This window comes from Pieris rapae, chromosome 11 (genome assembly GCF_905147795.1).
Source record: "Pieris rapae chromosome 11, ilPieRapa1.1, whole genome shotgun sequence".
Taxonomy (NCBI): Eukaryota; Metazoa; Arthropoda; class Insecta; order Lepidoptera; family Pieridae; genus Pieris; species Pieris rapae.
The window spans coordinates 5,341,702-5,402,649 of NC_059519.1; the positions used below are offsets into that span (position 1 = coordinate 5,341,702).

Consider the following 60,948-nt stretch of genomic DNA (forward strand, 5'->3'; position numbering starts at 1 on the left):
TTCAAGTGCTGTCAATTATGACATTTAACAATACTCAAAATAGTTCGGAGAAATAAATTGGAATATTATTCTCTTGAAATTATGAATAGATACAGAAATTTACAGAGTAGCCTGACTGATTAGGCCAAAAGTGTGGTTTGGTAAGTGAAACCGTAAAGAGGTATGTATATAGTTTGGAGCGTAAAAAAAAACTTGGTCTAAAAATTAGACGGTACATAATACGCCGCCTGTAGTTCACATAGAGATAATTTGTGCAATGTACACCGCTTGAGGCGAAGTTGACTATTTTACATTGAATTGTGTTACCAATGGCAAATCAAGTCATTTATCTAAAAATATACAATTTAATAATGAACTGCCTGGCTAGTTATAATATTGACAGTAATTTCTTGAATATATTTTAAGATTTTTTTTGAGTTTTATTTCTCCCTTATAATTTAAGCTCCTCCTTTTGTCAGTAGTATGTGTGCCCATGGACATTGCCAGAAGGCTCTCAAGTGCTTTGTCGGCCTTTTAAGACTGGCCTTTTCACACGGCAGTCCAGTTTTTCTCATATTTATATCACATTTAAAATCTTTAAAAAAATCGTCAAATGATACTCATTCTAAATTTAAAAATTTTGACTTCCTCAAATCGTTCATAAGATTCCGAAAAATAACCAAATTCGTTGTCAGAATAGGATGAACTCAGAATCTTTAATTTTCTGCGGACGTTGATAATACCAATAGAAAATTAGGAAAGTACTCACGTATTATCATTTCACCTGATAACCGGCGTAGGAAAAGTAAAAAAACAGGATGCAACCGTGTTCATACGGCAGTCTAGTTTTGCGGGACCAGCATTTTACTGAATCCTGCAAAACTGAACTACCATGTGAAGACAGCGTCCAGTTTAGCAGGCCGTAAACGCTCTGTTCCTGAATGATCCTAAATCGAATTGCTTCGGAAATACTTTTGTGGAAAAATTGTTATAAATTTATTTCGCTTCCACGAGCGAGTTGCCGAGCAGAGTCTAAATGAGTTTAATGTTAATTTAATTATCTGTTTGTCTGTAATAAGTAAAAGATAGATTTTGTATATATATACAGTGGTAAGAAATGACAGCCTAAAAATTATTTATATATTTGTAAGAACAAAAGAAGGAAACAGACAGCATATAGAGTGAAGACAACTTTATACAAATATTGTAATAGTTTAAATTTTAGTAAAACTTCTACACGGTATCTTTTGCTAACAAAAATATCGGAGCACCACCAAATCTGAAAAAGTACGCATATTTTAAAGTACAAAATTTTCTCACAAAAAATACTATTTTAGAATTGGATTCAGTGAAAGTAATAAAATGTATTTGTTTATAAAATTGTGATAATTAATCACATCCTTATCCAATGTATGGTTTTAATTGTATGATATTGGAATGTATTAAATGATACTGAATTACATATTTACTCGCTTATGCTCGCTGTTGACATGTAAACTAATTAGTGAATTGTAAGAATTCGTACACATTAAAAAAGGCATTTAGTGCCTTGGAGCAGTGTTAGCCTAGCGGTATCAGCGGCTCCATACCTGAGTTAGGTTGGAACCCCGTCTGTGCACCGATGGACGTCATTTATGATTATGAGCGCATTTGAGTACGGCGAAGGAAAACTTTGGGAGATAATCGGCATGCCTTTGATCCAAAAAGTCGAGGGTGTGTGACAAGAAGGCTGATGCCTTACTTGTCTATCAAAGAAAATAAATGATCAGAATACAAAAATCTGAAACCCAGACTACAAGATTCATTTCACCGAATAAAAAATAACATTGTTGGCATTTAAAGACCGCTTACTTAATTATAACCCACATTCCACCTTCAGATACCAATATAATATTGATATTGTACTTTTTGTGTGATTTTCGTCACAATTGACTTCTCTAGAGTAACTAGTTAGTACTAGTTTAGAGTTGAGACTTAGTGCTAAGTATGACTCCCGTATTAGCAAAACGTTTTTGAAATATAACAATAATATGTTTAGCTTTTACCTTTTCTATTCTTATCCTTTCATTACGTATTATAGGTACAAATGGAAGTAAATAAATTTATACTTACTAGCCCTACAACAGAGAGTAGAATTGAACATCGTTTTAAGTCGGATCTAAATAAATATTGCTCATCTTTTGCTTTGATCTCCAAAAATGATTTTAGCATTTCAACTGGTAAAAATATTTTTCTATTTTGACATATAACCTTCAAAGAAATAAATCATGTTTTTTATACTACGGCTCTATTTGACCTGGTACGTGTCGCTTTACATCGTATCACAGAGAGACGAAAAAACCTAATTATAAAAAGAGTACGAATAATATTTACGTACTTGAGAATATAACAACAATTTAAATTTTGTTGAAATGTTTACTCATCTCCATTATGAATGATATTCGTAATCCGCAAGCTGTGGATGTTAAGTAATAATATTCATATTATTAACAATGGAACAAAACAGAAGCGTTAGCACCGTTAAAGTGTAGAAAGGGTTTTAAGTCTGGACCTCAGATTTCTGTATATATGTATTTTCTTAATAAACAAGAAGGATCAGCTTTCTAAGCCTAACACACACCGTCGCCACAAAGTCCTGACATGGCACCTTGCGACTTTCATTTATTCCCAAGAACTAAAGATACGATTCGAGGTATTCGCTTTACGAGCCCTGAAGATGCGGTGAAAGCTTACGAAAATGCCATAGAAGAGACACCTAAGGTAGAAAGGGCCAACTGCTTTTCTCAGTGTTTCCATCGAATACGACGATGTGTAGAGAGGAACGGAGATTACTTCGGAAAACAATTAAAGTATTGCCAACTTTCTATATTAAGCCGTTTTTAATTTTCGCACCATTTTCAGTGTTACCTAGGTATAACGTATATAACTTACCAAACAATGAACAAAAAACAAACGAAATGTTTGGTATTGATTAAAATAATCCTGAGTAATATCAAATAGAAAAGCGAAACGTTATCATTCGTTATTTTTTCATTTCCTTTGTAAATCTGATTACGTTTTCAATTCTCCCCTTACTATGTAATCAAAATGATTTATTCAAAGGTTTATTTACCCAATATTACGGCTGGACAAACCTTGCTAAAATCAAATTAAATATTTATTTGTCTAAGCGAAAACTCATTTAAGCTGAATAATAAATTCATCTTAAAAGCTTAATCTCAATTATTTCTATCAAATATTATGATTTTTGTTGTGATTACTTTCATAATAAACTTTATACTCATAATAAAATAATAAATAACCGACATGGGGTTCAGTTTAAATATATTTAGAATATTTTAATGTGTACAACCTCAACGCAACAAATTGTAACAAGTTTCAAATTTTAATAAGTTTTAGTGTCAACGGAGCGCCTCACAATTCCTAGATTCGAATATTCATTATGAATCCACATCATCACTACATAGTATAAAACAAAGTCGCTTTCTCTGTCTCTATGTCCCTTTGTATCTTTAAATCTTTGAAACCAAGCAACGGATTTTATGCGGTTTTTTTAATAGATACGATTTTTTTATTAGATAGAGTGATTCAAGAGGTAGGTTAATATGTATAATAACATCCATTAAGGCTTGAACAGTGCTCAAATCGGTCAACTAGCCCTAGTTTAAATTAAATTGTTGGAAGAACTGTCGCTCATATGCATTTGAAAAAAATATATATTGTGGGTTGAAGCCTACTGTATCGATTGATAAAATCAAAAAAGATAAAAGCAATACCAATTTCCCAAAAAAAAATTTACCATCGAACCGTAGATTAGACATAAATTACAAATTCGCTCCAAAACGGTTTATGCGATTTATTTTAATCTTACACGTATTATTAGATATAGCATATATTATTATTTTGATAAAAAAAATTTTGTATTAATTCGTTTCCTGGGCATGGAAAGTAATAAAAGGTAAATAAACTCAAGCGCAATGGGCTTCCCTCCGCAATTTCACACCCGCGAGCCCTGCATGCGGCTTGTCTTCAGTCCACCTCAACGCTTTGCGACGGGAGGACTACGCTTGTGTGTCGAAGCCAATAATAATTAAATATTTGCGTATTTTAGTTTTTACCCGCGGATTTTTTTAGAAATGCCAAAATATAAAAAGAAATATCAAGTGAGGCGAGGACATGAACTTCGGAAATTATTGTATGATATAAGTATATGTATATAAGTACCTACCCAAACAAAACTCAAATTTAGAGTTGTCAAGTTTCAAGTGCAACTTGTACAACCAAGTAAAATATGTTGCTGAACCTGATACCTGATGGAATCTGAAAGTGGGTACTGGATCTCGAGGATGGTAAGCAGTAGACATACCGTCATTGAGCTCGTTGTAATCAGCTTAGCGAGACGATACTAGAAATGTGACTAAATGAACCTGATGATGGACTCCGAAGGTGGGTACTGGGTCTCGAGGATGGCAAGCAGTAAACATACCGTCATTGAGCTCGTTGTAATCAGCTCAGCGAGACGATACTAGAAATGTGACTATATGAACCTGATGATGGACTCCGAAGGTGGGTACAGAGTCTCGAGGATGGTAAACAGTAGACATACCGTCATTGAGCTCGTTGTAATCAGCTCAGCGAGACGATACAAGAAATTTAACTATATTAACCTGATAATGGTCTCCGAAGGTGGGGACCGGATCTCGAGGATGGTAAGCAGTAGACATGCCGTCATTGAGCTCGTTGTAATCAGCTCAGCAAGACGATACTAGAAATGTGACTATATGAACCTGATGATGAACTCCGAAGGTGGGTACTGGATCTCGAGGATGGTAAGCAGTAGACATACCGTCATTGAGCTCGTTGTAATCAGCTTAGCGAAACGATACTAGAAATATGACTATATGAACCTGATGATGGACTCCGAAGGTGGATACTGAGTCTCGAGGATGGTAAACAGTAGACATACCGTCATTGAGCTCGTTGTAATCAGCTCAGCGAGACGATACAAGAAATTTTACTATATGAACCTGATAATGGTCTCCGAAGGTGGGGACCGGATCTCGAGGATGGTAAACAGTAGACATACCGTCATTGAGCTCGTTGTAATCAGCTCAGCGAGACGATACAAGAAATTTGACTATATGAACCTGATAATGATCTCCGAAGGTGGGGACCGGATCTCGAGGATGGTAAGCAGTAGACATGCCGTCATTGAGCTCGTTGTAATCAGCTCAGCGAGACGATACTAGAAATGTGTTATATGAACCTGATGGTGGACTCCGAAGGTGGGTACTGGGTCTGATTGACTCTGATTTCATTTTCGGGCTTAGATATAACATGCTGCACTCGTAGGTTTCAGAACCAAGAAAAATATTTAAAATTTCAACTGGAAGACGAATCGTTGAAATTGATTATTTTTTCAATAAACTCAAAGAAATATAGTGGTATTATAGTAAATATTACCTAATATTTATTTAATATTAAATATTAATAAGTTCATATAGTCACATTTCTAGAATCGTCTCGCTGAGCTGATTACAACGAGCTCAATGATGGTATGTCTACTGCTTACCATCCTCGAGATCCAGTACCCACCTTCGGAGTCCATTATCAGGTTCATATAACACATTTCTAGTATCGTCTCGCTAAGCTGATTACAACGAGCTCAATGACGGTATGTCTGCTGCTTACCATCCTCGAGACCCAGTACCCACCTTCGGAGTCTATCATCAGCTTCATATAGTCACATTTCTAGTATCGTCTCGCTGAGCTGATTACAACGAGCTCAATGACGGTATCTCTACTGCTAACCATCCTCGAGATCCAGTACCCACCTTCGGAGTCCATTATCAGGTTCATATAGTCACATTTCTCGTATCGTCTCGCTGAGCTGATTACAACGAGCTCAATGACGGTATGTCTACTGCTAACCATCCTCGAGACCCAGTGCCCACCTTCGGAGTCTATCATCAGCTTCATATAGTCACATTTCTAGTATCGTCTCGCTGAGCTGATTACAACGAGCTCAATGACGGTATGTCTACTGCTAACCATCCTCGAGATCCAGTACCCACCTTCGGAGTCCATTATCAGGTTCATATAGTCACATTTCTCGTATCGTCTCGCTGAGCTGATTACAACGAGCTCAATGACGGTATGTCTACTGCTAACCATCCTCGAGACCTAGTACCCACCTTCGGAGTCCATCATCAGGTTCATATAGTCACATTTCTTGTATCGTCTCGCTGAGCTGATTACAACGAGCTCAATGACGGTATGTCTGCTGCTTACCATCCTCGAGATCCACTACTCACCTTCGGAGTCCATCATCAGGTTCATATAGTCACATTTCTTGTATCGTCTCGCTGAGCTGAATACAACGAGCTCAATGACGGTATGTCTGCTGCTTACCATCCTCGAGATCCACTACTCACCTTCGGAGTCCATCATCAGGTTCATATAGTCACATTTCTAGTATTGTTTCGCTGAGCTGATTACAACGAGCTCAATGACGGTATGTCTACTGCTTACCATCCTCGAGATCCAGTACCAACCATCAGAGTCCATCGTCAGCTGATGATGATGACTCGGTTTCGGTATTTTAGCAATACTGACATTAAAAAGTTTTAACCTCAGAACGAATTAAACATGTAAAAAAATCATGTATGTACTAGTTAAATAATTGGCAGCCACCATTTTTTCTAGACCAATATTTATTTATAAATTTTTATATTTAGCTAATAATTGGTTTCGTATTCACGTAGTTTTGTTAGACTATTCACTATTTTGTTAGACTAGATGGCGTTAGTAAATTATTGTTTGTAGTAGAGGTCAAATCCTCAAAGTCATCGGCGTATGTTAGAGTCTTAAATAGTGGAGAAGTACTGTTATTTTTGAGGTTTCTAATGTTATATAGTAAATAATTACATTTTTTCCGCTTACATTGCAAACGCAGGCTGAACCCTACGAATTTTATCAAAATAATGTACTAAGCATTGTACACATTGAAAAGGTCTACAGAAAAGTCCGTGATGGTATATGTCTATCTCTTATAGATAACCCACAATAACTTTTTTTGTCATTTACTTTTTACGACAAATAATGGCAAATTTTCGAAGCGATTTTTACCAATACAGCATCAATCCTTAACCAATTAAAAACCTTGAATACATTGTTCATTTAATATAGATCTATACAGCCTATTACAGCTTATTTAGCAGCGATCGAACGCGTATATTATCGGAGCTTTCCAGCGACGGAAATAACAATACATAATAAAAACCTGCTTTTCATCAGCATTACCCGTGCGAAGCTGGGGCGGGTCACTAGTAATATAATATGACCAAAATGCCATATGCACCATTAACAGTATTGCAAAATGGATAATCCGTTGCCCAGGGCACTAGCTAGCGATCGCTTCATAGTTAATATAATTATCGGCTTCACGTAAAATAACATTTTAGGCTTGTGATATTTTTAGACACGTTAGCGCTGAGGACAAAACTCAGCGGAAAGTGTCATTAAAGGGTTTAGTGAGGATGCATTACGAATAAGAGAACAATTATTATTATTTTCATGAGTTTCAAGGTGTATAATTTTTTGTTTCTATAGTCGGACTGCTATTATAATTTAAATTAATAAATACTCTAGTGTATGGAATGGGATAATCACTGATTTGATTTAAAAATGACTGATTTACTAATTATTTTGGTAATAAGGTTAAGCAAAACATCAAAAGCAAAACGAGAATTGTTACCATTAAGTCTCACGTGTAACTAATGGTGTGAAAAATACTTACTGTTTCACAATAATAAGTTTCAACCGTTACGCACGAAATTCACTATACCATAAACGCGTCGTCATTAGTGAAACGAGCGAAGTCGTGTGTTCGTGACTACACATCTCTTCATTTTTCTCGCAAATCTCACATTTTTCAAAGAAACGACCCATATGCAAATACCACGGCGTATTTTTCGACAAATTTTCGGTGTTTGTTAAGGAAAAGCTCAAATGTTTTGTAAATATTTCTGGATAGATAAGAACTAGGCAAAATATTGTGTGACGAAGGTAGAATGAAATACGATGTAAATACTTGCTTTTGCAAATGAAACCTATGTATATATTACGCATATTCATTATCATAATTTAATCAATAAATGTAATATAAATTTAATTTTCAGGTATAAACTTTTATCTTCTCCCACGGTTTCTTCTGCTTCTACCGTCGACACCAGTCGACCATAAAAAACAAAATAAGTTCTACTTAATTGATGTTTAATTACAGCTCGATTAATTATTTTACATATACATTACAGATTATTAAAACACACACATTACGAATGCCAATTATTATTCATCGACATATTTTCTGTATTCTATATTTATCGTGTACTCTCGATTTAACCTGCTGAAACTTACTAAATGCTTTGGTGAAAGTGCTATAATGGAACGTTATAACGTCACAAGTGCCATTATTTGTTAGTTACTTTATTACCCTGACGCCCTCTTTCGTTGGGAACTATGTTGTTTATTTACTTATTTAGTAAGGCTCAGTGTCATACATATTACAAAATTTACTGATAATTTTATAAAATCTTCTCTGTAATATGTACGACAATAAATTGTGGCCATGTGCGGACCATAAGACATTAGACATTTCATTCAGTAACTTAACTTTTTTGAGTGATAGTCACTCATCATACTCATCTTGGTCCGACCATTTCCCGCTATTGCTGTGTTACTAATCAAGAATAAAACGAGAGATTGGATGAAAATTGGTAATTATATACCTACTTCATTGGCATCTTTAATAGCAAAGGTACTGGAAACGCTGCGTTACTTTTACTTGTACAAGCACTTGGCTATAGATGATGCCTTGCTTTTAGAGCCGGATTATCTACGGAAAGTGCAATTTTCTGCCTCAAGCCTGCTTGTCGTTCAGACTGTTAGTAACATAAGTATATATATGTTTGCGTGGTTTCTAGATTTATCTAAAACGTTTGACTTATTTTCTTATGATTTTCTCTGGCATAAATAAGGAACAACAATTGTGTAAGATAAAACAAGCATATTGATACATAGGGTTTGGGATGTGGAACAAAGTTATTTTCTCCCAACTCTTAAATAATTAAGGTCATTAGAAATACGGTTCTATTACTTTATAATAATATGTACAAAGTGCACGGCATCATGAACTCAGATACAATACAGATTCAAATCTAATCGAAATCAAAATCGATTCCTTTCAAAAAAAGAGGATTTCAGTCGCGCGGTAATAAAGTTGACCAGTTCCACCTGTGTTGCCTAACGGTGGGCCACGCAAACAATTGACGGAAAATAAGTGTATGTTTGTCTGATTGCGGTAATATGGAGCGAGATAAAACAGGGTTAGCCGTAGGGGCCTAGCTCGTCTGCACATATCTCACGAGAATTCAAAATAATAATTTCGTTCAAGGCGTATTGTCAGTCAATCTATAAACCCGTTTTAGTAAAACAATAAAATAGTGTGTAAGATAAACATAAAAAATGCGTTTGTACTGTAATAGTGTGCCCTGAAAGCACAACAAAAAATAACAAAAATATGTAAATTTAGATCAGCAACCAATTGATGTTGTATATATAAGCTATTATTATTATTCTTAAATAAAAAAATCTTTCAATTACTTATTATATTTTCTTGGAAGCTTAGCTATTAGCGTTGCGCAACGCTGACCAATTGGTTTCGGCGTGAAGGTGTCATCCTTGAAACCGAAGGCGGTAATCCCTGGTTAGCATTGATACAGTAAAGGAAAGCATTGTGAAGGATAACACCAACGTACCCATTAGAAAAAAACAAACGAGCACGAAACAAAAATAAATCTGAGACGTCGTCTACGTCATCATTCCACCACAGCAAGAGTAAGCATCACAAAACATTTAAGTAAACACATTTTGACAGTAAGAAACAAACGAGTACTTTAGCTTATACGGTTGAAATCTGTTCTCTGTATTTGATTATCTGAAACATAACGATAGTTGAAATATATTTAAATAGAAAAACCTTAGTTTTTCTTATCATAATGTCTTTACCAATAATGTCACAACAGAGTAAAGGTAGAGTGTATAATGTGGAATAATAAATGACATTAATTTCGCGAGCGAACTGAAGCTAATACGATATAGTAGTTACGACGAAAATACTTTAGGGCAAAGCAACAACAAAAGCTATGGAGCCGATTGCCAGTATTATTCTTTTTTTCTATACTGTCTGATCATTGCTGATACTGACACTGCCTACCAACCTAGTTCAGATAAGAAACTGAATGTGCCCTGAAAGCAATTTTTAGTAAATTTTGTTAAATTACAAATTATTAAAAAAAAAAGAAAAAAGGCATACGATACGGATCATCTATTGTTACGTGATATAGATCACCGCACATGGGAACTCTAAATACTAGGTCGAGAGTCCTGTGCCGGGAAGTAGTATAACTTGTTTGTTTAAGTTAATTGCGAAAGTATAAATGAGAAACTTTGAGTATTAATGTTGTCAGTAAAATTCAAGCTGTGGTTGATTATATGTTGATATATTAAAGATGATATTCCCAAACTTAACTGTTTATTTACATATCCGTATCTTAATGTATTATACAAATTCTTTTTACCAACTTTTAGTAATGAACATCGCAAATGCCAACGAAAAGCCAAGTAAGATTCTATTTTTCACAATAACCAAAAGAAAAGCTTTCTCTATATACATTATCAATTTATCTAATTACCGTATTGGTTTTGTTAGTAGCTCCAGGTGAACTTAAATGTAGTTTGTCGCCCCCAGCTGGCATCACTTCCTCCGATATATGGAGTCAGTCAGGAAACTTTCAGTTCGAGGTACTCTACACATATTTCATCAAAATACATTTATATAACTCGTGAAGATATTAATTATAGTACCTTCTAAAGTTTGGTGTTGTTTTGATAACTCAAGGCAATACTCTATTAACTTTATATTTAGTGTGTCTCTTCCAGAATATAAAAGAATAGATAGTTAAATTGATTTCTTATCGTACCATTATGGTATAAGGCCAAAATACTTATGTGCATCGGCGTGGCACGGGACTTGCAGTGGATTCACAACAGAGTTGTGCGAGTGACGCTGTATTTTCTTGTTATGTGAAGAAGTGTATGCGTTTGTACGAGCTGGGTTTCTCTACAGTTGAACTCTCCGCAATGATGCTGCCGACGAGCTTACAAAAAGAATTTGGAATGACTCCGGCTGGCCCGTACCCGCTTCTTTCTTTGCCCTTCTGGCAAGTGCAAGATTAAGATTAATCAAGTTTAAGAAGATAATTAATTAAGTTTAAGATTAATCTCAACATAATAATAGGGACAATTTGGTCCAGTGTCTTCTTAATAACGAACTCCTAGAATGCGTGGCTCTGGTATACCAACGGACAGAAATCCTCGGAGTAGTAAAACTGTGACTGCACAATATACCTAGTATAAACTATGTGACAATGACAATAGATCAACTTGATTTAGTACGGAAGTGTCACGTGACCTCTTTATACTTAAGGGTATTTGATTACAAATAAACAACACATTCATATGATTTTTGTTGAAAGTTTACAACCACATTTTATCCTGAATAGCCTAGATCTTTTATCTTAAATTATATATTATATAGTTGAATCTTTATAAATTAATTTAGGTTTTTAATATGTTTTACTTCAAAATATTTATAAATACAAATGTCGTAGCGTAAAAATTTGTATCCACCCCAGGCTTTTCTTTATAACTTAAATGCCAGTGTCAAAAATAAACAACGAAGTTCGTGAACATTAAGTTTATTTTAATTGTATCACATAACATTGTGTTACCTGAATATAGAAAATTATTTATAAGATATTTATAAAAAGTGCAATAGTGTAAAAGTAAGTTTCAAATTAATATCTCACATTACACAATTGTCATCAAATACATCAATAAATATGCAGAATATTGAGCATTAAATAAATCTTAGTATTTTAAACAGACAACAAAAACACACCAAAGGAAGAGTATTTTCTATGTAAAACATAAATAATATTCCCAGTAAACAATAAAATGAGTTATCGTATTGGTTTCGCTGACACCAGAGCGAAGGCCGGGTTCCATTACATAATTACACAAAGTCTGTTCTATGTCACGGCATCCAAATCAACATCTTGTAACTGTTTATAATTTTCAGGAAATAAAACACCACTGAAATTATGAAAATAAAGTATTAGCTCCCATAATCTTGTGTTTTCTTGATCTACAATCGCCTTTTAGCAAACGCATTTTTAAACCTAGCAATGCCATACTAAGTATACAAATCGTCCGGTGAAAGTGCTTACCTCATCATTTATTTACACTAATTAAAATAACTATTTTAAATTAGCGCCATCTTGTCGAATTTAAATAATTAACTTATGTTAATAATGTATAAGTAATATGAAATAACGAGTCTTTGTCATAATATAATATCGACGAATCTTCCAAACCTTTAGTTAGAATAATTGCTTAGTCAGAATATTCGCACACGGAATAAAAACACCGGTATTCCATTAATAACTTATCTTAACTTTTTATTTCGAGAATGTAAATTAGTATGGGTAATAAAAACAACTTACAACAATTCCATAGCACGCTAAGTACCAACCGCAGTATAGGTTTTCCAGATGTCTTTCCAGTTCGCATAACATGAAGGCCAAATGCAGTCAGAGACAACGCACATAAAAGCATGGTATATATTACAGTGTACCACATGAAGATATTGACAAGTTTGTGATTTGACTGAAAAAAAGATAAACTATAATGGTTTACGCACGCATTACTATTAAACCTATATGCTTCAAGTCTCTTTAATATAATATTGATAATATAATAAATCTATCAAAATTGGTACTGTTGGACAAAATTAAAACAAAAATAGCATGTATTAGCTTATACATATATGCAATAATTATTTTTAAATAGATAAAATATAGTAAATAAAATTTTAAAAATTAACATTTCTTCGAGAAAATACTAACATAATATTATCAAAAGTATGCCTCCATTTGTGCAAAATTTCATGGGAGCAAGAAAATTGTAGCTATCATAAATCGAACCTGATATAATGACCTGAAATCCCTTTCAAGTGTTTTTTTATATAATTGTTTAGAGTTCCCCAATAACACATGAAAAATTAAACCGAAATTTGATGTTTTTAAAGAAACTAATCTATTTTAAGACACCTTTTTATACAGGGACTCCCGGGTATCGATAACGTATTGATTGTGATATAAAAAATGTCTGACTGGACATTACCGCTTTAAGACAACTTCCGTATGTCTAAGAAGATTGTCATAAGGGCGCTCCGCAAATAGCACCGCTGCAGCATACAAACGAAAATTACACCGTACAATATTCATTTATTATTGATAGACTGATACGAAGAAGTAGAAAAGGTCAAGGTTTATTTGCGGGCGCAGCAATTAGTGTCAGTTTGGTAGCGAAATGCAATAACGTCAATAATAATTAATAGCGGGCGGACGTGAGTTCCCGAATACAATTTTAATGAACCTTTTGAAGGCTGTTCACGTGGAAGCCTCATCATAATAATGTGATATATTGATATCTTCTGTATACTATGTTTTTTACAGTAAATACGGATTTTAAATGTAACTATATATAATACATAGGTATTTAAATCATGTCAACTATTTATTCATAATGCTTAACATTAATATTAAGTTTAACATTTTAAGGTATGAACTAAAAATTATTATTATTATATGAATATGTTTATGATATATCCTAGTGTTCATGAGTGACAATTAACTTTTTGGATAAAATACATTATTATTTAATTTAACCTCTGGTTACCAGTAATTGGTACGAATAGCAATCAACTAATACCCAATTAACATATGTTAAAGTAACAGTTTTTTGGGGTCTCGATTCTGAATAAATCAAATGTATCCAGCATCCGGCATCGCAAATTACGTTTGCGGCGATGCCGTAATTACCACATGAGTTACGGGTTTTCCGTAGCATTGATTTGTCTATTACTTTAATTGACTTTTCCCTGGATAATTACATGTTGTTTGAGGTTGGAATAAACATAGAAGGTAATGACTATACTAAACATTTGAGGTTTCTGGTCTAGCTGAAACGATGAAAGATTACTTTTTGATTGCAATCCTAAAATAAATTAAAATATGGTCTTACGATAATAATACCAACAAGTAGTACTCCACACGCCATTATAAACATAGTAGCGAGCCATACAAATGTTATTTTAATAAAATAAAACACATTGCTTTCTTTGTCAGTTATGAGAGTCGCAGTTGTCTTTTCCGCACCCGCTACTTGCAAAATACTCCACATCTAGACAACAGATAATATCTTACTATCATTTATTGAATAAAACATAAACTTTATGTATGGCGAGGTAGTTATTCTGTTAGTTTTCTATAAATAAATTTCCGTTAATCTTTTATTTGGCTCAAGCGATTTTTATTATATAAGTATTAAATACTTCAAATGTACCGTTTCTTTTGACTCTATTTCTATATTACTTAATTTACACAAGTGGAGTTTAAAACTAAGTAAAGTATCCGATGGCAGATCACTAATATGAAAAGTCTACAAATAGGTTCTAGGCTTGTGGATTAAATATAAGAAAAATAATAGACAGAAACGCAAATATTTCGTTCTTCGTTCCATATCTCCTAAGGATAAGGAAATACACAACCTTAAAAACAATATAACCGATAGACAGTTTAATAAAAACCGATGTACAAACCAACATTATAAAGCAAATGATGATAGCGGCAGGTCGTAATGGCACTACCCAGCAACACTTGAAGCAGAAGCCAAGTTTGTCCAGAGGTGAAGGACGATAAGATGGCAAAACTTCTGTTGGTAGATTATCGAAGACACTTAGTTCTGGGCATTTGCAGAATTTAAGGCTGAAAAAGATAATTAGCGAAATGTCAGATTCTCGTCACACCTAACAGGCAATGGTCTGACACATTTCTGTATCTCTTTCATAAATTTCATTATAGGTGTGATTTGTAATTAGTGCTTAATCATAAAACCTTACTACTAGCACTTAAACTAAAACTTTAGTATGCAGTAGGTGATCTATGGCACCAGGCAAATACCATAATGTTTTGTAATAATGGTTGTTATGAATAAAGATATTATGTTAAAATATAATCGATGTTTTTTAAGCTAACATACACTTTACCTATGGTATTTTTATGCAACTATGAAACTACGGTAGATAATTTTCTCACGTTTGTATTTTTTTACAAAGTGATGGCATGATTTTATGATTAATATATCACGTTTAATACTTGATATAATAATAACTGCTAACATTCATCCAGCAGTCAAAAAGCCAAACTTTTGACAAATGTTTTTCAAATATAGATAATAACTTGCGAAGTTAAAATATAAATAAAATTATACAGATATAGAATATAGTATATGTATATAGATAGTTTATGTATAATTCAATGTTATAAATGTAAATAAAACGAATTGATGATAGTTATATAAACTAGAAAATTCTATACACCATAGACACCAAAATCGACAGTCAATGTAGTTTATATTTAATTCATGAATTAATTAGAGACTTCTGAAAACCTGTCAATTAATCTTCTTCCATAGATAAATGATATAATGACAAGCTTAGCCGTTACACTGTTAATATTCATTATTATTTTATATAAATAACAAAATAATATTCGTACATATTTTTTTACATACGGTTATAGAGTACATTTACTTGAGTGGCCAGTTAGTACTAAAACCTGTAATGCGGATATAGGAAGGTGATACTCCGGCTTTCGACCCAGTTGCATAACTTTAGGGCTGTCCACAAATTTAATAAAAACATGTTTGATATATTACAGTGTTTACCGATGCAATAAGTTATTTTTGATAACATTTACCTACTTGAAAGGATATGTAGGGAGCTCAGGTTATTAACAGCTTTTACCTGATAAATTTTCTCTTACGTAGAAGAGAGAATTCTTCCTTCTATGAGAGAATCTCTTCTAATCTCAAATATTGGGAACTGAAATGTGTTAGACAAGCCCTCATACTATCCACTAAAGATTGACTCCACCGTGCGCCTCAACATCCGAAGGTGGAAATGAAGCTAAGGTAGAAGTCACATCAAAAAAAATTAATAGTTGTCTGAATTTAATTTTCTAGGTTAATTTTTTTCACTAGCAAAAATATGAAGTAAACGATGTTACGTGAAATGATTTTTATTAATGTGAAATTTAATTACTTAAGTATTTCTGTATATAACTAAAATTGTGTGCATTGTCAATGACACTATCAATGATAGAATTTCTTGTAATCGTGTAACAGACGAAATATCCATATAAAATTGCCAACCCTGCCATGAGTGTGGTTGGGTAAACTATTGTTACGTTTTACTGTAACATTAACTTTATTCTTTATTCTGCTCCTGTACACAATGAGCTTGTATGAATAAAGTTATCTTCAGTCTAGAAACAAGATATACAGTACAATCGTTTACTAGTACTTCTTACTAGTTACTACATCTTCAAGAGAGCTCTTATTGCCAGCCTATTGGCAACCTACAACTGAGTTGTATCGCTTATTCATACCATGACATCTAAAAAAGGAGACAGTTGATGTTCCCTCGTGTGTTTAGCACAGGTCACATCAATATAAATTTTCACGATAACTTTTTGGAATAATATTCCATTAAGGGTATAAAAATTTTGGCTTTTCCAATCCTAATTTTATATTTGGAGAATTGGAATGATAATGGAAATAAAAAAGTTTCACTTTAATAATTAACAACATTTACATAAACACTGACAGTAAAAAACAAAATAGCGTGGAGCACTGACACAAATGAATAATAGTCTATACACTATAGGCTATACGGTCAGCTGCTGCGAACACCGCCATATTGGCCTTGGTTGCTATGACGAGCGCCTTTCAGTTTATCCCTACTCCGCGGCTGACCGTCACGCGACATGCGCGCACACACACTAAAAAGTTTGAGACGATGTAATAAAAGTTTTATTTTAAAACAGTAAAGTGCCCGGAATAAAACTGATTTAATTAGTTGTTATTCACTTATTGTCGTTATTTTCAGTATGGTACAACTGCTCGTTACTTTTATTTCACTATACAGGGATATTGGCAATCCGCCGTTTTACCGTTAGAACGTGACAGGACTATTTGCTATATGCATAATGCAAATGTAAACCATTTCTGAATTATCATGTTTTTCAGTTTTTTTTCAAAATAAGCTAAAAATGAATCATGAAAAATGTAATAAAAAAACTATCAAATTTAATAATTTTTTTAATGAATGAGTCTTGTCATCACTTGAATCATTTTTATTCATAGACAAGTAGGTGACCTTTCTATCTGACACATGTCGTCGATTTTTGAAGTTAAATTTACGATATTAGCCAAATAGTCTATCATCACTTAACGGCGATACCTCTTATAAACAATAGCCATGTATAAAGAACATGACTAATTTAACATGATGTTTTATATAAATATATAATATATGTATAATAAAAGTAATTATATAAAATATAAGTAACACAACGTAAAATAACCACCAGTAATGGAAATAAAAATAAATTTACACAGAAAAAAAGCTTTCCCCTACGCCAGGTGGTGTACCACTCAGTTACGCTCGTAACTAGGTGAGCGTAGCACTGTTACCTGCTACGCGCGTAGCACAAAGTTCTTTATGAAGCTTTGACCCCGAAAGGCAGAGCTTATGTTTTACTATCATAATTTCATTTGTAATTAATAACAATACGAGAATGATTTAAATTCTGTAGTTGTAGTGTAGTTCTACATAATATTTCATATATATATGAATATATAAAAGAAATTGTATGCCCCACGTTTAAGATTCCATTCCATCTTTCCTTAAATATGCATATTATAATTGTTAAACAATATATATTTAATTCCTTAATTGATATTATATATACGCAAATGAGGACGATTATAACTCACAGTATCAAATGTTAAAAAAAATAGAAATTTAAATTTCTTCCTGGTATCAAAATCGAAGCGCCAAAATGAATAAACTTGATTGCACCATAGCTGTAAGTCGGGCGACCCTGCGCTCCACTCTGATGTTTCGCTGGGCTTCGCCGCAGTCTATATTTTACTTACGAGCGGAGCACACGCTTCATAAAACATAATCTGTGAAAAAACACGTGTTGATACTCCGTGGACTGTGTGTAGTGAGTGAAGTGAAATTTTGGAGGGAAATTATTAGAAAATATTGTCGTAAGTCCACGTTAATTAATTAGTAAATTTAAATTGATTATTTTGTTGTATAGCTAAGGCGACCCTTTTATTTAAAAAGGCTGAATCTTTGAAAAGATTAAGTGCACTTATTCAACTTATTCATTACTTAATAAAGTCACGTACAAGGCTAAGAGAAATTCCAACTTGTAGCATACTTATGACTGCAATTTTTCTTTTGTATTCGTTTATTTCTAATAAAAGGTAATTCGACCTACTGTTTCAGTACAAAGAATTTTAATTCTTAACATAACATTATACAAGACCATCTCTAGTAGTAAATATTTTAAATATAAAGGAAGGAATCAATGAAAAAAGGAAACATTCTGTGAACGAAATTGTACAATAAAATAAAATTTGTTACTTTATTTTTCCAATTTTCCTTCTTGTTTTCTATACAATTATTCTATACATTAGTTATTATTGCGTACTAAAATATTATATACTTAAACCTGAATCTTTTATATGATGTTCATTATAAATTCTTTTTGTCATTATATCGTTAATTAAATTTTAAAAATGCTTTGATTAATAATTGCTATAATGTTAAGATAGCGATAACTTACATTAAAAACTAAGCTCATTATAAATATTACCTGACTTAAATAAAACTACCGAATTTCGAAGAAACAGAGAAATATGAAACCTTTTTTTAAGTCTTTTTTGGCAGAATTTTAAAATTTCTGGGCATCCCAATACCATAGAATTCTATTTTCAAAATAGATTTCTCGGTGCTTCTTTTCTCAAAGAAATTAGAAATCTTTCACCAAGAAAGACTTTTCGTTGGTATTCATAGTTCAGGAGTTAATCAACATGTCACAAATTTGCTCCTGCGTTGATTCTAATTACAATCTAATTTAAAGTTTGGTTTAGTTAAACGTAATTAAGCCATACCTGTAACTTGTAACTGTCACAAAAGTAACTCAATCATGAATAAACCATATTTTCCATTATTTTGGGCTCACATTGACAGGGTAATCGATGACATTACAACTACCTATTTATTTTAATGATTAAATAAAATTTGTTTAAAATATTATATGTATAATAAGGTAATGTAGCCAATAATGTCGCCGTTACAGTTACAGTTACAGTAACATTAAGAGAGAGTGGTTCTAAGCATGACGAAAATACATACATACACAACATAGTGTCAGTGTAAAATTAATTAATTCATATTAATTATTGTGTTATTTAAGAACATAATTAAATTGCTTGAGAGAAATATATAATTTTTAAATTTTGACTTTTACCGATTAGTGTAATAACCGTGTACAAATTTTAAACATATTTTATTATACGCTACGTTGTCTGCGAGTATTTCAATAAAGTTTTCTCTAAAATCTATCTATTACTAACTTAGAAATATACACTGCTAATCTATTACTAACTTTAGCAGTGTATATTTCTATCTTCAGTTCAGTTATAGAAACTATCTCTTTGTTTCTGGATATTAATTAGTATGAACGATTGTAGCTTGAGCTATCTATCCTAGTATTATATATTCTTATGCAAATTCAAATCTTCGACTTTGTTTAAAAAAATATTTTAATATTATCTATGGTTTAAAATGCAGCGTTATTTGAAAATCTATTTTATTTAATTTTGAAGTATAATAACGTTATCGGTGTATTTGTTTGTTACATGTTTGATTTAGTACAAATGTACTTTTATTTGACAAGGATTTATCTAGCTATATTATTCTTTGTCGGCATCGACACACAGATAATAGTTGTTTGAATTAAGATTAACTATAAGTATATAAATACACATATATTAAACAAGCGATGTGTATTTATTTACAGTTTTTTTTTATAGAACAGGGGGCAAACGGGCAGGAGGCTCACCTGATGTTTATCTTTAAGCCATGATGATATGCAACGTTATATTATAGTTGTTAGTTAACAAACACCTATAACATAGAGGTTTTAGTGTTTTGTTTCTAAGTTAAATGGGTGCTGAATTAACTATAGCAATGTTCAACGAAGAATGAATCAACGAATGAGATGCAGATAATGTTTGCCTTTCGCAAGATTAGGCATGAAATAGTTAACATCACATTTGTATCAACTATATTATAAAACCTATCATCTTAGCTTATCGCTTATTATAATCTCACTGGAGCGGTTTATCTTAACAAAGGTAAATATTTACTCGTATTAAGGGTTTTCCGTAAACGTCTTTTGGCTTTACGATTTGATTATTTTAAATGTTTTTCCTGTCTCTTATACAGTGGAATAGAGTGTTTCATAAAGCTGTCTTTAGTAGTAGATTAATAAAGATGATTAACAACTCGTTTTAACGAAATACATACATACACAGTCATAAAAAATAAACTTGTTAAAAGGATCAATTATTTCATTACATAATTTGTCAGCCAGAACCAGTCAAAAGCGAAAACTGTCCAAATTTGGGTTGATAATTTGTTAAGGCAATTATAGTTTGTATGCACGACTCTTTTGTACGTATGCTTATACTTAAACTCATCATAAATGGAGTTCAAGTGGATTCTTTGGTGTAGTTTTTTTAAGATGTGAATCCATGAAATCTATTCACTAGTTTTGTATTTATCATTAACTCGAGTATAGAAAACGTAGACACAAATCGATTAATACGTTTATCCTTAAACAGAACGAGCTTGTTACGTCTTCATACTACGTTCGTTTTTGCTCATATCCCTTCCTTAACCATTACCGTTACTACTTCCTTAACGGGCTGTGAGGCTTACAAAAGCCGTTATCGCTAAGCCCAAACCTTTTTACTCTACACATGTTCTACAAACAGAGCATTATATTGAATGGGATAGGATATAAAATCCACACCTTCACTTTGTAGTAAGGTTCTCTTGGATTTGACACATCTATTAGAAAAAAATTCGTTTAAATATATTTGAATTAAAGTCCTATATCGGGTAGAGGACATACAGTACATCTGCCCTTTGACTTCATTCAAGTTTCTTTCGACTTTGAAATGCTGCTTCGTTACCATTCGTTTTGCGGGACCCGTTTAAATCTATTTAAAATATCATAGTGCTATTTTCATTTTTGTCGTTTTCAACAGTAGAAAGGCAGTTAAAAAAGAAAGTTTAGAAATGGCAAAAATGTGATTTTCCCTCTATATTATCTCTAATTTAAGGGATTTGACGCAATATACAATTTGTGAAATAGGCACACATTACATAACTATGTAATATGTATATGTTTAATTCTGTTCATACACGCATACTAACAGTTACCGATATATATATATGTATAAAATATGTTAGAACACTCAGCACTTTACGTTCTTACGATGAAGGTTGTAATATATTACTGCAAAAAGGTCACTTTGGAGTCGAGTGAAGATGTTGGAGAATGGAACATCAATCATCTACTGACCGGTGATATACATTACTTACACATGTAACTTCATACAATTTTTGATCTTTTATGTAGCTACATATCTTAATATATATATTTCTTGTGTGCGTGTGTATGTGACTGAACTCCTCCTAAACGACTGGACCAATTTTGATGAAATTTTTTGTGTGTGTTCGTGGAGATTCGAGAATGGTTTAGATTCACAATTTTGTCCGCTGGACAATGTTTTTTTTAATTAATTAGTAGTTGTTGATTTTGGAATGTTTTACATTGGATCCGACAGACGGCGCTACCATCGCACTGTCAAATTTTAAATAATATTCGAATTTTAATTTTAGTCTGTCCCGACAGTTAGCGCTGCGATCAAATTAAAAAAAAGTTTTGTTATCATTGTGTTATTGTAGACCATGTGCTGGATCGTTAGATATTGTCATAACATTTGAATAATAATTTTCATCAAAATGGTCCAGAATGTTTTAGCTTATTAAAAAAAGTTTGAAATTTTCAAATTAAAGACGTATAGACAGGACAACGTCTGTCGGATCCGCTAGTTTTAATAGAAATATTTAAATAGGCTTTTTGAGAAGATTTAGAAAATCACGTCAGAATTTTTAGTTACGTATAGAACATACTCAAATTGTTTTTTTCCCTTCAAAATTAAACATTTGTAATTTTATATCCCGCCGTTACATTTCTCAAGATGGCACAAGTATATAACGTACCTTACTGTATATATGAAAAATTATATTTTTAATTACAAATAACTCTCAATAAAACAATATTTTCCATACTTTCAAATAACCTTTTGGGAATTATAAAACCCCTTAGATAAAGAATATAAATTGTTTAAAATTGAATTGAATACAGCGGCTGTTTCGATGAACAATGATTAATTAAAGAAGGGCTCAAATGAATAAAGAATCTCTGAACAAAACAATAAGATAAATTAGAAATAACGTCATTGAATATTGACAATATCCGCTAAGTGTTTGTCTTCTCTTTTGCCTTTATTCTCAGTAGATTAGTGTTTATTCCTAGCTACAAAAGCTAAGCTATAAGCTAAACCACGCTTCATAAAGTAAAATGTATTTTAGCTTTTGCTTGGATCTATGGTGAACGGCTGTTAGGTAGACTGTTTTAGTCCAAGTAATATTTAAAATTACAGTCCACGTTGCTTTGAGTGCGACATGAGCCACCAGTTAAATCCTGTCTGCAATACGATGAAAGGGAATACTTTGGTTGACTACACTTCGGTTTCATACTAAAAGCGAAACGAACGAAACGATCGTAATCCTTTCGCGTGTCTGTGATTGGACTAGACACTTGTGATTAATCAGAATTATTTATTTATTTATATATACATTCTAAAACAATGTGTATGCCTAAAAAATACAAGGAAATATGACATCACAAATTTAACACACTTACACATGCACATTAATTAATTAATTAATTAAGCGAATTGAGCAATCATTTTATTGCTATATATTTTTTACCCAGTGCCAAACTTTACTTTTTAACATAGTAAGATTAATAGAAATAATCTTGTAATACTAACATACTAGTTTTTTGTTACTTCCTGCTTTATAAAAAACCACTTCAGGGCTAAATGGAAAGTCATATAAATGAAAATGATTTATTTATAAAATATAACTAGTTGCGTTATCAAATGTTGAACTGACCTTAAAAAAACGTTTCGTTTACGATTCAAGGGCTGATATTCATATATATATAAACATATATGTTTTAGCGTGTAAGCACATTGTATAAGACAATATTTACTTTATATTAAATTCATGTATACCATATTAATCTCTCAAACATGGTTTTGCTATTACAAGCAATACCATTAGTACAAGATTACGATGCTATGATATTGTTAATAATTTGCTGAGTCAGCTTCCCTACGTTAGCTACGAGAGGTTATATGCCAAGCTCTGCTACGGTTTGACAAATTATTTAATTCTGTTGTTGTAACTAAAAGCTTTAGTTCACAACTACATGATTATCTTAATATATATAAATCTCCTATCACGATGTTTGTCCGCGATGGACTCCTAAACTACTTAACAGATTTTAAATTAAATTTGCACACTGTGAGCAGTCTGGTCTGACTTAAGAGATAGGATAGCTTAGATCTTTCATTATAGTCGTAATTTTATTTTATTGCAAATTTTTTATTTTTTATTTGATACAATTCTAACAGATAGCGCTGTGTTAAAAGTCCCAATGTTACCCATAAGCTATCTATCTACCTTTCACTTCAGTTCTCCTACAGTTTCCCTTGAATAGCTTATAATATAACAAAAGCCTTAGCACAGCAACGTTTGGCCGAGTCTGCTAGGATTTTATAAATTGTATTCGAGTATGTCCTGTAGGAACGCGATAAACTTAAAAAAATCTAAACAGATTATTGTACAGATTTCACCAATATGAAGTTCCTGAGGAAGCTTAAGGTGTGTAAATAGTTATCATTTTGTATGAATTGAATGAAATATTTATTGTGGAAGTGGTGGCAAAATGCCACGTGAGTGAAGCTGCGGGCGAAGGTACTTTAAAAATAAATTCCTAAAGGCACCGTAACATGCACATATATAGGAAACATTTTATATATTTGTACGGACTGTGGCACTTTTAGTACTAAAGCAAAAACTATTTTCTTAATGTTATTGTAATCCAGTGGCACTACAACCCTGTATGGTTGTTTATCTTCGATTTGATCTGTTTCTTTGATAATTTTCTCTCTCAATAGATACTTAGGTGATCGGCCTTCTGTGCATTCTACATGTCGTCGATTTTTCAATTATATACATAACAATCCTCACTAGCTTAAGCCTCGGCGAAACTTGGTCTTTTGTTGAAGCCATTTCACTGGTGATAATCACAAACTAGAATACACAGATGCGTTTCAGTTTATTATCATATGAATAGTTGTTCTTAATAGAACCAATTTTTCTTTTAATAAAATTTAATGAGGGTCATGAACCCTCATCGCAAAAATATTTTAACTGGGCTGATACGCGCATTGTTAATGAGTCGTTGTTGAGCTTTAGTTGGGTAAAGTAAGATGCAGTTTTATATATTATACTGTTTTTATTCATTTCTTGCCTATGGTTACGTCCTCTCTTATTGTAAGGCAAGGTGCAGCATCAGTCTAACCTCTTTTTGTTCCCAAACTAACAATTTCTCCACGTCCTTACGGCTGACGTCATTGTGTGCCTTTCGTCCTTATAAGTCGCAGCATCTTGAGATATGTACTCAGGACTTAATTTAGTATAAGATTACGTATCGACGGCCACCGAACCGTTCTGTGTGATACAATAGTAGTTAATAAAAAATGTGTGGCACTCGGGGACTGCCGCGGTAAAGCTATTGCATAGCATTTTTTATCAACTTATATATTATTTATTTAGTTTTTATTTATGCAGTATTTTTTTACTTTGTATATTAAATCAATCTACCACTCTATCAAACTATGTCACCGATCTCGTCAGAGAGATGTGAATACGCAGTAAGCGTTATGTCCCGCTCTAACGCATATTGGCCGCACCTATATTTCGTCATCGTGTGTTAGGTTTTTTTCGTTACGGAATTTCTTGATTCGCCGCGCTCAAAGCCCGCGATAAAATCTATGCAATAGCTTAAAATATATATTTATAAAAGGTTTTGGTAACCCAGCGAAAGTTATATAGTATATAAATGATTCGCATAAACTCACAAGCCAAAATAGACACTTATTATCATGCTATAACTATATATCTATAGACTATTTTACATTCGACACCGCACAAATATAACATCAGCATAACATTGAAAACCATGGACAATTCAATTAATCTTGAAACGTGCCCGTGCATGAAACTCTAAATTCGCGCTGGTTTAATAAAAATTAAAATGCGTAACCCTAATTATAGCTCACAGTTTAGCCAGATAACGTCAAGAATCGAACAATAGTGATTGAAAAGACATGAAGCCACGAGCGGAATTGATTCCGAACACCGGAAACCCATTACCGTGTAACTGCCGTTAAAGGCTCATACTGCTTTCCGTACGTGGGTTCCAACTACGCAAAGTGTTATTTTGCACCTTAATAGGAATATAATCGAGTCCACTTATTCACTATAACTTAATCAGTCTAACAAAAGATAGGTTATTTTCAGTCTATCGTTTTAAATAGATTTCTTTGCCTTAACATAATTTAATTGTAAGGAGACAAAAACAAAAAAAAATTCTCACTCTATTGATTAATTAATTAAAAGATTAAGAAATTAAGTAATTGAAAGAGTGAAACTGATTAGTTTTTTTTTAAATATGAGGTAAAAATCTTAGGCAACCTGCCAAGTACAAAACCAAAACGAATATCCTTGTAATTAGAAATTATTACCTACTTTCTATTCAGATTAACACAATTTGCGTAATAGCAGTCAAGATTTTTGAATCTGTGTTCACCTCACACACGCCGTTGACATTTTTGGATCTTATACCGCTTTCATCACGATTTAACATCGCGTGCATAAAGACCATAAAATCCATTTGTGCACAGCCGGGTATTCAACCTACCATCTTAGAGGTGAATATCGCATATTGAAGACAATCGCAACTACAAGATCCTAAGAATGGAGCCCTAGAGGAAAGAAGCCCTAAGTTGGAAATGGTCTTAAGCTATTATGACGACGAATTTGAGTAACTAATTTAGCATATCGCGAAACAAAGCGTAATTGTATGCCTCATAATGTATGTCTAATTACTGCCAATTAGTGTTGAATTTCTGCCAATCCTAGAACACAAGGCGAATTCAAATTTCTATTTGAATCATGTTATGAACTCAGTTAATACACTTGAATAATTGCCTGCCAGACAACAGTATATAATTTACGATGAATTGCTAATTTATGTAATATATTTAATAGATAATTTATATCACTATAGAAAAATACACACACAACGCCAAAGAATCAAGCCACTCGGAGAGGGATTGGTCGTCAACGATTCGGTCCGCTATTTGCTGAATACGGAAAAGTGGAAAGAGCTGGTACTAGGGAGGATCTTAGCTGGAAAAGGTCAGAATCAAGCAAGAATATTATGCAGACGAATTATAACAAGAATTATAAGAAGAATATTATGAATAACATATATATGTACATGTGGGTACAGTAAGTTTGGATTTTATTTACTATGTACTGTCGGGATTTTTTAAATAAAACTATAAAAATAAAATCCTTAATAATAAATACATTTGAGAGAAAAGGTAGTCCCCTACTAAAAATATTTAAGACAGATCTTAGTACAGAAAATTTATATAGCGTAGTCATTTGTTTAAACAAAATATTATCATTTAACAAATATCATCTATGTACACGTCATAGTAATAAAAACTATATAAACGTTAGTTAGTTATTAAATATTTGATAATTATGCTCATTTAACTGATATTATTATACGTGGAAATCCAAATAAATCAGTATTAACAGGTCTTTTATAACAATCATATCTTCATAATTAACATTGATTCGCCGAAAATATTAATATAGTGTATGTATTTGTATTAAGAGAAATATTAAAGTGTTTTAAAAAGATATATGCTGTTATATTAGTTCTCCTGTTTCGCTATAGTGTCAACTGGAGGTCTATTGATAAAAAGAAGTAATAGTAATCATATTTCTGTATTTTTCTAAAAGACTATAGGACTAACACTGCCTTACTTAATATTTTGAGAAATATAGGAATTTCGAAGTGAGGCAATGTTAGTCCAGTGTCTAACCCATTACTAGCAGATTAACTGCGTTTTAACTCCGGTTGTACAAGTCTCGAAGAAGAAAGTCGTGAGGAAATATGTGCACGGACAGCTTATTACCTAAACTTGAAATATCAATAAAAATATTTAAACTAGAATATATGTTCATAGACCAAGTGCTCCTTGTAATTAACCAAGTAATTATTCACCAATATCATGCTGTTTTCAGCGAGAAATATTGGCTCATAACATTACGCTACTACAAGGGCGGAGCTTCAGTGATAAATGTTGCAAAAACGGGAAACAATTTATCTATTAAACAATATATTTATTTAAAAAAAAATATATATTAAACAATAATCCATTGCGTGCGCTCCGCAAATGATTAAAGTTATGCTAAATATAATATAATAAAAATGTTCCAATTAACAAGATTGCGAAACTATTTTAGGGCAGAATTTTAAGATTGATTGCCTCACAACCTAAAAAGGTAAGGCAAAGTGGCATTTGGTAAAAAAATTATGTACATAAGAATACATTATTTATTAAGGATCTAGATCAATTTGGGTTTTTCATCAAAGAAAATGCTTTTGGTATCATTTGATTTTTAATAATATCTCAGGAGATTACAAACAACTCTGCGACTATATATCAGTCTAATACCACGCGTGCATTATTATATTAATGCTTATTTTAATGCTTGAGAAACTATGGGAAGTTCCAAGTATTTAATGAACACGGACAATCATCATTAAATATTTGAAATGCCAAAAATAATAGATTATACAAAACCAAGATATGCCAGGAAACTATGCAAACAAAAATATTTTTCATAAATTAAAAAAAAAATTGCAATGAATATTTCTATTTCATATCTATAAAAAACTCCAGGGCACAACTGAATGAACTCATTGATACAGACCGGGCGTTGATTTCAATTGAAACCTTCACCCACGTTGAATGAAGTAATTTTTATTTATAGATATAATTGAATGCGATTGTTAAGATTCCCTAGTATTAAAACTGATGAAATTCAATTAAATGCTAAATGCGAGTTTTCTTTAAATCTAATTTTAATTGAGTCATGAACATTTCACTAAAAGACGAAAAGCGTAGAAAAGAAATGAAAGGGCGTAATAAGTATGATACAACTATTTTAATTCCGATCAATTAAATTAACAAAAAATCATCTGATGAAGTAGTCACTCCTACTTATTTAAAATATTGGTATAATTGACGTACAACCATTTTTGAAACGCGGTTTATTAATCGAAGAGCGGTTCGAATCGTTAATGACCAATCACTTTCCGAGCGGCTTGATTTCTCAGCACTTCTTCTATCGCATTTATCGTGATGGTTGAAAAAAAAATACGTTTATTTTGGAACATAGGATCATAATGATATCACTTATTCCACGTCATTAAATTCGAGCCTGTTGTTCACAGGAGTTGTTCGGATTAATACCAACAGATGAGTTTGTCGGATGTTAGCGCATAGAATAGCATACATATAGGGTTTACAGATGTTGCTTTCCTCGCTAAATGAATAAGCAACCTCGCTCGCGCAATACAGCAATGAAGTGCTCTAGTATTAAGAGTCCTTGACCGCAGGAACAAATTCTAAATATTTTTTATATCGTATTATATACAGCATAGATTAAGATTTTGTTGTAAGTTATTAAATATGTTATCTGTAATAATTTGTGTTTAGTTTCATAAATATTGCTTTGACATATTGCATAATAGATTTATGAGAAACAAAATAAACTCAGTCATTTATTAAATTGAAAGAGTAATTGGATTTTTCCAATATTTTCAGGAATTTGTCTCCAACGATCCTTACTGTTACCAAAATACTTTTAATATAGAATTATATTTTATATCAGAATACTATGGGCATCTATATATTACCTATTTATAGTCGCATATTATGTAATCTTATACCCTATATACTATTACCCACGCACGCGTGCCCACGCAGTCAGCTTTCCTTTAATTTATCCTAGTCTATACAAACCAGCGCAAGCATGATCATTGACGTCTAGTACTCGTAAACTATTTAATAATAAATTATATTTTTTTGGCTGCTATCTACTGATGCAATATGTAACATGATTGGGTTGCAATCTATTTATAAAATTAAATATCTTGTTTAATGTGTTTAACGTTTGATTATTTAAAATATTGGTATACGTGACGTACAACCATCGTTAAAACGCGGTTTATTAATCGAAGAGCGGTTCGAATCCTCAATGACCAATCCCTTTCCGAGCGGCTTGATCTCTCAGCACTTCTTCTACCTCATTTACGATGGAGGGTTTTCAGAGAAGATGTTCGGATTAATACCTACAGATGAGTTTGATTATCGGATGTCGGGGCAAAATACAAAATGCCACCCGCATCACCTAGACATCCGTCGTTCCTATGTGGAACCAGCTCTCGCAGTCGCGACCCTCGGGCATCGAGAGTGTCATGGGCGTAATCACTTAAAATCCCGTAAGCACGAGCTTGCACGTTTTCTCCATGTTCTATGAAAAAAAATGTATAAGATTATGTATTTTGAATTTAAAACTAAAACTTAATTGATAATTTTACCCAAAACCTTTCTGTACCTGTGACATATTGATAGGGTTGACAGTGTTTAAAATAAACATTTTTATAATTGTCTGGTGTTATCAAATTACAAAATTGTAATCTCGATTTTTACATCCAACCGTGAATTAAAAACTCACGCTAGGTTTACGTAAATAACGTTTACGTTACGTTTATTCCACATCGTAGGGTCCGAAGTAATTGAAGGGTTGACTCCAGGTGTGTGGTTTATCAAAGAGTTGTATCGATTGACAGACCCTAGTTTATTTTCGTAATGGTAAGCCGTATAGCCTTCCAAGAAAGCACAAATAACTTTTATAAAAATAACATATTTTTATTCAAAATGAAATAAAGGTTACATATCTGAACTATTTGCGTGAAATTGTATGACTTATAAATTTCTTTGCTTTTGGAATAGAGACTTGGGTACACAATTTGCCTTATAATACTATTTAATAACGTGTCTCTTTTCTTCTAGTTATTCTTCTATCGTCTGTAGAACTTTAATTGTCGGATATGGTTAACTGATTTCAGGTTATTTCCAAAACTAATCCAAATGCTAATCGATATTTCAAACTCTTTCGCAGTCGCATTACCCTTCCACACTCTAACGTTACGAAGCCATGAATTTTATTCCCTCTACCAACACGGTATTTACACTGGAAGTTACCCATTATAATTAATTGAAGGAACTGGTAGAGGTCATGGCGCAACACGTGGCCCAGATAAGCAAATTCCCGTTGTTTGACGTTCTGCATAAGTTTTTTCAACATTGAAATTCGATTAAGAACACTCTCGTTAGAGATCTTCTGGATTCAGCCTATACGAAGCATTCGACGATTAAACTACATATATATATGTCCAAGCTTCACATATGTTATTATATGTTATTAACAACTCACGTGGATATAGTATTCAACCCTTTTCACGGTACATATAAATTTTATACGTAAAAGTAATGAGTCTTAGTTTTTGCAAAATCAATCCTTTACTTATATTGGTATAATAACTCAGCAGTAACTTTACAATGAAATAACAAGCCGATGAAAAATTTGCGTACTTTGAAACATTCTTTGGAAACGAAATTATCTTATCTTATATACTCTGCAGTTGCCAAAGTATTATCGAACTTTGTAATGATGTCGGAAAAGTAAGCTTTGCACTTTTCTTTAATGTTTTGCAAGAGGAGTTTATTTATGGCATATATACATTTACGCTATCTTCGTCGTTCCTGGCACAGGTAACCTGGTGGTCTTGGATACAATTCCCTTGCGTTAAAATATTTTCAGTTTGATAGGATCTTACGTCTAAACAATGTCCTATAGATTTACATAGAGATACATATTCTTTCCCAACCTATGTGACTTAAAGGTAAAAAAAGGGTCAATGGCAATGAATTTAAATATTCGAAAATGTCTGACAGTGCAGGCTATTTTAAACTGAGTTTTCAGATTTTTACGACTGTCCATGAACAGTGATTATATCTCTTATATATTTAAAAAAATAGTAATTATTATTTGTTTGTGTCGACTATCCCAAGTAAATAAAATAAGTTGGACACGATTTGAAGTTTGCTTTAATGTCATTCACCCTACATTAAAGGCTCATATTAAAATGCCAATATTGTAAAAGTTATATATTACAGATTTAGTATTTTAGATATTCAAAAACATTATAACGATATGAAATTATTTTGTGAAAATATGATTTAATTTATTTATTCTTATGTGATAATCTTTATGAATAATGTTGTAACTGGCATAAAATTATTAGGCTTTGAATAGTTTAAGACATTAGAATTATTTGTATACATTTTGGCTCGATCAGGCTTACAGGAACAAGTTTAACCAAAACTTCCTATGAAATATGAAAATGAATGACAATTGACAACCCAAAATAATCTTGACTGCGATAAGTGATATCTTTCGGGCCACCAGTAAATAATTAACTATACAGATCAGAACATATCAGATGAAAATGTTGAAGATATACGTACACAGCAATATTAAAGGACAACATGTAAAATAAGACAAAGACATAAATTCCGACTATCAGGTTTAAATAGAGAGATAGAAGTTTGCTTACGAAGGAGCAACATAGTACAGAGCATAGAGCAAATATCATATAGAGTATCTTATATCAAAGCAGTCATGTTTCAGTTGTATGATTTTTAGTTAACTAGTATAAGATAATATTTTAACTTTAGCTATTTACCAGCTAGAGGGACTTTCGTGGCGGGAAAACTAAAAAGCAATTAAAGTTCTGAAAAAGTCGTGTAGTAAGTCCTATGATATTTTGTAAACTACAAAGATTACATTTAACAATGTAAAATTAGTAAAAAAATCAATACATAGTTATATCGTTTAGCTTCTAAAGTGAATCATGCCAAGCCCTGAACTAAATCTACTAAAGACAAAGTCATATGAAAATTTAATTTACTTCGGATCAGCATTTCGCCTAAGTTTGAGCAGTAAATCAAGTGTTTATGTCGCAGCGTAACTTTACGATGTCATACGCTGCGTTTACAGCCTGGATTATCATAAACTTATAGAGGTTTTATTAATATATACAATACTATAATGTAGAAAGTTCAAATTGTAAGTCTTTAAAGTTATGTTATAAATAAAGCCCTCTACTCAATAAATTGGGTCTTCATGACCCAATTTGAACCCATGAACCTTATTTCTGGGTAACTGGCTTCATTAATTAGGCAAGTATACCTGTTCTGTTCCAAAGAGTTGTTTTGATTATGTTTTGTTTTACTTAGCTCGATCTGGCGATGTCTCTGTTGCGTACTAAGCTAACGGTGCTCTCTCAATTATTATATTCATAAGTATTATATATAACCTGACCACATACAAACAAGAGGAAAAACCTTTTCGTTCATAAAAACATTAATGACAACATTCCGTGTAGGTTCCCTTATTAAAATTGGATATTAGAGTATATTATAGAAAGTGTAAGTATACGGTCATATTATTTAATACCAGCCAGCAGTTAATTTTTTTCAAGTTTTCAGAAATTAGCTTTTAAATCATAAATAGTTTAATAACGAGTATTTCAAGCACTTTTAATAGTTTCAGATTAATACATAATTAATGAATGGTTACAAGTATGACAAGAGAGACATAATGGTCTCTGGTAATAAATTAAAAGTGAATATTGATTATTCAAATATAGGTCGCTGTTTATTTTAAAACAAAATATTCAGGGGTTTGACTGATAATGATTAAGAAGTCAAATGGCTACGATGTGGTCCAGTATATTTCAATATATTAGGTGAAACGTTTTAGACACACTCGGAAATTATCGCTTCCGTGTCCCAGTTATTCCTTTCCATACCGATATTGATATTGTTAGGTACTCTATTAACGCGGGTATATATAAATTAAATATGTTAGATAATAATAAATAAAATCATTTATTTCAGACCAATTAATAAATCCATAGTAAAACTTATAACTATGTTAGTAAAATTATTTTAATGTTAATGTTTATCCCATTATATAGTTTTCGATAGCTTGTTTTTAATTGGTAGTCGAAAGTCTAGATCTTAAAGTATCTAAGTTCTGGGTGAGTAAGCTTTATTGAGCAAGACTCCTGTCGACAGTTACATACGAAATGTTTGGATACCATTCAGAAAACTCACATATAATCGCTAGACACCGATATTAATTCAACCGTATAGAATCTATATGCTTTCCTATTAAAAATATAACCAATACTATATTGTGTCTGCTTAGTGTGAATATTATACATTTAATATTAACAAAACTAATTTAAGCTTCCCGCTAACCATGAACGTATTCGAAACGTCAATAACAAATTTGTGCGGTTTAATTTTATCAATACTTTACTTTAGACTTATGTATTAGAATTTATTTTATCCGTTCTTGAAAGTAAGTTATAATAAAAAGAGAAGGTAAATGAATTTGTTTGTAAAATCCTTTGATTGTTGAGAAGTCGTAGAATGGCATTGCTCTTCTTAGGCATTTCTCTGCTTTAGTTTCGAAAACAGAAACGGTTTTTGATAAATTCAAATGTCTTCAAAAGATGAATTATATCGAAATGGGTACATTTAATAAAAACAAAACAGAATTTCTAAATTACGGTAACCAAAATCACTAAAGTATTTTGATCTTTTGAAATTTAATGAAGCCTTTATCTGAAATAGTTATAAATGAGTGGTTTGGGGTGAAATTTAAAACTAATAGCGTGGGAGATTAATTTTCAGTTTCTGAAATTCTTTGCAATATCTTGTAGGCAAGTATTCACTTATTTGCTAGAAATGTCTTAAAAATATTTATAAATTATGTCTTAAGAAGTTTGTATTTATATTCTTCATTTATTGTTGATATTGCTTTAAAAACAACTAGATACCTACAGTTTCGGTTACGTTATTTGTCGTGATATCGAATTTGCCTTTTTAGTTCATTTGCAACCTTTGCGCGTCGTGCGGAAGCAATATTACTTACGATGATCGTTTCTTATATTCATTTTAAATAACAATATCATACACGTACAAAGTAGTGTATTAGTGCCAACGGCGGATCCAGGGGGGAAGGTCATGGGGGTCATGGCCCCCCCTGAGCTGGTTCCAGGACTTAGGTGGAGCACTAATTGAATATAATGATTTTATTTCAATATTTTGTCACCATCCAGAGTTTATGTAACTACATAAATTCAATATTTAATTAATTTAATATAATATAATAGATTATAGTATGTCACATTTCTCAACCGTAAGAATTTAGTTTCTGACCAATAGGCACAAATTTAGTTTTCTTTCTATGTGCTCAATTAACACTCGTTTGTACGATGAACGAAAACATAATGAGGAAACCAGAATGTGTAGGATCTAAAAATTGACGGCGCGTATCAGGCGCAGACAACCTACTTAATTAACCGAAAAATATTATCACTAAAGACATACAAGAATGTAAGGCCAAGGAGGTTTTAGTGTGACTGTTTTATTTAACATTTTAATATGTTTCTTGTATAACGATACTGCATAAGTATATGCAAGTTCACAAGTCTTAATATATAATACCAGTTAATTATAAATGATTTCACTTTTATATGAGATGGACCTGTAATATCGGTGGTATTAAAATGTTGAATTAATCCCTTTTATAATTTCCTGTAGAAAAAAGGGCGACATAAAGGAAGCGCTTACACGATAAATTTATCATTTAATGTTAACGTTAGATATGATATTTTTTTCGTTTGGTTAGAGACCAATTCAGTGGAAGAATGACAGACTCCCTTTTCGTTTATCTGAATGAAGAAACAAAACTTCATAAGGTCCTTTCAAAGGGAAATGATTTCAGAATTAAAACTTCCAAACTAGAATTGCAAACGACAGAAATTCACTGAATCTTGGCAGCCATTTTAATCTTGATTAGGGCTGATTCATCTTTCTTTTAGATCGGAGTTTGGCATTGCGCTGAATAGTAATTCATAATAAAGGTAACATTTTAACTTTCACTGGCTGCGAATAATGACGTGTATGTGTATACGTAATGTTAAATAATAACAGCCACTAAACCTCCACTGATACATGTTTTGCCATTGGTATAATTGTTATCCGCGAAGATTAAGCGGGTAAATATTGTGGATTATGTTTACTTATTATACAAAATTATTGCATTTCGAATTGTTTACCAAACCTATTTTTAAAAGAAAAAGTATCAAATATTTATTTTCTCCTTTTACTAGAAAGATTACTATTTTAAACAATTATACTTTTTCAACAATCTGTGTGTTATCGTTTATTGAGTTAGTACAATTTATTCTACAGAAATTGGTAGATAGCAAGAATAGAAATATAACTAAATGTAATTCTATATTAATGATCTAATTAGTTGGATATATTCATTGCCGATTAAAATATCGTTTCCTTTTACCAAGAGACGTTTTAGGTTATTTGTAATTCATGATAAAAAATGTAATTACGGGAGGACAATGAAGATCGAAGGGTCCAAAGGGAAGTGAGCCTGTCTAACAAAGAACGTGTAATTCTTTCGATCAGAAATTATATTATATATATATAATCTTGTTGTTGACTTGAAAGATACGTTCTTCTATAAGTTTTATGCACTTGTTAACAAAGATGTTAACTTAATCACTCATGCACACTTAAAACTGTCATTATAAAAGTTACTGTATTTTATTTGACACTTTAGTATTATACATAGATCAAAGATAAATATTCTGAGGTTGCCATCCATTATCGAAATCAATTTCCGTTCTTAAAACGAACAACAAAGTTAATTTAGCTTAAAAAGTTACAAAATTTTGTTTGTAAACAGCTACCAAAAATGGTATAATGAAAATATGTCTTCTTATATTTATTGGTTGAATTCATTAGTCATTTAAGCGAGGTTATAATTAAATTTACAATGATATTAACCAACACAGTAATATAAATAATTAAAAAATGATTTAAAAAATAACACTTTCAAAAATTTGGCCATGTAGCATATAATTAATGCTGGCAGCGTTTTCACAGTGGGGCCGTGGGGTTCAGGACAGGAGCTAGATTTAAGTAAGTGCCTGGTAGTTAGTACCGGTTATCCCAGAACTAGTGCTTCCGTCGATCAAAGAATAAGTATCGCAATACAATAGGATAAATAATTTATTACGTCGGATAAATTTGAAATTATGTTTAAACAATTATAAGTTTACAATAATACATAACTTCAATCCGTTAAAAAAGTGTTTTCTTTAAATGTGTAAAAGTTATGTTAATAAAAGATTGGAAAATTTAAAAAAGGAAATGCATTTTATGTACACTGCCTGAGGGACCAAACTTTATACATTTGTTTTAATTTTCTATTTATAATTTTATAAACTATTATTATCATAATTTAGGTGTTTAGTTTACTAAAGTTTTGTAAACTACAAGCTAAAATTTCAATTTCACATTTGCAATCACGATAACGTAATGAAAGCAATAGAATTGAAATGGCTCGAAGACGGAATAATATAAGATAATCTAAAAGTCATTAAGAAAGGACCTTTATCCCATCGGAAATCTTATTCAATGACGCGAACGAAACGTTTATTATCCAGTCTAGATCATATTTTATGTTTACTGATGCAAATTCAATACTAAATTATTTGCTGCTAAATATTTTGATGAATAAATATTGTATGCATTGTTTTCAGCTTTGCGGTGTTTTAATAAATATGTATGCAGTATATTGTTTTATTTTACCATAAATTATACCAGACCAGTTTTATTGGCAGTCATATATTAATAACCAACATATACATATAAAATAACAGAAATCTGGGGTTCGTATTAAGAACAGCTTGTAGCTTTGATCAAAATCTTATACAACGCGCTAGTGAGAAGTCACTTGGAGTGCAACGCAATGGTGTGGGCCCCATATGAGGCTAAATACAGTCTCATGTTAGAGCGAGTACAAAATAAATTCACTCGCAACCTCTACAAGAAACTGTATGGAGTGTATCCTTTGTATCCGCTTATGTACCCGACCCTATTTGTTCTGGGTATGGTGGGATACGATATACGAAATATCAAATAGAAAGAGAGTGAAGTGACAATTCCGTTGACGATTATTCATCGCTTGCTTAACGTACTTTTCTGGCAGTCACTGTACTACGTCCTATGTTCGAATTACGACGTTTTCCTCGTTCTATATGTATGATTACCTTTGCACAAATTGCCATATTATTAGTATATGCCGCAGTAAAAAATATCTAAATACTTACCATTTAGTAACAAAATATAATCAACCATTATTAAAATCAAAGGATAACTATTCTATTCAGTTATTTTTTTAACTGAAATACCTAAACTTAAACTACAATTATTAAAATAATTTCCCTAATATTATAATCCAAACGTACGTTTGCCACACAAGTGTAGACAGTTGCAAAGCTTTTTAGGAAAATGTTTTTGAACGTTTCAATGCTATTTATGTGCATTTTGAAATGTGGTGACCAGATTACAGGCTTTGTAGAGGAAGTATGTTATACTGTTTCCAAAACCTAAGTGTTTTATCCTCGGCTAGTCAGAGTGGTACACGGACCTCGGACGCTCTACTTTCTCTGTCGCACCTATCATGTGGCTAAAACTCTAAAAGTTTTTAGCCTGGCAACAGTACTTTAAGTACGATTTTTCGCAGAAAAGTATGTATGACTGATTTTGAAATAAAATAATCTAAAATTTAAGATAACTTTCGATAAGTTAGCAGATCGATGGAGTCACCTATTTAAACTTACCTGTTTACACCTGCTTGCCAGGTAGTTTTACACTGAAATGAGTAGGCAAGCATACCTAGGCATATTCTGTGTATCAAAAACTATCAGTCAAATAAATTTCATTTGGTGATGAAAAAAAAATCGATAAAAGTTAATTTAATTAAAAAATAGCCATGACCACTTTTCGATGGGCAAGCAATTATAGGCATATTTGTTTATAAAAAATATTTGATGAAAAATACGTCTCATCTGGTTATCAGATCGGTGAAGGACGACCTCCCACGGGCTCTCAGACCAATACGAAAATCTATACGCCTTCAGAGATCGTGGGTCAAAAATATTATTGTATATGTCTTTTATATGATAATATGTACATGAAACAATAATACTTCACATAGATTTATTCATGTCATATTTGCTACTCTTTAGGTATATTAAAAATCTACCGAAACACACATACAGAGAATAAAATATCTAAATCATACTAGCAAATTCCATCATGTTCAGTGTTGCTCCGAGTGAGTTTATTCAATGAAAAACTGCTTCAATAGAAGGGACATTAGGTGAATGTAGCTAATGTTCTTTCCGATAAAGCTCTTTGCCGTAAAAACTACACCACACTGCATACTAATGAAAGCTATATAACATCTTACATAACAACAACTGTGGAAATAAACATTTGTATTTTCTCATTGCAATTGCAAGAGAATATCGTAGAAATTATCCCCGATATTCTCTTGAGTTGAACATTTATAATTCCGACATTACAAAGATGTTTTTAATTAAAATAGATCTTTGCATACTTATGTCGCATCTCCTGTGATTCGCCAAACATTGTCACAGATTCGGAACTTTTGTCATGCCAACGTTGCAGACGTTAATTATAATATATTATTTATATCTAAATTAAGTTTGTATAAGGGTTAATGACGCATTCCGTCGCTTGTCTCTTGAATTAACATTTTTCTAAAAAAGGTTATCTGACGAAAGTGTGGATCCCAAAAAAAATTACATAATACAAGTCTGTAGATGTTTACAAACTTTAGCCTTTTTTTGTTATTTTTATTCGCTTTCCAGCGATGTTGCGAAGAAAAAAAAATGTTAATTTCTGTTTGAATTAGAGATCAGTAAGTTTGTAGAATATAATAATTTTAATTTTTCGAAATACTTTATTTGTGCGTTTGAATTATTTTATTTAAATTGTGAATATTACGTGATTTCTATTCTAAGTTTGAAGAAATTTAATCAATACAGTTTTAACGCAAATCTAGACAAACCTGTCTTCGGGTCGAATGAAAAAAAACAAACACAGAGTACATCGAACCATTTTGATTATTTATGATCTTTTATTTTCCACGGGCAGAAAAATGTAGCTAATAGTACGAGTATCTCGCTGTTTAACAAAAAAAATCACGTATAAGTAATAAAAATAAGTTTGACTTTTATTTTTATATATAGACATTTTTTCATTTTACCTGAAACTTTTTTAACTGTAGCTATAGTGAAATAATACGGAAATTTAATTTACCTTATTTACATCAAATCCTACATTGAGAGGTTTCCAACCGCAACAGAAATTTTTAATTAGCGGTTTTCGTGAAAGGCGGAATTCTTTATCCCCGGACCGGCTGGGTCAATCGCGTAACACTTTATACTTCAACGGGTATCTGATAAAAGAGTTCTTTTACAAAGCTATAGTAGGTATTTGGTTTTTCAATTAGAGTGTTAGATTGACGCGTTGATACTTACAACACTGAATTTTTTTATAAATGGCCACTTAGAAACATTGCTAAGGAAAAGAATTTTTGAATTTCAATTTTAGAACTTTTTGGTAACCTAATGTAGTATATTGAATTCATTAGTCATTTGTTTTTGTGAATTGGCGGCAAATAAAACTAAAAAACTAACACTCTTGTTACACGTAAAAATGAACCTAACGCGAGAAAATTTCCGGTCAATGATTTATTATGACTGTCGTTGTGGGCTGCGATTAACATTTCTTAATGATACCCCATCTTGTGCGACTATTTACAATTGGTTTAACGAATTTTAGCGTGAACGTAGCAATCTCAATGATGATCCGCGTTAGAGACGTCCTTTAACAGCGACTGCAGGAGAAAACATCAGTGCTGTGCGACGCAGAAGTTACGGAAAATAGATGATTGCCATTCTTCATTCCTTGCTCGGAAAGATCATTTCGCGACAGTTGTGCTAGAAGATGGAAGGACAGTTATTGCAAACTGGTATGTCAATCGCTGTTTGCCTGTTGTCTTGGAAAAAAATCGACTTCAGCGCCGTCGAAGAATTATCCTCCTGCACCACGACATTGCTTCAGCGCCCTTCGCAAAACGGGCTGTTCAATATTTGAGTTTGGCAGGAGTCCACCGCCATCCGCCACACAGTCCTGACCTGGCACCCTGCGACTTTCATTTATTACCAAGAACTAAAGATCAAATTCGAGGTATTCCCTTTATTAGCCCAGAAGATGCGGTGAAATCGTAGGAAAATCCATCCATTGAATGCGACGCTGTGTAGAGAGGAATTGACATTACTTTGAAAAAACAATAAAAGTATTGGCAATTTTCTAGTTAAAGCGGTTTTTCATTTTCCAAACATTTTCAGTTTTACCTAGATCAAATATTGTGAAATCGTAAATACGTCGCAAAAGGTGATATTAATTTGTGTGATGTTATTAATTATAAGTTAAATTAACCTGAAATATAATAAATATAATTTTCGCGTATTTCGGCATATAATAGTAATCATGTGTGAAATGTTATAATTAATTGAATTCTACTTGAATAAGAAAATATTGTTTCTGAATTCCTTAAAAAACATAAATTATTATAAATTAATTGAAACTTCACTAATGATTTCAGGTACAGGTTTACATATTATTGAGTTTAGGTATTTGACGTTATGAATTCTACATAACATACATTATACTACTGTTGTTCTTGAATTCGTGTATGCGGTGATATTATTTGTTTCTACTACGAACATGGTTTAATGGTCGGATAAGGAGCTGCCTTATAAACGTTGTGTAAAGGAAAAAAACTTGGCGATTAAAAAGAGTGGCGGAGAGTTTATTGTCAATATTTCTTTTTTTGACGTTCATAAGTGTACAGTATGTTACCTATATGAATAAATGATTTTTGAATTAGAATTTGTGTTGCTTAAGATTTTTTGTGAAAATTAGTTTTGAGAAAGTGGTTGATGATATTCTGTCTGAGATGATGTCTGAAAGATAGTGTTGGACGAAGAAAGGGCGTTGGTGGGCTCATATTATGTAGATTTGAGTGGTGTACGATTTGGTATCGTCAATGCTTGTTTACAAGAATCATATTGCCATTAAGTATAGTTGTGTAACCGTTAGAAGTTTTGTTTAAATTTTTAAATCCAAAATATGGTCTAGTCTGGTTCTACTACAAAACCAATTTTGACTCACAATTTATAAAGAATGTAAAAGTTCAGTAATATAAAACATATTCTGGTGGCTTTATCAAATATAATAAGTTATTCTCGAAAGTTGTTGGGCGTATGATGGGTAATACATTCCGAGAAAACTTATTTTCGTAAGTCATGAGAAATGATTTATTTGCACGTCAAAGTATCTTTCTGATATTTGAACCATTTACATGAATGGAGCAAAGACCAAAGTTCACGCGGGCGGTACTTTTTCTATACCTATAAAACATAATGAATTAATTAACAAAATAAGACTGATACGGGCTCTGGTTTTCCCTATCTTCCTGTATGGAGTAGAAACGTGGACCATCCTGGCTCGAGAACGACAAAGAATCGATGCCTTTGAGATGTGGTGCTGGCGGCGAATGCTCAGAATACCGTGGACTGCGAAGCGCACCAACACATCAATCCTGACCCAACTTCGCATACGAACTCGCTTGTCTACCGTATGCCTACAGCGAATCGTATCGTATTTCGGCCACACAATGCGCAAAGGCGATGAGAACTTGGAGAAGCTGATCGTGGTTGGTAACACAGAAGGCAAAAGATCACGTGGCCGTTCACCAACCAGATGGACCGATCAAGTGAAAGACTCATCGTCTTCAAAGCTATACAATGTTATAAGAGAAGCGCTGGACAGAAACCGGTGGAAGCAGATAGTCCGCGCTAAATGTTTCGTTGCTGACCACGACGCTCAGAAATGAGCTGCCGACTAAAGAGAGATAAAACATAAATTGTATTTGATTCGTACTTTTCATAGTGACGCTTATATCAACCTAAAATTGTTATTATTTCTGTGGAGATCAACACCAAAACCTTCAGGCACTTTACATTTGCTTAAACCTTTTATCTCAATTTAGACCATATATACTAATATAATATGTTATTTGAGGTTATCTGCTTTCTGTGCCTGACACACGCCGACGACTATTTTGATCTATGGTATGCTGGTTTCCTCACGATTTATTCGTTCTGTGCTTATATACAAAGAAGATCCAATAGTGCAAAGCCCGGGAATAACCCTTCGACCTCAGGCATGAGAGCCGCATTAAAATAAATGTCTAAGTAACAAATTCCATTTATTTGATTTGACATGATGATTTGATTCAAAGATACCTGGGCCAATAGCGAAATGGTATGGCATAATCTTATTAGACTACTTAAAATACCAAAATAGGTTATTTTACTTGTCATATTTTTGTGTATACCTAGGTACCACTAAATGTTTAGAAAATGAAAAACGGCTTAATGTAGAGAATTGCCAATACTTGTATTGTTTTTCGAAGTAATCTCCGTTCCTATCTACACATCGTTGCATTCGATGGAACCACTGAAAAAATCAGTGCGCCCATTCCTCCTTTTTCTTCCTCTCTGGCATTTTCGTACACTTTCACCGCATCCTTAGGGCTCTTGAGAATAAATGAAAGTCTTAGGTCACCAGGTCAGGACTGTATGGCGGATAATTCATTATCTCGACATTAACTGTAGTCAAATATTCAACAGTCCGTTTTTGGAGTGCGCTGAAGCATTACAACCTCAATTACTGAAAATCTTGACGCTTTATAATCATCATCATCTTTATAATAAACAGTGAGACCCTGCAATCCGTTTTGGTATATATTTTTCCTCTATAACTCAAAAAAATAAATTGGACGTCTGTATGTACGTAGCAATATTACTGACGTTTTTAAAGCTATATCATGTACCTACATATTTTTATTTTTTATTTAAAGAACGTTTTGACATAGTGTTGACTTTCTTTTGGGTACTCTATAATGCTTTTTTATTTCTTTATAACTTAAATAATAAAGAAATAAAAAAGCAGAACATGGAAGTGCAATGTCATTCTGAATATTTTAATTTTCTTATTTATAGTAAATAAAACACTGTAACTTGGTTTTTTTGTATTTATTTCATCTCCGTATCAGTCAGCATAAATTTTAACCTCTACTAGACGTATCAATATCTATTGTAAAATCCATTATAGTTTTAGATTTACATCGTTAAATTGTATATAAACCTGGAGAGACCATTTCTCATTTACATTACTGTCAAGAAGGTTAAATAACGCCTTCAAAGATCTACTCCACTCTCTTTGAATAATTGAGTGCTCACATGACATCGTATGACTGACGTATTATCGATCGACATCAGTCACCGTTTAGGGTGTTATTCTGAAGCATATGATATTTTTGCAGTATGATTTACATTTAAAGAACGCAACCTAACCAGGTAAAAATTATTATAATTTTTTATTAAGACGATAACTGAGAACATTTCTATAAGATATTTTATACCTATTATTTCTTGTTCTTTGATGATAAATATTGACTTTACTAACATCTTAATAATATAAACATGCACTCATCAAAACAATTGCTTGGCTAACAAATCCTAAATTTACTTTAAAAATATTTATTTAGTTCGACCAAAGTAGACACTGCAACATAGGAAACAGCAAATTCTGTTGTGGTGTATCTGTAACATATCATTTGTAAAAACATTTTTACTCAGCATGTTTTACACTACTGCCTGCACAGATAAGAAACGTGTGTGACAGAAATATGAAGTATATTAGAATATAAACCTTGATTTCAACATTAACATATCGCACTTCCGACAGATTTCATTTGCATTCCAAGTCCTTTGTTCGACGTACGCTTTGTATCTTAGGCCATGCTTAGAAATCTTGTTCTATTCATCGAGTCACCTATCTCAAGATTTTCCTTAGTAAGGCGAACGACGTTTGTATAGTTTTTCATACAGATTGTACATAAATAAAACACTTAAAGAAAACACTTTTTTAACGGATTGAAGTTAATACATAACTTCAATCCGTAAAAAAGTGTTTTCTTTAAATGTGTAAAAGTTATGTTAGTAAAAGACAACACTATAAATAAAACATGTTAAAAATTCTGTTAAATGTCATAAGAAAAGTTACAAATTTCTATAAAAAACGTTTTAAACGTCCCTGGTTTATAAGACGGATACAGGATTTAACATTTTATGTGAACGTACCTATAGATTATGGTAATTTTCGTATGGAAAGCATACATATATTATTCGAAGTAATAATTTGCCTAAAATATAACCTCTAAAATTGCGAACTACCGTCATTCTTATCTACCCTCCAAAAATCCCTTTTAAGAAATCAAGTAGCAAAAACCACTAACGTTTATATAAAGCATCGCTTTAACTCAACATTCAAGTCCATTAGTCTTAATAAACCGCTAGGAGTGGTATTTACTCAGAGAAATGAAGGCAGTTAGCATTGCAGTCTGTTGCAGCTAAGACATTTTTAAACGTTTTGTTACACTGAACAATGTTTGTGGTCGAGCTCGCTTATTTGAATCTGTGTAATTTAGCTTTAAACGCATGCATTCCGGAATGTAATCTCTATTGGTTTGTTTTAAGGTATATTTTACTATGGGCAAACATTTTACTTCGGTGGTAAACAAATTTACTAAGGAGGTTTAACCTGTATTTAGTATTAAAATATACAACAGTCTACAACAATTAAATTATTTTTGGCCATAACCAATAAAGTGCATCTAAAAATATTGAAATGCATTGACGTTGCTATTTTCTTGAAGTCTCAAGATGGCGGGCGCACCCACGGTCCACCGGAACTCCTTTGTGCAGATTTAATAATAATTTATATATTACATTACACTTAATTTGATGACACGACAAAAAATTCCGATACTAACTTACATAAGAAGTTGGCTAAACAACGCACATTAATTGTTAAGATAAAGCTTATTTCTAATTTCTACCTTTAACGTTCATTTTGACCACAACACAATATCGGCACTTTAAGATTGATTACATAAAAATTTACCTAATAAGTAACCTTAAAATTTAATAATTAAAAAATATTTTTAAAAGGAGTCCCTTTAGGCAAGGTTCCGAAGATACTGGCAGCGTTCCCCCGTTGAATAGCTAGACTAATTCTTTGTGCGAGGTAGCTGCCAGCTCTTCGTTCATTTTGTTGTTGTATATTGAAATCGAACATATTTTAAAAACAGAAGTTTACGTTTAGAACCCTAAGTTCTTCCCTCTTTGGGCAGATGTGTAAAAATAATGAAAATACACTTTTCCCCTGCAAAATAGGGTCGTGTTTTCTTTGAAAATAATGAAGTCCCTACACAAAGCTTATCGGACGTTCGTTAAAACTTTTTCGTCGCTAACAAACTTTTATATCTTTGATCTGACACTTTGTTTTGCGAAACCTTGAATTATATATATGTAGTTATAATATTGTGGGTAGGCAGGAACTGTTATAATCAATGTACTATTACTGTCACTGTTACTGTTACTGTGTGCTGCAGAGATTCAATCCATATTTGTGCTGCAGAAATCGGCTGTTTGGAATCAGTTTAAAGAAAACTGATTCCGTACTACTACATATTAAATAATATAACACTATCTGGTCAATATATTCTTGTAGCCTTGTTGTATCTACAAAAAAATATAAACGATTTTAAAACGAATAGTGACGGGTGAAATTAGTGAAATTAATTCGAAACAGAACTAATTTAAGTTTCCTCAAAACCAGGTTTCATAAGATAAACAACTCCTTATATGGAAATAGTATTCGTTTTTACAACTTTCAAGCGAAATGAGAGAATTATCACTAAGTAAATTTCAAATAAGTTTAAAGTAAAAATAAATAGGTTTTTATAAGTTTGACTAATATTTAAATTATTTGGATTGATTTGCTCCAGTTCAAACAATTCGTATGAATAAAAACATAGCCATTAAAAAGAGTGGCGGAAATAGAAGTAAGAAAAAGCTTGCTTTTTAAGTATCCATGAGAGGCAAAAACACTTAAATCCTCAATTTTTCTTCCACAAACAATCAAGATAGTGTAAACTGCATTATGCCAGTCGATATTTTCTTACTGCATCTCAGTATGAGATGGAGCGTCATTGTCTTCAATGCTGAGCGTGCCGAACGCGCCATTCTTAAGATATCCTATATGAAACCATTTCGCTACCCAATACAAAAACTTTACGATGAAACTAACTTCTAACGGTTAGACAACTATTCTTAATGGCAGCGTGCCATTTTTGGAAACAAACACCGGCCACACCACATCATACTCAATGCCTTGTTTATGATGTGGTCGGTTGGGAAGCTTATGTGTAGGTTTACGAATCTAAATATAAGCTACACATAAAACTAGCCCTTTTATCTTTAACCACTTTATTTAAAAGAAATATTCGCTATCGATTCAAAACTCTATACATTCACTAATAACTTTAAGATATATCTCCACCTGTCTTGCTGTAATGGAAAGTATTTTATTTGTGTACATTAGTTTTTTTTTCTTTTTCTTTTTTATAGAAGAGGGGGCAAACGGGCAGGAGGCTCACCTGAGGTTAAGTGATTTAATTATGAAATTGTAAGTGTTAGGTAGAATTTATTAAATCAAGTACCTATAATCATTAATATGTCAAATGGAAGAGACTAGCTGCCCACGACACCCAGAATCCTAGCGTGGCGGATAGTGCACTCTCTCTTTTAACTAAATATCATAGTTATAATGTAATAAAATTATTTTTCTTTAAATATATTTGTAAAAAGATTTTCTTTCAGATTCCAGCTTCTCAGATTTTAAATAACCTGCAAAGATTAAGCCTTAACAAAATAAATTGTTAATTTTGCAATACATCCTTTAAAGGTGCAAAAGAATTTTTGATAGGCATATTTTTTTATTTAAGAAAATTAACGAATACTGGCGAAAAATGATCCCAGCCTGGTAAACTTATTACTGGTGGGCCTTCATAACTTGTAGCGTCTATTAGATTTGAGACAACTTTACGAAAAGGTTATTGATTTTCTCCTAAATATTGGTAAAAATAGGCAACTTTTTGTTCATTAAAAGTTATGATGCTAATGAAATAAGACTCTGTTCCTCTGAACTGTTAAGAGTAACAGAAGCAGGTATGACAAAAAAAAGTTCGCGGGGCATCTAGTAATTGATAAAAATTACTACCGTACTACATTTTTACTGCTAAATCAGTGTCATACATAAGAAGATAGATAAATTATAATATTAATATATTATAATTAATATATTACTCCTTTTAATAATATTTTTTAATAATTAAATTTTAAGGCTAGTTATTAGATATATTTTTAGTTTGTAATTGTATATTAATATAATTATTTAATAAAACCTTATTATACAATATCTCTGTAATAGATGATCATATGATATACTTGTTTAAAATATAATAATATATATGGATAAATGTATAACTTAAGTGTGAATATCTCATGCAATGAAAATCGTTTTCAGGAAAAATATTCTGAAGTTCACCTTCTAACACATTCGAAATATTATTGGCATTAATAAATTTGTGTCCACGCAATATTTATGTTAAAACTTGTTAAAGCTATTATACCTAAGGGTTTAAACCAACATGAGAAGCAATTAAGGTCTGTTTGAACTGACGCACAAGTTCCAAACTAATCACTGCCACAGATGTCAAATAATTGGACGAAGAGATCGCTACTGTGACCATTTCGTTTTACTTTTAGGGCCAAGGGGTTTACATTCAAGTAGCAGGCTTTTCATTTTATTAAGCAGTTGATTGAAAAAAAATTTTTAACCTGTTACGATACCTTAAATTATAATTACATAAGTACATTACATACGTGGTATTTTTTATTAGTTTTTTTTAGTTATGACATAAAAGTAAAAAGTGAATTTCTTAATATGAATGATTTTCAAGTTTAACGTCTTATGTTGTTAAGTTAATAATTTAAAACAACAAAAAGCAACTACATCAAAGAATTCATTCAATTCAATATTTTGTAAAATATAAGATACTTTTAAAATAAACCGAACCTTGGTTCGGTTTATTTTAAGCTAAAGTTCTTGGTTGGAACCGAACCACACCTAGGTTCGGTTTATTTTAAAAATATCTGCCATTATCCTATGAAAACCCTACGGAATGGTCTCACTATTATACATCGAACACCTGTAGTATATTGAAACGGGCAATAACTAATTGCTGATCTGATTTAACCCGTCATTTGTTCAATATTAATCTCTGCTATGATTTTTTTCTTCCCAAGGGAATTATGCAAATAATTTTTTTACAACCTTCAAATCGAATCGAAGCTGAGTTCCAACCATGAATTTGAAGATACTTGTCAAGTTTCAGTCAAAGCGAAAATGACAAGAACATAGACAATTAAATCAAGAAAAAAGTAACGCTTCTTTTGAAAAACTCTGGGTCATACATTGGAATGTAAAAACTGTGGACAGTTATCTAGTTCAGGCAAAGGAAATGAGAACTGTAGAATATTATAAGCAATAAACGCGGTATTTTATCTCGTTAGATGAACGAAAGTGAAATCGATTTATCCAAATTCATCAGAAGACTCTCCACTATTCGTGTTCTAAGTTCATGTATCATAAAGTTATTTTTGAACTCTTTATTATGCGCTTAGCACTAAGCGACGAAAGCGGTCATAATACTTATATTTTTATGATACTAACTACTTTGTATACAATACAAAAGGTCGACTATAAATAATCCATTCCGTTAAAATTATAAGTAAAAAGAGAACTTTAAATTATGAAATTCAAATTATAATGGAAGAGTTGTTAGCGGTGAGGTCAAGTAGTGAATATTTTGAGCGAAATAATCCTCTCTACGGGGCTATAATCTACTTTTAGATAAAACTTCTTTAACGGATGTAGACCGGAGATTAAAGGCTGGCAAACTACTTGTGAGCCTTCTGGCAATGTGAGTGTCCATGGGCGGCGGTTTCATTTAAGATCAGATGAGCGGATCGGTTCATCTGATTCGGATAAGTTCCTAATATGCAATTTATTACTTATTGGTAGGATAAACACTATTGTTGCGTTTCACGACTGTCAGATAGCACTATTCGTCATGAAACACGAAGTTCTTATTCGGAACTTTTATTTATGTGTTGCATAGCTACTTGGTACTTTATCCATACATTGTATAACAGACCCTTGGGGCCTGTTTCACAATGTCCGGATAAGTTCCAAATAAGCTATTTATTACTTATTGGTATGATAAATAGTATTTTTGCGTTTCACGACTGTCAGATAGCTATACGTCACGAAATTCGAAGTATCTTATTCGGAACTTTTATCTTCCGAATAATATGTGTTGCATAGCTATTTGGTACTTTATCCATACATTGTGTAACAGACTCTTAATCTACTTTTCATTATACTTACGTGTCATTTAACATTTTGATATGTGCATAGGGTCTTTTAGACAATAATGAAAGGATTTCAATTTTTCCCCATGTGAAACAATTTAAATAAAGCAGTGTACAATCTTATAACTCATCTCTCAACTGGAAACTTAAAAGTAACATATTATTTTAATTTTCGACTGACGATTGACATTGCTATCTGAGACAGCGCCGGCTTCTGCTTGGTTTTGGCGCCATTTAAACCCTTTGGTAAATGTTTTCGTCCGAACATTCTATTTTAGCTTAATATGCCTACTAATAGTAAATATGAATGAAATATGATTTCGTGATTACTTCTTTGCCTATATGAAAATGTTATCAAAACATGATTATATCAGAACATTATAGAATGCATTTCTAAAAATAAAAATATTGAAGTAGATTGTAATTGAAATACGTTGCAAATGCAGATAAAATTTATGAGTTTCTGTTTCGTACATATCGGTATAAGGTGTGAGTTACAAAAAAATCACATATGAGGGAATTGTAATTTCAATTATTTTAAAACATTTATAACTTTTTAAGTTCTTTTTATAAATCCTTATCAAAACAAACACCTAATACCATAAGAGTAGGTTATTTTGAACAAAACTTCCCTTGATATCGTTTCAATTTAATGAATATGTAAGGATATATTATAATTTTGTAGTAACTCCGTTACAAAATAATGGTCAAGCACTATGCTCGCGTTTTGAAGGGGGTCGCACGTTTCTTTCCTTATACATAAAGAAACAAAGTCTCAAAATTATTCATGAAAATCTCTTTTAGAATAAAAAAATAAATTCTAAATTGTTATTACTTATGACGTCTCTAATTCATGATAAACTATAACCAGTAAAAGGGAAAATGTAGGTTTCAAAATGTTCCAATTTGGTCTGCAAATTTAAATATGAGTTGAATTATATTTTTTAGCGTTACTAAGGAAAACAATATAGTTAGATGAAAGCACACTCATAACCCTAAATCAAGATTTAATTATAATTATATTGAAACGAAATAAAGTATAAAATAAGCTGAGTATTTTTTGTGTAAGACAGAATATTATCATCTATTTGTATTAAAATAAATTATTCTTTGAACTACAATATTATGACTTATCCCACGCAAATAAAGGACACTCTTCTAAATTAAAATCATTTAATCTTATTTTTATAATGTTTTATGTGATTACATTTTTGTACTTTAGATCTATCATTGGATATATTCCCTTGACCATATTCTATTTAAGAAAATTTTATTTTAAATGATAAATTAAGTTATTGACCTTGTGTAAGAATGTTTTATTTGCAGCCCAAGTCAACTTTGTAGAAAATCAATCCAAATAAAACATTCACGCTTCATTCAATTCCAGAAACTGTTTAGGTAAACGGTCAAACAATTTGAAAAACTAGGAACCCTCACGAATAAAGGGAATAAAAAAGTTTTTCTTTCACAGGTAACAAGAGGACAATGGAACCCACTTCGGATCGAAATCTGTTCATGACTTCGCCGTTCGTGCTAACAAAGGAGATTAACGTAACCTAACATGAAAACATGACAATCGATATAGTTTTGAAGGAAAATTTCACTTTGGACTTTCGAGAGCTCTCTACATCGATGTATCTAACCGATACTTATGTAAACCACTCACTCGAAATAAATGAAACGACTAACGACTTAATTTATTCCAATCAGTTCAAGGATGACGCGTTTTTTGTGTTTCTCGCCGTTCTCAAATGTATTATTATGCTTTTCATTATCATTGCTGCAATTTTCGGAAACCTTCTTGTCATTGTTTCTGTTATGAGGCACAGGAAATTACGAGTGATTACTAACTACTTCGTTGTGTCGCTGGCATTGGCTGATATGCTTGTAGCAATATGGGCTATGTGCTTTAACTTCAGCGTAGAAATAACGAATGGGGAGTGGTTGTTTGGTTATTTCATGTGCGATGTATGGAATTCCTTGGATGTTTACTTTTCCTCCGCCTCCATTCTACACTTGTGCTGCATTAGTGTGGACAGATACTATGCTATCGTCCAGCCCTTGGACTATCCTTTAATAATGACGACGAGTCGACTTGGAATAATGCTAGCAGTGGTGTGGTGCAGCCCAGCACTGGTCTCATTTCTCCCAATATTCATGGGCTGGTACTCTACAATGGACCACTTGGAGTTTCGGCGAAGGCACCCGAAGGTATATAAACTTGAATAAGTTATTAATTTATTGCTTACTATTAAACTATGCTCTTTATAGATTGTAAGTCACACACTAGGGTAACACAACTGCATGTATTAAAATTAACACGTAAATACAAAAGTTATTTAGTTTTTTTTCGCGGCGGTTATTTATATAATTTAAATTAACAGGTATGCAGCTTCACAGTGAACAAGGTGTATGCGGTGATATCTAGCAGCGTCAGTTTCTGGATTCCGGGTGTCATCATGATCTTTATGTACTATAGGATCTATGTTGAGGCTGACAGGCAGGAACGCATGTTATACAGGTGAGTTTTAACAATTACAATACCTGACTAGTGTATTTATTGCCTAAGTTCTAACACTTCTGTAGCTGTGTCTAACATGCATCTTTACTGCCTTTTTGAATATGTCAAACACATCAATATTGCGAATTTTTATGGTAATTGATTAAATAATTGTACACCCTCCTTAATAGACTTCTTCGAATAAATTGTACGCGGCTTCGGCAAGATAAGCAAACTCGCTCGAGGAGTATTGCGTGTAGTTGTGTATTTGATTTTTTAAATGATAAGCTACTATGAAGAGAGTTAAAAAAGTGGTAACTAAATCTTCAGTGTCATCTTGTTGTTAACTTTTTGAACAAAAGCTTTCTGGAACGAGCTTAGGTTTTTTAAACTAAATTACTTTCCGTGCGAGGAAATCCTGCTTCGAAGTTAAAACACGTTGTTAAGTTAATTTCGCCGCTTTTACGAGAAAATCACATGAGTTGGTGCAAAACTGATTTTAGATTTTATAGAAGTTCAGTTGAGTCTTTTATGCACTGCCAATGTTAGATGTAATTAGGGTATTTATGTTATTAAGTACGTGGTAAATAGAGACGGCTACAATTTTAGGAACTACTTAAACCTATTCAACTACGTTAGGTCATGCGATTAAATTACTCTAATGAAAGGGTTTAGTTCATGATTAAAATACACGGCATTTTGCCGAGGTTAATACAGTTTCATGATAACGTCCAAACTCCAAAATGGCCGTAGTCCTTGTAGTAAAACAATTAGTTCTAAAGAACTTCACATATATGACTTTTACGACTAAAGACATATTTATTTATATCTTTAATTGCCTTTTAATAAAGCATTTAACATTTATTATAATTAGCTGTCGATATTTCAAACTTCGGTTAACAATTATAAAATTGGGTTATAAAGGTTTAATGTTTCGTTAAAATTGGGTCGAGACTCTTACAGCTATTGTTTTTCAATTTTGAAACTATCACATGCACGTTATGTAGCTTAGCGAGACTAGGTAGACAATTTTTATGCAATATTATTTAAGTGAGGGCACTCAAATAATATAAATGTGTAATAATTTCTTGTATCCTTCATTTCACTTTAAACATTTTTCATGTTGTATTTTATGAAGTAGTTTAATACGACGTTTTACTATTATTTATAAGACTAATTACTTTTCTTTTGGAGCATTTGACTGTAAAAAATAATTCTTATCCAAGAAACAAATGCAATATGAGACCAGGCTTGGGATGAAAATGGGCTTAACTCGGCTTTAATTTGTCATTATTTTAAGTGCCCCTATACAATCTTGGAGTGACAGCTTCACCCTTTGTACAAGTACAACATACACCAAACAAAAGTAAAAAACTTATTACATAACAATAATGTAACATAAATCATGATGCAATGCAACAATAACTCCAAACTCAGCCATTCTAAAAATCAATGTATTAATATTAATCTCTCCAATAAAAATTCTGTACCGTATTTTTTTTTTAAACCAACCAGTTGTCCTTTGTACCTAAAAACTACTATTTTCTTTGTATCAATAACTAGAATTTACTCAGGTATTACATTACTTTATAACGGAGACTCACGTTTAGAGTCCTGCCAATTTGTGTCAATCCATCGAATATTCGCATTCAAATGTTCCCAATTACCATGTTTTTCAGTCACGTAGGGACGGACTTATCCACTGCCAAATTATGCGTCTCACGGGTATCATTTGGGACGGATTTTAATTAACTCTTTTCAGGATTAAAAATACAACGTTTCTTACTTATAATATTAATCCAGTGGCGCTACATTTTATAGCCTCAGTTCGCTTCAGCCCGCATCTGTTCCTTTGATTTTTTCACAGAGAGGTTGGTAGTTACTCGTTCTTTAGGGTTTAAATAAGTATATCCCACTTTTTAATAATCGGTGCTAATGCCACTACAGTCGGCAGATTGCATCTAATTCTTTAATAGTAAGTATTGCACTGTGCCTGACATCTGTCGTTAATTTGTGGCCTTGTTATATTCCTTTCAATAATTCACCGTAAGAGCATATAAAATCCAATTGTATGTTTTAAAATACACGCAGTATATTTACTTTAAAGTAACTTGGACATTAAGTTAGAAATTTAGCTGTGCTTTCGTTCTTCTTTTTCATATATTTTCTCACATTGGGGATCCCAGCGAAATGTTAAAATAATAAAATGTATTTAAGTAGTGATCTTATGGCTAAGAGACAAACAAGCAAGTGCACAAAATAGTGGCAGGATTCATTTTATACTGTAAATACCGCAGTAGTGACCCATTACGGGGGTTCTAGGTAGTTCTTGACACGAATTCGCTGTGTCACGGAATAGCAAATTATGCATGAAATAAATCAACGTTAATTTATTGGTACTTAACCAACGAATTACGAAATATGGGATGACATCGTTTGTGATACTCAATTTCAATAAAATATAAAACTGACATAATATTTTTCAATAAAATATACTTAAGATTGAGAAAAAAATAGTATCAACTCCTAATAGAATTGTTACTAAGTCCCGTGAATTTATACCTAACATCCACACACAAAAGATTGTACATAAAAAAATCGTAAAGTAATAAAAATAAAAAGTTACAAATACCCGTTGATATATACACATGTTTCATGACTATATTCAATGCAATTTCCGCAAAGTAAATATAAGAAAATCTTGATTTTTTATGTAATGGAACAGGAACCAACTAAAACTAGCATGATTTAAGGTTCGTTTGTTTTTTAAGTTACAGGAGGCAGACGAGCAGGAGGCTCACCTGATGTTAAGTGACACCGCCGCTCATGGACACTCGCACTGCCAGAAAGCTCTCAAACGCGCTGCCGGCCTCTAAACTTGTATAACTGCAATTGCATCTTCTCGTCTGCTTTTCCCTTTCTTTTGTTATCTTCCTATAAAATCTTATTTACACCCCAAACCGCCTCGATTCAGAAAAAACTTAAGTCTGAATCAAATTTTACAAGTTAAAATTTATATGCCTTTATAGAAATCTTACATGATACACATAGATTGTTACAAAAAATGCCAAGAAGTATGTGTGCAAAACATAGGATAAGCAATCATGAGATAATATATGAGTGATATAAAACAGAACGTAGTGACAAGGATACGAAAGGGTTTAGGTGGTCTGGCTATATAGAAAGAATGTACTTCTTCAAAATCTTTGTTTTTAATTTATTTTATTATTCTTTATTACTCAAGATGTCATATAGAACATGGTGTAATGGTCGCAGCTCCTTACAAACATTGGGTAAGAAAAACTTTTAATAATTTAAGGCGATTAAATAGAGTGTTGTAGAGTTTATTGCCAGTTCTTCTCTTCCGTTCTCGCTCTTGATTTTAGAACTGGCATTAATGTAAAATTAGATTCATTTAATGTATATTTCTTTTTTTTTCGTTTATAAGTGTACATTATGTTACCGATATGAATAAATGATTTTTGACTGTGACTTTGATGAAGTGCGAGGGGTATATCAGGACCGTAGTAAGTCTGTAGGAGTTCACCAAATATTAAATAAAAAAAATATATAAATGTTTATTATTATTTAATTAAGAATTACAATGCATCCAGTTTTATATCAAATTTGATTTAATTTTTGGTAAGAAATTTTGAGATGTAAATATCCGGAGGAACTGATTCATTATTAATAATTATGTCTCGTAAATCTACTGGTCGTTTGATATTTCAAACGACAAGATGTACACAAATTATTTCAGCCCGAATATTAATGAGAATTCAAATTGTTACAATTTTCGTCGACTGCTGACGGTTTGTTTGTTAATTTCTTTGAATTTAAAATACCTGTCCACAAATAATTATTTCCATGGACCGTTTAATATTTCGATTTAAAGAAAATATAAAGGGTTGCTTTATATTTGTTAATTATTTTGGAAACATTATTTCAATAAATGTAGCAAGGCGCTCTTGATCATTTTCTTATTTTTAAAAATCTTACATTATAGATTCGTGATTGGTCTATTCATCGTTGTAAGTGTGCACTTATTGGTAATTACAGTGTTACGGCGGCACTCAAACTACGGAAGCCGGCAGACGTGCAGAGACTATACGATATCGATAAAGAATGTCTCTTTTGGATGTTATACGTGGGTAACACTGAAAATGTTTAGAACCAGTTAGAAACATTGCCAATGAATTTTTTTTTTAATTTAAATTTAAGAACTCTTTGGTGACCTAATGTAGTATTATGCATTCATTTCATTTTTGTGAATTGGAGGCAAATCTAAAATCAATTAATTATTATTTATTATGACTTTCGTTGTATCATAGCTTTGTTGTTGAGTAATCTCAAGGCTGCGATTAGCATTTCTTAATGAAACCCCATTTCGTGCTACTGTTTACAATTGGTTTAACGAGTTTAAGCGTGGACGTAGCAATCTCAATGATGAAATATTGCACGAACATTTAGGCGACAGGAAACTTACCAGATGGATTCCCCATACTTTAACTGATGACCAGAAATCCTCCATGGACCACCCTCGCATAGACTAGTGTCCCCAGTGTGCTGTATTTGATATCGTCATAGGTAATTAAAGCTGGATATATTGCTACGAACCGGAAACCACTACCATTCGAGGATCGGGCAACTTAAGTAAAGAAAGGAAGAAGTCGCGGAAAAAAGATGATTGCCTCATTCCTTGGTGGAAAGGACCTAAGGCCCACTGCTTTTCTTAGTGGTTCCATCGAATGCGACGATGTGTAGAGAGGAACGGAGAGTTCTTCCATAAATAGTAAAAGTATAGGCATCCTTCTACATTAAGCCGTTATTCATTTTCTAAACGGTTTCAGTGTTACCTAAGTACCAAGGAAGATGGGACACTGATAATATGATGGCCGACTACTGTTGGGCATCATAATTTAATTCGAGAAAATCCTTGAAAAGCCAATTCCTTGATGGTTAATGCAAAATAAACGACAGAAAATAAACCGATTACATTTTTGATTTCACCATGACATGCTTAAAATCAGTTCAAAAATCCCCCGCACTAAAATGGTTGTAATACAATTGACGTCAATTGACATAAGCTGCGCGATACCTACAGTAGGTATACAGGTAATATATTATAGTGTAATAGTAGGTATATAGGAAACGCGAAATTCCATGTTCCTAAAATTTGATACCTTGAAATCATTCGAGTTAAAATATATTAAAATACTGTCTTTAGAATTAATGTAATACAAAATACAACACATCAAGTTTCTTGGTATCTTTCCCGCGTCGGGCAGGGACAGTCAAATCCATTTCGAGTTTCGTAAAGCTTTATCTGTATTTTTTTAGGAGCAAAGTAGCATCTCTGCTCCTGGACAAGCACTTGCAGATCAATGGTATCTCCGTGGGTGATGTGATGCGAGAACGTCAGAGCATTCAGATGCAACCAATGGCCAGCAGTAAAATGAAGAGAGAGCGGAAAGCGGCACGCACTTTGGGGATTATAATGTCTGCATTCCTTGCTTGCTGGCTTCCGTTCTTTTTGTGGTGAGTATTTAACATTAGTTTTTTACTAGGCACTAAAACAAATTCTTATATAGAAATTATATGATAAGTTAATTACACTTATTTCTTTGTATACATAGTTTGAAAAACTTCAAATTATGAATAAATTAGATTTACGACTTTTACTTTTTTAACGTAAACTAATAAGTTTTACGACTTTTGAATATTTTTAATGAAATATTGCCTTCTGTGTATGCAGAAGTATTGCTACTATGCCATAAAATACGGCATAAAATGGGACCCAATATTATTTGAAGCACAGATAAGATCAATTCAAGTTCACGGCCGCAACTTGACACAGTTGCAATGTTTGATGTATCTATAAATCTACACGTTTTCCACTACCCTATTGAACTTCATCTATGTCCAATCTCGATATGTTAAGAGCACTTTAGTTATACAAGTTCTATTTTAACTTGACATTTTATGAGTATTTACACATTTGTTTATATAGCTCTAATATTCAAGGAAAGAATGTGTTATGTTATTTTGTAAATTTTTTTGTGTTCTCATGCGTGAAATAAATAAATAAACTAAACTCATAAAATGTATTAATTACTTATCTATTTGCGTATTTTACGTGTTTCATATAGGGATTATATATTGTAAAAGATCATTAGTTAGTAGATTTAAGATAGTGTGAATATTTAGTATTAGGAAGTTATGCTAAAACGTATTTTCTTGTGTTGCTTAATTTTAATTTGCCATAGTTTTTATTGTTAAATCCCTGAAAGGCTTCACTTAATTAATTTTAAAATAATGAAAATAGTAGAACTGTATGAAACATAATACCATAAAACTTTTAAAAAATCCCTTATAGTGAACATGAAAAATTATTATATTTAAATAAGTTATAGCTTACGGAAATTATAATCTTTTGTTCTAAATAAATATTTATAAAAGATTTGAGCTGGGCCTGCTCTTGTGATACTTCAGTTATATCTACCAAACATGAGAAGTCTCAATTAAATTTAGAATCATTTAGAAATTTAGGTCACACAAATTTTATATTTACTGCCAGTTCTTAAAAGCGTAATTGAAGAACTGGCAACAACTCTCAATAGACAATATCCAATTAAAAAAATAATAATACTATTCAAATATGTTATTTATTCCCCGTTCATGGAACAACAGGTACATAATAACTGCGCTATGTGGCGAGGCATGTCCGTCACCACCACCAGTGGTAGCTGCGGTCTTCTGGGTGGGGTACTTCAACTCAGCCCTTAACCCTCTCATATATGCCTATTTCAACCGGGATTTTCGAGCTGCCTTCAGGAAGACCTTGGGCTCATGTTGCAGGTACATAACGTCTGTTTAAGATTTACAATAACGTTATTTTTCAATCTCTTACACTTACACATTTACACCCACACACTTACTCATGCACTCAGGCGTGATGATAACGGTTCAAAAAAGAAAATGAAAAACGATACGGTTAAAAAAAAGAAGTTAAATAATGTCATTATTTTAAGTATTTAAGTTTGTTTATGGACGAGCTGGGAACCCTGGAACAACAACCCGGAACACAGGTATTCTTTACTTAAAAGGGTTTCCAAATCTTACACTTAGAAAAGAAAATGTACTTAAAATGAATAAAGACATTTGATTATTATTATATTATTATTATGGCGTCTAAGCACGTGTACGCCAATATCGCGTATTATAGGATTTTATGTTCCTACTAAAATGCGGTTATAGTACCACTTAAAATATTCAATTTGAGGTTTATAGTATTAACGGGAGTTTAGTTCGGTGGCGGTTTTCGGATGGAGATGTTTAAATAAAACTCTTTGTTTGAGGCTTGGTAATAACTGTCTTTGGAGGGATTCTGACTCTTAACGGAAACGAATTTGGCTTATAGACATTATTGGCAAGCAGAGGTAAAATACAAAATTTATGTGTGGTAAAAACTTAAGAGCTCTATATCGGCTTCAAGTTGACATTTGGTTTACGCATCTAATTATTACTTAAAATATTTATATGTAACTGAACTCAAGTTAGGTTATATAACTCGGGCTCTGATTGAAAAATATTATACGTTCTTTATAACGATACACTAGAATAATCTGTAGCAATCAACTTTTTCGTGAAAAATCTGAATATGAAAATTTCTACATTGTTTAACAATACGCTGTCCCTAAACTAATCGACGTTCATACCAGTGTATCTATATGAATAAATGATATTTTATGTTTAAGTAATAGTGATTAATAAAAATTTTATATGTCACTCTATATAGTATTATATCTACGCTAGGATATTTACGATTTCAAAGGTCGATATATATCGATTTTTTTGTTTATATATATCGATATATATAAAAATAAAGCTTATTTCCAGATCACTATGCGGCAACTTTGGGCGTCGTTACTGCGCTCAAATGCATCGACGTGACCATCATCACTCAAACACGTCAGATATGCACATGAACAATTGTGTCAAGTCCACTTCAGCGGATATTCTGAAGCAAGCCACCTGTTCTCGGATAGAAGAGCCAACAGCCTAAAATAATTAATCTAAACCAAAGTACATTTATATAGAAGAATATATTTTATTGTAATATTGATACATCACTTACAATACAAAGGGAATTTTTATTTGAAAAGAATTAGCACTTATTTAATTGATTTGACCATTTCTATAGAAAAGCAGTAGATGGTATTTGGTACGTTATAATTAAAAGAATAAGAAAAAATTTTAGTACACATTAACATTAATTATTATTAACAAAATATAAAATAAAATAAAAAACTTACTCCCGATTTAAATAACAATTTGTATCAGATCAAGTTCAGTTAAATATTAATGTTTAAGTTATATCTAAAATTATCTTAATACATATATAAATTACGTGTCACGTTGTTTGTCCGCTATGGACTCCTAAACAACCGAACCGATATCAATCAAATTTGCACACCGTGTGCAGTTTTATCTAACATAAAATACATCTCAATTTTTACCCGCAAGATTATTTTATTGCAAATATTT

At 32.2% G+C, this 60,948-nt stretch overlaps 1 protein-coding gene across 1 annotated transcript; it reads left to right on the forward strand.

Annotated features, from left to right (window-relative positions):
* Positions 1-18,160: 18,160 nt before the first annotated feature.
* On the forward strand, positions 18,161-60,604 carry LOC110998938 (octopamine receptor beta-1R). Its single transcript, XM_022267752.2, has 6 exons — positions 18,161-18,282; positions 51,373-52,112; positions 52,286-52,422; positions 57,742-57,939; positions 59,092-59,259; positions 60,301-60,604. The coding sequence occupies exons 2-6, from the start codon at positions 51,471-51,473 to the stop codon at positions 60,464-60,466; spliced, it is 1,311 nt and encodes a 436-aa protein (XP_022123444.1). The 5' UTR covers positions 18,161-18,282; positions 51,373-51,470; the 3' UTR covers positions 60,467-60,604.
* Positions 60,605-60,948: the final 344 nt, after the last annotated feature.

Excerpts from the sequence above, each read along its gene's own strand:
- LOC110998938 (XM_022267752.2), top strand. The coding sequence starts at position 51,471 with ATGACAATCGATATAGTTTTGAAGGAAAATTTCACTTTGGACTTTCGA. Across the intron at positions 52,423-57,741 it reads CAGGAACGCATGTTATACAG|GAGCAAAGTAGCATCTCTGC; the intron begins GTGAGTTTTAAC and ends GTATTTTTTTAG. Across the intron at positions 59,260-60,300 it reads ACCTTGGGCTCATGTTGCAG|ATCACTATGCGGCAACTTTG; the intron begins GTACATAACGTC and ends GCTTATTTCCAG.